Source organism: Diadema antillarum, unplaced genomic scaffold (assembly GCF_040938485.1).
Source record: "Diadema antillarum isolate AM-2024a unplaced genomic scaffold, OU_Dant_1.0 seq00000286_RagTag, whole genome shotgun sequence".
Classification (NCBI taxonomy): domain Eukaryota; kingdom Metazoa; phylum Echinodermata; class Echinoidea; order Diadematoida; family Diadematidae; genus Diadema; species Diadema antillarum.
The window spans coordinates 631,084-703,172 of record NW_027271314.1 but is presented as its reverse complement, the minus strand read 5'-3'; the positions used below and the strand labels follow the sequence as shown (position 1 = coordinate 703,172).

The 72,089-nt window shown below is 38.4% G+C and overlaps 2 protein-coding genes across 2 annotated transcripts in view; both read left to right on the top strand.

Annotated features, from left to right (window-relative positions):
• The first annotated feature begins 30,592 nt into the window (after positions 1 to 30,592).
• On the top strand, positions 30,593 to 46,440 carry LOC139730030 (adhesion G-protein coupled receptor G4-like). Its single transcript, XM_071640946.1, has 17 exons — positions 30,593 to 30,860; positions 31,654 to 31,974; positions 32,491 to 32,733; positions 33,182 to 33,424; positions 34,702 to 34,941; positions 35,369 to 35,620; positions 36,365 to 36,478; positions 36,963 to 37,087; positions 37,461 to 37,607; positions 38,259 to 38,628; positions 39,153 to 39,415; positions 39,925 to 40,083; positions 41,040 to 41,164; positions 42,573 to 42,835; positions 43,870 to 43,936; positions 44,650 to 44,806; positions 45,946 to 46,440. Exons 1-17 carry the CDS (start codon positions 30,593 to 30,595, stop codon positions 46,390 to 46,392), a joined length of 3,804 nt encoding a protein of 1,267 aa, XP_071497047.1. The 3' UTR covers positions 46,393 to 46,440.
• A 22,665-nt stretch (positions 46,441 to 69,105) lies between these two features.
• The window catches only part of LOC139730029 (protein dispatched homolog 1-like), a 10,878-nt gene continuing 7,894 nt past the window's right edge, over positions 69,106 to 72,089 (top strand). Inside the window, exon 1 of the mRNA XM_071640945.1 lies at positions 69,106 to 69,993. Within this exon, the coding sequence (XP_071497046.1) occupies positions 69,743 to 69,993 (251 nt within the window). The 5' untranslated portion in view covers positions 69,106 to 69,742. The remainder of the gene's footprint in view (positions 69,994 to 72,089) is intronic.

The following is a 72,089-nucleotide window of genomic DNA, read 5'->3' as shown; positions in this document are numbered from 1 at the left end:
GCCCTATAATATAAAATACAGTATACAGCATGTTTGCATACGGGGTAAGTAGAAACGGCAGAATGGCGTTATGCCATAGTATCCCAAGACTTCCGACTTTTTGAATGACACTTCCTAAATACTGATTCTTCTCGACTAGAGAGAAAAAAAAGTGTATGTCTGTTGTATGCCAACATACGCAGTTCACCACGCCCCCATCAATATATTCCTGTCCGGTTGTATATAAAGTGTCACTATGGGCTACCTTCCCGGAACGTAGTCGTTTGTTTGTTTACTTGTTTGTTTGTTTGTTTGTTTGTTTGTTTGTTTGTTTGTTTGTTTTGTTTTGTTTTGTTTTTTTCTATTTGTACGTGACACACAGTTCACAACCTACCGTAGCCAATGGAATATTGACAGAATCCTGTTAAGACCTGGGCTTTTCTGGCATTCTGGACACGGTGAACAATGTGAACCTTCAAAATTCCAGTTGCCTACGAGATACAATGTATTTTCGAAGTAATAATAGTTGTGGTCACGTGGATAACAAACTTTTGGAAGGAGAGCGGGGGAAAAAACTGATGGGAATTCGTTTTGTGTATGCTAGCTGCATGCGTGGGTGAAGTTTGCTCATAGACAGCACCGATTTCTGTTCCTTTTTGCTTCGCTTTTTACGAGAGATAGAGGAGTTTTAAACCTAAAGATGGGAGCGGGGGTGTTGATTTTTATGTCGGTGGTGGAAAAGGACTCGACAGAGGTCGTGGGCGTCAATTCCTGTCTGGTTGAAGACCCTTGTGTCTAGTCTTTCCCTCAGTTCCTGCAAAGCTTTGCAACAAGTTTCCATCCTATTTGAGCCGGTTATGACGTCTCCTTCATAATGTGTAACATCGCGTTGAATTGCCTTGGTTACCAGAGATGAAAGAAGACTTTTGAAATGATGTTCAATTTCCTGACATATCTAAATTGTTCCCTCTCCGTCTCCCCCTCCCCCCTTCTCTCTCTTAGTGTTTCTCTCTTTTCCTCTTTCTCTCCCTCCATCTGCCTCTCTCTCTCTCTTCATCTCTCTGTCCAGCTCTTTTCCTATCTATCTATCTATCTATTCACTGATCTTTCAATATATTAAACTATCTATCCACCCCTGTTTGAGAAAGAGAGAGAAAGACTTAGCGTTGGTTGTATTACCAATGTAAATTTTAGAAACAGAACATAATAGATGCCTGATATACGACAATTAAAACATACTGCCACGACATTTGATTCAAGATCGATTGGCAGCGCAAGCATGATACTGCTCCTAAATAAATCAAAGTTATTGCAACCTCGGGGAATAGAATAGAATATAACATGCTTCCGGGTGGTCATAAATGTTTCTGATGAAGTTGACATTTCAAATAGGACCTACTTCGAGAAAGCTGTATGTTATTGAGAGGCGGCGGCGCAATATGTCCTTGGCTACTATACTACCGCCCGTCTTCTTACATTAACCCACCTCCAGCCAACCCAACGAGAATGCTCACCTGGTTAGGTTGACACCAATGTTCTAATGGGATGGAGAAGGTTAATGTCTTCTGTAATCGTTGCGGAGATCTTGATCGAGAACGTGAGACGCACGGTGCCCCAAGTGTTGGGTTCCGAAGGGGATGCTTGGCGTGCCAAGGGCATAACGCACGACATGTTCACACCGGCGCCGCAATCTGTGCTCAGCCGCCGTGACGTAGCTGCGTTTCGCGGCATTCCTCAACATAACGCGACCTGCACTGCCTCTCTCGATACATACTCTAGACTGAGAGATAGCTCTGACTCATTTAGGACTGATGCAGAGTTCGTCGTCGTGAGTGTGTGTGTGAACTCACCCCTGCTATGACATGAAAACCATCTGTTTGCAGAGACTATCGCATCCATGAAAAGGACCTAGTGTCCCTGAAGAGGGTCGGACGGTAGTTATACAAACTTTAGAGAAGACATTATTGGAAGTCGCGATCAACCATCTGGCATAAGTAAGGGATAACTTCATTACATCATTATGCTAGCTATGTCTCGATGGTCGTAAAGGAGTGGATTGCACTGGAGTCGAGGGGCGGGGAAGTGCTGAGGAAAGAGACCTCACCAAAACGTCCACAGCCGTGCCGTGTGCTTCAGCACGTAAAGATACAAGTCAAAATGATAAGCTTTTTGTCTCTTCAGTACACTGTTGGCCTACGATCACAATATCGATTATACATTCAAAAAGCGCGCACATTTACCACCAATAGTCATCGAGTGCGCAGTTTCGTGCGCATATAACAATCTAACAATTAATTATGCAGATACACAATACGCGCTGATATTTAAACACAGTGAAAGGATTCACTAAAAAGGAATGATATCATATCATATGTGTCCGATATGATGAACCAAATATATTTCTGATGATGCTATGTCGAGCTAACCTACGCAAACCTGGTTTTAATAATATTATTGTCACGCTACTTTGATTTCAATATGAATACGTCCAGTATGATTCGGTTATTCCAGTGCATGTTCTCAATGCAGGTCTGCACTTTTGAGGCCATGTTCTAGACGCAATGGCATTCATGATAACCATCTGCAACAAGGGTCTACACCACCACATGACTAAACAAACGTCACACTAGTACGACATTACGCTGCATGATTGGGCAGCTGTCGTGAACTTTCACACTCTGTTTTAATTACCCTTCAACGAACTTTGAAGAGCGCCCATCATCGAGTCAGGCAATACTTGTCAGTTTATGTCGTTCAAATCATCTGTTGTGGAAGCGGAAGTACCCGGAAGTACATATTTCCTCTATTTAGATATACTTCAGGCCCTTTTTTTTTCTTTAAACAAACAAAAACGGACCAAAATCCTCAGTGCTGCCTTGGTTAGAAAAACAAATGAGTAACTTAGAGAAATAGAAAGAGACAAACAATAATCGATCCTGGAAGAAATAATGTTAAATATGCCGGTAAATACGTGCATATAGGCCTAGTGTACATGGTGTTGTATTTTAAATCACCCAATCGCAAAGATATCCAGATCAAGATGTCGTGGCTATAACAGCGTCTAATCCAACAATTGATTTGTGCCACAAACACATTTTTCCATAACTGTAAAGGAGCGCTCATAATCATGTCAGGTACTGCATTTGTCAGTTTATGTGGTTTTGGAAACGGAAGTACCCGGAAGTAGCTATTTCCACTTATATAATCCAGGCCCTTTTTCTTAAAGCAAATGAAAAGGACCAGAATCCCCATTGCTGTCCTGATTAGAAAAACAAATGAGTAAGTTGAAGAAATAGAAACAGACAAACAATAGTCGATCCTGCAAGAAATAATGTCAAATATGCCAGTCATCACAGTGGATATGTGCACATAGTGTACATGGTATTGGGTTTTAGATCAGCCACAGATATCCAGATCAAGACATTTGGGCTAGTGTCTAATCCAACAAACTTCGAAGAGCGCTCATAATCAAGTCAGGCACTATATTTGTCAGTTTCTGTCGTTCAAAACATCTGTTTTGGTAGCGGATGTTCCCGGAAGTAGCTATTTTAACTGATATGCAACTAGGTTGGGCCCTTTTTCTCTAAACAAAATAGACCAAAATTCCCACTGCTGTCCTGGCTACAAAAACAAATGAGTAAGTTACAGAAAAAGAAACATACAAACCTGATCGGTCCAAGAAGAAATAATGTCATACAAATTAGCCTGGATGGATTTGTGCATATATAATGTACATGATATTGCATGTAAGATTGCCTAAATTGTGCCCACACTTAGATATATCAATGATGAAATCTAGATCTACAATTCTAGAGTTGGGCTAGTGTCTAATTCTAATGTCTAATTTTCAAAGAATCAAGTTAGTTGGAAAAGTCAAAACAATACTTCGTGCTTTCAGGAAGAGTTATGGAAAATTGTGTTTGTGGCACACATCAACTTAGCGTAAATCAGTCATAATGAGGGGAGGAACTGAAGCAGGGACATCTCAAATTCAAATATTGCCTGATTTTATATTTTCGTTATTACTTTCAATCATTTTTAGAAAACATTTTGACATGCGTACTGTAGTGCTTTATTCGAAATATCCCGAATATATGTTCCACTGCTCTTAACCGTCCACTATTTCGACAATATCAGAGGTTTATATCTTTACAAGCACTTCCTATTATGCCTATTTTTTTTAAAATGAATTAACAAGTCAGGACTGACATGGACTTCCACTGAATCATTTTGTGGCAACTGATGACCATAAGTCCATAATGATGATAACACTGTCATTGTTTGGAATTATGTTATACTATGAATAACATGATCGTTTTAAACCAGGTTGGTTTCTGTAAACCTTTCCATTATTATCATTCAAATAAGGCAAGATACTAATTGATCCGCTTTGGGCATGCGAGAAGGACGTTGTCGATAAAATCCTCATGTCTAAGGAAATCCAACCAAGGGTCGCCCAATTAAAGACTAAGTCTAAGTAAGATACAGTACGTTATATTTTTAACTCGTCACGAATGTAACATTGCTTTTGGAAGTATTATCTTCTCCCGTTTTAGTTAAAATGACTCTATTCTATTTTATTTCAATTTCTATCGGTTTTCAACGTTTCTTGACATTATTCATTACTCGAAAAAACAGGCAAAAATTTACTGCTGTTATAAATTTTGCAAGGCAGCCTTTGAAATGTCTAAAAGCCATTTTTCTTGAAAAGAAAGGGAAAAGAAATGAAGGAAATCAAGATATTCGCCATCATTGTGTGTGATGATTTTGGTCTGTGTCTCACAATCCGCGCATCTTCCATTCTACAGTTGCTATCCTCGTCTGCCCAATGGCGCGCACCCCTCTCTAACCTCGCAGCGCTAAGTAGAATGTATCAACACGTCTTCCCTTTGCCGAAGGTCATTGGCGTGTTCCGCGATCGGGTTCACCTTCCAGACGATTCTTTCTCTTGAAGTCGGCTGTCGATCGCTGGCCTCCTCTTAGCACTATAAGACACAATAATGCACGGAGGCAGACAGCCGTGGTCTGGTAGTGAAAGGAGGATGTCGAAAACTTTCCCAGAATGCCTTTCGTCTGGCCAGACAAGACAGAACCACACCCATCACACTACCCATGACGTTCATCGTATTGCACGATGTCGATGACCGAAAAGGTGATGGCGTCATTCGGCGTTCCATCACGCTGTAACGAAAGCAGACAGCCACCAGATGACTGGAACTGAATACAAAATTGATAGAAATGCAGAATCAACAAATCATTCGGCCTTCTTTTTTGTCCTTTTTCTTTTTTTTTTCTCTCTTTTTTTGTTTTTGTTGCTTACGGTGTATTATCCTTTGTCGTTGTTGTTGTTTACTTATTACTGCTCGTGAACGAGATAGGAATACAGTGGAATACAAGAATACTCAAATCGAAGTGCCATGTACGGCGTATATTACACAAATAATGCATCAATTGTCACGTTCCTCGTGTTTCTTACTATAACTTTGAGGGCATGTATCCTGCCTTGATGATGATCGCGTAATTCTATCAATTGACGTAATTCTGAGAGATATGAGACTACTGGTTCGTATTCTTGTTTTTGTCATAATGTTATGGTGATAACCAAACTATCGGCTTTCTAACGACCCTTCGGATTACAACAAGATGCCGGGAAGAAATTTGGTATTAAAAAGGGGGATCGCTTCACACCCAATTTCTGCCATTACAGCTAAAGCGGATGTGATATCATAGTTATCCTCTATCGCATTTACAGATCAAATACCGTGCCCGGGAATTAAAACCCATCGCCGGAATCCATGTTGCGCCACATGAGAACATGAACGATTTATGCAGATTGTTTGTGACACGAGTGACTGAGCCAATTTGCCGACATGCCATTTACACGCCCCTTGTTTTTCACGTGGAGCCGAAAGTACAAGGGAACAGTCACTGTCTTAAAAGCCAGTCTTGATCTGAAGGGGCTATGATACATGAGAGGTTACAGAGTAATTTTGAATATGAGAATGATGAGAAAGAGACAGACTTAGAGAGATTAGGATAGCGAGAGAGACAAAAAGGGTTACGAAATATAAACTCCTCAAAAAAAGTTCTGCAAGTCCAATTTGACGTATCATATTTCTTACAAAAATATATAATTTCATTCAAATGTGACATCATAAGAAAGCCTGATTACTTATCTTTAAAATGACTTCTCACTTGCTATGATTGGGTATTCCTGGAATGCGCAGTAGGACTGAGTATGAGGAAAGGCCAAATGTGAAATGTTGCAAAATAGAGCAAGCATATTATTTCAAACAGTGTAATTCCCATTTGATTTGTCGTTTAAGGGAAGGAATGTGCTTGAAAAGAATGCATTATGAGATTATCATTAGATTCCAGGCTTCATCCGTGAATTAAAAAAATGCAGTAGTATCTGCAGATTAAAATTGAACATAAAGGTTGACCAAACAGTCATCTAATGTCTAGGAAATGGGAGTTGTTGAAAGTGCTGTCATTTCAGCATTACTTATTCCAGTGGCCTTGTTCATCAAAGCTGTACATTATCAGTAGCAGAATTGTTGCGACTTTTCACTTTTGATCTGTCTCCATACTCAGCTGTTTTGCACATTCCAAGAACACCCAATCACAGCAAGTGAGGTGTCATTTTAAAGATACGTAATCAGGCTTTCCTGTGATGTCACATTTGAATGAAATGATACAGTTTTGAGAGAAATATGATACATCAAATTGGACTTGAAAAACTTTTTTGAGGAGTTTATTTAGCAAGTCTACTCAAAGAGCTTCATGGAGTAGTAGTAGCTCCATTGTCTTCTTTACAAGCTCAATTTATTCACGCAGTGTTTGTTGCTCCTGGTTTAAATTCATCACGATAATCTTCTCTATCAATAATGCCTTTTGGTATGTGCAATCATTGCGTATTGTATCAAGTATGGCTACATGTATCATCAACACGACTTTATTAACACTACATGTATATTATGAACGTCCCGTTGTTCTATTTGACTTTGTCATTGGTTATGTCCTTTGTGGTGCTCACGCGATCTTCTCTTTTGCCATATCACCTTCATAGCCTCATTTAAAAGTTGAAATTTTCTTTTAAACCTTTCGACTAGAATAGTCCCATGCAATGGTTAGTTGTTGCTTCTTCTTCTTCTTCTTCTTCTTCTTTTTTTTTTTTTTGGCTGATATGAAAGAAACAGAAAGCAGAAAGAAAAATGCGTCTCAGTGCCTCCTGACTCTTGGAATCTTGAATAAATGATTTTAGTATCCCTTTCTCTAGTTTTCAGAAAATGTTTGGAAGTGCTCTTAAGTTAGTGTCGTCAGTTTTGTAAGTCATGCTATTTGCCTCTTGATTTTGAACTTCCATCTGGTCTATGATGAGACAAAGATTGTCTTTATAAATATTGGCACAGTAATTCAATATAGTTTTTTTTTTAATTTTCATGTTGTTGTTGTTTTTTGCATCAACCACATGTAGGCCTACATCTTCACACTTACTACCAAAACCAATATTGCTTCGAGTATCATTGCAGACATCATTGATTTAAAAAAACAACACATTTTTGTCATAAAACTTATTAAACTACTCTTTGTTATCTATCTTGATATCTTTCAATTAACGTCAGCGTCAATACTGCAACTGCTATCACTATCTTACCATAATCAGCAGCATTATGGACATAATTAGTGGTCTAAAATTTAGAGGAAGAGCTATATATGTATTATTGTCTCACCACAAATGTGCTCCTGGTGTTTCACCACAAGATCACGTGGTTTAGTGGTACGTTTCGCGCAGTCATTATCAAAGGCTGTGTCTTCCATGATCATGGCTGCCAACTTTCTGTCACTAGAGAGAAACAAACAAAAAAGAGAGATACAACGTGTTGAACGATACAAGGAGTGAGGTGGTCTCATTGTGTTGTAATGGTTGTTTGTCGGATATATTCATGGCTGTCGGAATAGAAGTCTGCTGCCCCGGAAGTGGTCAAGATATCACTTTGCGCATCGTGTGACCTTTTTTCCAAAAAACAAAATCTTAAACTAGGGATGTATACATCGAATCGAAACAGCAGAAAGTCACGATGACCTGGCAGAATTTTCCTTGAAATAATCCAAGACGGGTAGAATTTCTTACTGTTTTGTTGTTGGAAACGATGGTAGTGGAGATGATGTTGCTCAAACTTCGGGTAATCTTTCTTGTTTTTCACTTTGTCCTTTCCATGAATTTACGCGTAGTCCCACCCGTTTAATAGCGAGTGTTTCTAAACCTCGCTCTCATACGTGGCTTATTTCGATGTTGTTATGCTGCTCAATATAAAGGTTGCATGTATTATGTTTCCCGAATAATGTGCTCGCTGAGCAGTCAAGCATTCGGTCCAGCATCCGGGTCGTTTCTTGCATGACCTCTCTTCCAAAACAGCGAAACGTCTCGGCAGTTTGTTTGTTCTGTTTTGTGTCATTTTGTTGCTTGTGCTATGTTGTGGGCCTCACGCTAGGATGATACACATGACGAGACTTTAATGAAGTGCTGTGGCATTTTTTAATGAATCTGTCAAACTTATGAACCGATGTGAAAGTATAATAAGTTTGAGCTGTTATGCTTTCCAGCAAGTCTGTGATCCTCGGCATATTACGCATTGATTCACACGTCATGTTGTCATCAAATTCTTCTTGTCGGTCATAATTACATAATGCTAGGTAGAAATAGAAAATGAGAGCCAGAGGTAGAAATGAAAGAGCTAAAAATTTCAGGTGTGAAAATGTCAGGTGCACCAATTTTTCAATGAGGGATGCATAGGGTATAAGACCACCAAATTATCAAATACATAATAGACACCATTAGCTGTCGTCGCGCAAAAATGTACGTAAATCATGTATATACATTTGATTAATTGATAACGCAGTAACAAGGGCAGAGAGTAGAAATAAATCCTACATACAAAATTTGGACTATTGTGCTTATTCAATTGTTAATGATTCCCTATCCTCTGACATTTTGATCTGTGGGGAATTTCTTGTTAAACAAATCAACTAAAACAGTCAGGTGGACGTAACAAACACAATTTCAGCACAAATAATGATACAACGATTCAAACTTTTTGTGGAAATGCTACAAGCTTTGATGTCTACAAAATCACGAATATGATAAATTTCCGCTTCTATAAAAACGTTTTGTTAGATGCACCATATCACTTTGCGACTTTGCTTATATTGAAATCGTTAAAGTAAAGTTCTTATTTGAAATGGAACCAATTTGGAGAACATTGATTGGCTAGAATATTTTTGAGATCTTGTGGTAATCTCTCCCACTTTTGCCAACTTTCACCTCAAGGTGGAATAGTATGGAAAAATTAATCAGATATGTATTTCTTTGTGAGTAAAACAAAAGGATGATTATAAAGCTATATCATTCAATTGAAGAAAAAACAACAACTAATTTTATAGCTCGCCATGTAATTCAGTCGCAACAAGGTTATGGAGTTCATCACGAACAGATTCCACACAACAGCTTAAAGCACTTTTGGACGACGGATCTGATGGGAGAGTGTAACATGTTTTTCTCTGGAGTGTGTTATTCAGAATTCCTGCCCTAGGCCTTCAATTCGCCATGATAAAACTTAAACTAGATCATCGGAGGCGACCAACAAAGTCGTGACTTGTTTTTGTGGTTTGTGTTAATGAGAAGTGATGTAATTGATTCACTTTCTGTGATCTTTAAACTTCGGGAGTGCTAACGAAGGGGCATCCCATGATAATAGCATTGAAGGCCATATTGCCTATCACACCAGACTACGATCGCACTTTAATCTAAATATATTGACTAATTAGTCAAATCCGCGATGCCTTCACCTAACTGTCTAATGCTATTTCCATCTTGATGTGATAAGAGAGCGTTTTGCTTTGTGGCCAGCTTTCTCGGTCATACCGCCCAGCGCGCCAAGATTTCGCTAACTCTTGATTAACAATTTCCAGTCAACCGTAAAGCGCGCCACAGCGAGCAAGCTGTTACGATGCGTTACACATCGTCTCCTTCACATTCCTTAGCTGTATAAGCTTTGTCCCAATAGCTGTGCATGTATTGCGTGCATCTTTCCATGTGGATACTTTGGTGTGTCTGCATGTGTTTGTGTTTGCTTGAAATATATCTTCTCTCATTTCTCTTCAATCGAAATTATATCAACTTCTATTCATTTTACGACAGAGCATCACACATGATGTTATACAGCTTATGAAAGCATATCGCTTAGTTAAAAACAAAGTACGGAGAATGAAAGGCATCTTTAAAACAAGTCTAACACAAGGAGCATCATGATTATGCTCTCTAAAAAAAAAGTTAGATAAATGAAAAGGAAAAAGTATAAGGTGGATACTTCAAAAGAAATCTTATTTTCAATGGAATGACAAATTAATGTCAAAATCTCCTTGAGTCAGTTTCAGTCTTCCTATACATACCCTTGGTCTACCCGCACCTCATTTAATCGTTATGTCACTCCAGACACAGTGGTGTTATACTGCACAGCACATCACGCCATGCACTGAGTCAAAACACATGCAGCAGCAACAGTATGTCAACCTACTGGAGAAGAACCTAATTGTCCAGTTTCATAAACTCATCCCATTGCTTACGTGAAAATAAGTTTTATACCATGGTACTAGAATGGTATATGTGACCTGGATCAGTTGCACGATACATATTATGTTCACACAGCTTGCCACAGCGTGAGTAATTGCACTACTGAACCAGTTCCAACGTGTGTCAGCTGGAACACTCATGGCATGGTGCTAAGTCGTGTAGGCATCCTGATGAGACCAAAAGTGTTTGGAATATATACCAGGGACTTACATCGTTCAGAAATTAGAGAAATTAGCACAGCATAATAATAACTTATTCTACACGCAGTGACACTTGTAATGATACTAAAATTTACCCAAGATATCCATACTCTTACTTTGGAATACCTAATGCATAATAGCATGCTTTGGTTGGTTACCAGTGCACCTAGAAAGCAGGAGGAAGTCATTGAGAGAAGGCCTGCCGCCCGGGATGATTCCCCCATCCCTCCGGGACAAGTAAGAGTAATCTTTTAAGTCAACCACAAAAGTGCGCGCTTCTTCTAGGACAAGGTGCGCCACCATGACTTCGTCGTGCTTGTCACTAAAGAGATTCCCAACCCAATCCCTGTTGTGAAAGACTTAATGCAAGAATGATGAGAGATTCCGGAGGGAGGTTCTGAGAGTATAACTTTTAACCCACCCACCCCCCTTTTTCCCCCTTCTCTTATGCATTCAGCATTTCAAGACCACGAAAGTAAATGAACAAATATGACTTTCAATTGAATTCCCTAGAAAGAAATTGAATGTCAAAACCGGTTCTTCTGGGGTATTCATTGCCCCACCCCCTTTCCTCACGACCTCTCCATAAGAAAGCAAAAGAAAAGAAAGACATTGTCCATACACTTTGCATTGTGATTGTCTCTAAAGTTGGCACATTCGTCTTTATTTCTGTCCCAACTAAAGGCAAGGGGGAGGGGAGGGGTACCTTCATCCTTACCATTGTTTAAAACGTACGTTAGGAAGACATCACCATTATGAATAGTGTTCGTGCGAGGTTGAAACAGTTAGACATATCTTCTGAAGAAAGAAGCAGATTGCTCTTATAGCTCATATTGTATTATCTAAAATATGATTTTGAACCGCCATCGTTATAATGATATTGAAATAAATGACTGCTATACTCAACCGTCATAATCATCAATGCGATGAGTATAGTTTTGTCAAAAAAGGGATTATTTAGCACATCATACGCACCTACGCTTATAGCTTAAGCTTCGAGTATCTGTACATTCATTTCGACACATATCCTCAAGAAAAAAAAAGAAGATTTTGTAGACACTTATCTAGACGCAATCTTATTAAGATGACAACATGGTAGAGTAACGTAATGAGGACTGTCTAGACCTATTTTGTATACAGAGAGAAAATAACGAAATAGGATCCTTCACATGCATTTTTGTTTTCAATTTTGTTGACGGGTTGACGTGTTGATGCTTCTTTCCTAGAAGTAACAGTTGAAATTCCCATTCTTCAGTCACCTCCAACAGGTTGAAGTATCACCCCCCCCCCCCCCCGCCCGAAAAAAGTTTCCACTTTTACTTTATATTATGTAAAGTTATTCAATGTAAGAGGAAAAACAAGTAGGGTCCTAGACTTTTACTAGATAACTCAGACTTCTTCTTTTTTTTTCAAATTAGGGCCAAAGAATTCCAGAAAACTAGCAGGAAGGAGTCAAACTTCTAAGAACATCTATTTTTGTAGTTTCAAATGCGTTCGTATAATGGGCAGAAATTTCTTAGACACGGCAACCCAACTTTAAGGTCATATTTTTTTTTTAAATAATGATCGACCATGACACTAATAAAGTCACTTAGAAGCAGAACTGTATCAAAATACGTGACAGAATGAATGCAATAATGTTTGCTATGGATATGTCATAACAATAAAACAGAAAAATCTGTCTACTTGCGAGCTGTACGCTGTGGATAGTCGAAGGAAACGCTTGTAAACTGTACATGATAAAGACGGGATCTGGAACGAATTCAAACTCTTATTCAAACCGTATTGATTCCCCGAGTTTCTTTGAAGGCAATCTCTCTGCGGGCACTGCTGGTGGGACACAGTCTTTCACTGAGCGCGTGACGCAGGACCGATGACTTCAGTTCTCACTTGCCAGCAACTTGCTCAGGAAGTTGTGGGTCGATCATTAATTAGCTAAGCTTGCGATAGACGCACTTAAGAGTCCTTATCTTCTTCTCATATTTTTTTTTTTTTGGCAGATAAGATTGAACACATGCTGTAATAAAGCGCTTTATTAACATTTTTATTATTTTCCCGCTGTGTCGGGTCTTGTTTCGTTTTGTTTTGTTTTGTTTTGGGGGGGGGGGGGGAGGGTGAAGAGGGTTGAGAGTGAGGGGGATGGGAAACTTCACAATCGTTTCTTGATTCAGAATAAGGTTCTGTATGTGGCTGTATGACGTTCTGTCTATAGACAGCCCCTTAGAGTTCTTAGCTACTTCTTCTTTTTTTTCTTTCCTGATGGACAACAAGAGCAATACTTGCGCTGAAAATAACAAGTCCTCATTCATAGAATTGGTGAAGATGAGGATTGAGCTTTCAAGTTTTTGTAAGATGCTATATGAAGCCACTTATGAAATGTTACAGAGCATACCATTCTAAAAGAAATATGTTATTCAAAGTTTATTCGATGAAAATCAGTCTTGAAATGGCTGAGATATCAAATAACCCCTCCCTTCCCCCTTAGACTAAGCTAAAAAAATATATAGATGTTCCGCTTCTACTTGTTAGTACAACTACACAATGATGTCTTCCCGTACTACTATACTTCGAGTAAATTTGGATATGCGCGTGGTGACTTGACAAGACCAAACGATCCTAACGAGGGCCGCAGAGAGGAAACAAATGACGTAAATTATCTAATGTCTTACCGAGGAAGCATGGGTACTATGGAAGAGCAGTTTATCGAGCATAACCGGCCAATAAATGGCCAATATCCTGAATGGGTTACCTTTCACAGGAAGCGACTGACATCCCTTGTTATGCCTGCTTACTCCATGTGGAACAGCCGCACCTCAGTCCCTATACGGCCTGCTCCCCCCGGGGGAATGGATGGTCAGAATTATAGTTAAGTTTGATCAGTCCATGGTCACGGAGCTACATGGTCAGTCCCATTGTGTCATATTCATAGCTGCATGGCTCCTTAGTTTTCCCCCTACTTTCCAATTCTTCCATCCCCATCCCACCCGCTATCTATATGGTGATATGATACAAGCAACACACGCACAAACACAGGTTTTTAATGACATCAAACCTGCAGAAAACATCATTATGGCCATTTTAGTACATTCAATTCAATTCAATTCAATTCATTTACTTTCATTCTTTTTATTTTCCAGCAAAACATAGCACAGAATAAATCAGGAATTGTAACATAGGCATACATTCAATTTTACAGGATAGATAATGGTTAACAAATAAAATTATACATGCATACCGGCAAAATACAAAGTTATGTCTAGAGGAAAATAAAAAAGGAATTAGAGGTCCACTGAAAAGCATGCTTGTATACTCTAAACCACTCTAAGGATTCTTATGAAAATATTTGTTTACAAAGACAGGACGAAACAAGATAGGAGAAATAAAACAAAATGAGACGAGTTTGTTTGCAAAAACCGATAAGTCCATATTTGTCAAATGGAGATATTTGCGATTAAAGGATAAGAAAAAATAGAGAGAATAATAAAAAAATGTTGCTTCTTTTGACCATAACTTCAAAAATATACCTTTATATTGTAGTGACCAATATATAATTTAAAAGGTATTATTTTGTACTTTATGACAGAGGCCGTACTTCAAAATCTTCAAAAATGGACTTATCAGTTTTTGCAAACAAACTCTTACATGTTTTTACTGACGGATACATAAAAAGTTTCCAATGAAGTAGGTCACAGTCATCTGTTCGTAGTTTTGGAAATGACAACTAATTATCATCTTGTAATCATACTCTGGTAGCGATATATTCAAAATGATTCACCATTACATAAGTGACGGCTTCATAATGTGAAGTCTCGCATCAACTGTCGAAATCAAGGTGACCATACGACATTGAGTTTTTGCTGTTGGCAGTTTTTAGGACAGTTTCGTGACAACGTTTGACAGGACTTTATCGGACGCTCAGAATAACAAACGTGAGGATACAGAGAAATCTCATGACCGACACGCTAACCGTGTCTCTGACCTTTTTAAATTTTTGTTGTTGATTTACACTGACCCTCGATGACCGTATCGTTGGGACCAAATAATTTGAACACCTTCACAACTGACCACTGAGAATATAAAGGAAATAATATTTAAGCACGCCATGTAGGTTGCGTGATGTTTGCCCTCTATGAATAACTTACATATTTAACGCGAAGGCCATACCTAACAAGATGGTCAGATGAATCAAGGGAGAACCCTATTTTAGTTCTCTATCAACAGTCGTTGCCAAATAACGACTAGCCTCTTGTCAGGCCCACAGAAACGAAGCATTACGTGGTTAAAAAAAAAGACTCATTACAACCTACATGACGACAGGCATTGCATGCTGCAGCAAAACACCTCTTCGATGAAACATAGCCTTCTGATAATGTCCAGAAACTTTGATAAATCAAATCAATTTGCATTATTTTTATCTTTTCATAATTAAGGAATTTTAGAGTATTCTCCCGGCACTATTTTACCAATGCAAGGAAATAAGAGGTCGCATTAAATATTACATAATATATCGGTGTCGCCAGTCACATTTGCTATCTGAACACGCAAACAATTATGGAAATTTGAATTCTCATATTGCGAAAACTACGAACCTGTCAAGGCGATGGCACCCCCTCTGCAATTCCTACCAATATCCTAAACGTATCGTCAGCGCCATGGCACAATAATTTTAGCCGTTAAAATATACGCCACCCCATACTTTCAAATCACAGCGAGGGTCCTTTAACCTTGTTGTTTTGCTCAATGCTGGCTTCATCTAAAAAACATTTAACGGAACAAAATAACACCACGAGATGTCTATACATTATGTGGAACTGGGCCCACGGCTAGATTATATGCTTTTGGACGAGCTAGTGCGTTCAAGATCTGCTGAACCCGAAGAACATCGTGTGCTTATTAGCGTGATTGCACAAACAGGTACAACGGTCCTCTCAATGTAAATTGAAGATAGGGCGATGTCAAGGTTGTACAGATGTGCTCCAATGATAGGATGATGTACATGAGCTCTCAAATAGAATCAGGCAGGCCATCTAGTCCGTCAACGCAAATCTGTGCGCTCGATTCCACCTACATATCTGTATTCTAGGTACATACACACAAACTAAAACGCAATCACGACCACGGTTCAGGGTTAGATACTTAGAATGTAAAGTTTTAAGGGATGATACACTATCGGTTGGGATTGGGTTTCAGGTTTCCAACTTTTTTTAATGATGATTTTGTTCTTAGATGATGAGAAACCTCCTATGAAATATGGAAGAGCGTAATACTTCTTATAGTTTTTTTTCTGAGAGGAATTCAAAGTTTATTTGATCAAGAGAAAATTGGTTTTCAAATGGCTGAGATATCCAAAATAAAGCGATCCTAATTAACTCTTTATGTGCCACGTTCGCACGTCCGACTCAGTCGACGGCGTGCCAACTTCGCATATTCTGCTCAACAAACAAAGCCGCCAAAACCGATCGATAAATCGCTAATCACTGCTAACCCCGCGGCACAATGAAAGCGTTTCTCGTGCTTTTGTTCCTGTCTTATACGGCTCGCATTCTATGTGGTGAATGACTATCAAACGGTGTTCCCATCTAGATTTGCTCGTACATTCTAAGTTTCTGTCACGGTTTTATGTGCAAAAGTCATGCCTTTAGAGTAATGTAGCAACTGGTCATACAAAAGAAACATTGAAAATAGATTCGTCATACCATTTATATCGAAACAAAGCTTGGCATTCCTCTTTAACTTTGCCTACTATTATGTCCATCTTAACAGAAATTTGTAGAAGTTATACAAATTGGAAAAACAGAATTCCTTCTCAAAGCATGACTACCTTCATGTCTCAGATTAACGTGGCACACAGGGCGTTTCCACCATGGCACATAAAGAGTTAATGGTGGGACCCACCTTTTACTAAGATCGCTTTGTTTTACATTGTCTTTGCATATCTCAGCCATTTCAAAACCGATTTACGAAAAATAAACTTTTAACTCCTCTTAGAATTGTATGCTCTTTAACATTTCATAAAGTGGTTTCTAAGCATTTGCAAAAAGTTAAAAGACGAAATCTCACCTCAACTCAATAACTGTTTTCTCTTTATGATTTTAATGCCCGACTTAGGCATATTGGCATACCAGCTTTCATTGGGCATAGACTTGAACTTGAATTTGAGTTTTGGGTTGAATTTTATCTTTATTTCTCAATTTCCCAGATCATGGAAGGTCAAGTCTATGATGAGACGGAGCCGTTTCGGTGACAGACTTCAAAGAAGTTTATGGATGCCACGTCACTATTGTGAACAAAAATTAATTGGAATAGCACCATATCGTTTGGTTTAAAAAGTTGACCAGATCATGCAAGACATCGGCCTCAAAAAACCCTAATGCAATTTTCCTGCCATATTTCGGTAATTTGCTCCGGATTTGTCCCGTTGTGAAATGAGATGATTATTCATTTCATCTCCTCAGTGACCTATATACCATATGCCACGACAAGAAATACCAGAGATATTGATACCAACAAGAGAGATTTATACCACAGAAAGAACTCCGGACAGAAAAACCCTGGACCATCAACATGAGCATCCTTTCTTTCATAATGATTAGTTTTCTTTATCCAGGGTAGCATCTTCAGTGCTGCCATTGCTCCACATGAGACCCTGCCATCATTGTTAACATAGCGTTTATAACCAGGTACCCATTTACACACCTAGGTTAAAGTGAGGGACTTGATTGCGATGTTCCATTTTCGTTTTTGTTTTTATTGTTGTTGTGTGTCTTTCAGCCAGTTTCTTCGAAGCAAGTCTTTTTTTTTCTTCTTCTTCTTTTTAGTCTAAGAAAGGACACTAGATCGATTCCTTGCTGATGTGACTATTATGTTACTGCCATTTGTAAAGTCGCCTGTAGTTAAGCAGTGGCTTTCGATCAAAAGTTCAACGCATGGCCCGACAAATTTAGGAAACAATCATCACAAAATGGGGAGACAAAACGGCGGACATGGGGATGGCAGGCTACTCCTCCGCGCCCGAGAAGCACACTCCGGCACACGAGGATGCCCTAGCTATAGGCTATAGAGGGAAGAGCTCTTTCCGCATCAGTCTATATTCAGCACCCAACGTTCCTGTGTTACCCCATCTCGATCTGTGGTCACCAGCGGGCCACACGGGGGAGGTGAAAGAGTCATGTGTCTGGCACAAGAAGCGAACGGGAAAGCAGCCGTCAGGGAGGAGGAGGGGAACTTGATTGAAAATTGATAAGTCTTGGCATCAAAGATTCCTCAAACCACGGAGCTCCATGCTCAAACTTTAGCGCGTTGAATGAACGTTGGCAGGGGGTACAGGACATAGCTAACCGGCCTCACCACCCCCCCCCCCCCCCTCATCATTCACTGCATCTTCCTCTTCTGCACCCTGACTAGAAGTTCTAATATAGTCGCAGATGATGACCTCTTCATAAAATCAGAACGCCGAAATAGTGTCGAAAAGAACACGGGATCACATCACAACTGCACTATACTCACTTTGTTGTTAGGAAATGTTGAACGGTTTGTCTATACAGTTTGTTGAGACTTAATCCGAGGCGAGTTATTACGTATAAATTATACGGGTGACTTCCGTTTTTAATGAAGTTCTCGGGACCGGCAGTTTTCTTTTCTTATATCGAAATTCGTTATAACCGAACAGTATAACTAAGTATAACTAAAAATATATCGACGACAATTCTAGGGGCTGTAATTTTTCTTCATTGTATTCAATAAACGAAGATCTCGTTATTACCGTGCTCGTTATAACAACAGCTCACTATATCAATAATGCCTTTTTTATGAAACGTCGTTTGAATTGCCTGACGGAAGAAAACCTATATTTAATTGGTGTCTATACTAGAAAAGCACGGTCGCCTAATTTCTACCTTACTTCTTGCAACTCCGATCAATTGTTGTAAGGCCTTCCTTCCTTGGAGTGTGTTGAGCACTGTGACAAGGACGTATGAGCCATTGTATGTCCACTTTTCTACATAATATAAAAAGCATTGTGTAGGGCGTGTATTTCTAGCAACGGAACCCACTATCCCTTCCAGATCTAAATAAAGATACAACGATTGGGGCACCTGTGAGGGTGTCTGATATATAGAAAGAACGAACAAAAGACGACATTAGACCTCTACTATATACTATTATATCTATATTAAGCACATTTTAAGCACGTCGGAAAAGATCTGGTTGATTTTTGTTACCCTTTTTTCTTTGCGTAAGATTCGCAAAGATAGGATTTTCCTTTACCTTTGTTCATCTAGTCCTCTTCTATCATTTCTTCTTATTTTCGAAAGAAATGATTAGCCATAAGTCGTTTGTCGAAACTTATTACCGTATTAAGTTATGCAGATATTAAAGATCCATCTGTCGTGAAATCACCGTTAATGTGAAAGCTTCTCTCACACAACACACACACACACACATACACAATAATGATAACATTACAGTCCATTATTCTGATCTATTATTAGACACATACCCTACCAAGAAAGATAAACAAGCTTTGTTGCATATGTTTGCGTGACGTTGTGCTTATTTTTATACCCGCAGTTATAAAAATAGTTACTCAGCTTTTCTTCTATAACAATGTCTCTACGTCTGCTCAGCAAATCTTTTTTAACTATTTATGTTCGTACACAATAGATTATTATTGCTTATCTCCCCTTGCTCTCTCCTTGTTTTTATCTCTTTGTCTCTTTCCCTCATTTTTTCTGTCTGTCAAACTTACAGAAATAAACTGCTCTTATGTATTTCTTCGTAATAATGAATTCACTGTACAACGATCCTTCGATCAAGGTATAGCGACTTTAATATTTTTTTCAATACATTTTGCCTCTATTACTGTCTATGTGTCTCGAAGTTCCCCTTCCTGTTAGCTAGTCAAACAATTTGCCATTTATCCATTTGTCATCACACAGCCATCTGTTGAAGCAGTGTCGTTCTATCTCTCAAAAATTCTTAAACGTTTTCCCAAAGCTCGATAATGACTGTGATAACAAGTCGTCCCTGGCGTGCTTATGGGCTGAACCCACATTTCTCCTACGTGTATAGATGTTCTTATTGAGACGGCATCCCATGGCAAGAAAGATGTCGTGTTATCATCCGGGGTGTACAGTGACGGGATTAATGCAGAAAGATTATTTCGTCATATTCGAGTCAAGCAGTGACATTTGAAGAGTTTAGTGGCAAAACGCGTTAAGTGTCATTTCTAAACTTCTGAAAGTAAGGTCATCATCAGATAACGCAAAATGAAATTTTTCCAGTGGTATTTCACTTGTTGTACAACAAGGAATATTCTTGGAATCATGATTATAATAAATGATCCATGTTTTTTTATTTTTTCTGTGTATTTAGCAGCTTTAATCGCAAACATCTCAAATTAATTAGAATGGAATTAACTCGTTTTGTGGCCATTTTTCTCATTTCTTGCTTAAAGAGAGAAACAGAGATGTCCTCTTTTTGTTTCGAGTTGACTTATCCTATCCTCCTATTGCTATGAGAAAGGAGAGCTAAGAAAAACGTCAAGTCTGTGGATGATTCAAAAACTGACGTACCATATTCACAGCGCTTATATTATGTAGATTGGCGTAGATCCAACACGTGATTAAGGGAGAATCACGTGCATGGAATGTCCTTGGAAGTCATTCGTCGCACGTTGGAAGGGGATCCAAGAACCTAGTAATTCGATTAGAGTCAACAGAAAGAAAAAAAAAAGAAAACAGACAAAAAATATGACTAAACGAGAAAAATATAACGTCTTGCTTTCGTTTCTCCGCTTCATTTAACTACATGCTTGGAAAACATTGAGGATCGAACCAAAGATATTAATGCTTATGATAGAAGTAATGATAATTATCACCATTACCAGCACTTCATTATAAACAATTATAGTAATTATAATCGATATCATCATTAATCATCAACTGTTATCATTATACAGGATGTATATGATGAAGAAGGTAATAACGATTGGTTTTGCTTACTGTTTATTTATCTATAGTTGTCTTTAATTAAAGAGTACTTTATGCTAAAGTATTAACCCGGACTTCAGGTACCAATATTCAATTCAATTCAATTCAATTCAATTCAATTCAATCATAGTCTATTTCCAATCAACGAAAATCAAAACATAGTACAAAGTATACATGTCATGAAATGATTTTGTTCAAACATTTGCAGAAGATTCATGTAGTATACAAGATAAGTTATATGACAACAACAACAATATTGTCCGGACTCCGCTGACTATACGGAAGCATTCAGCTTATAATGTATTGCCCAAATAGATTTAAAAAAATCTACTTCTTCTTCTTCATCGTCAGTGTTTTTTTTTTTTCCTTTTTTCACCATGATCTAGCCACAGTTTTTTTTTTTTCAGTTTCTAATTCAATTCATTTTTTCCCAACAACAAAAAGGTTGTACAAAGTATGCATTTGTCAATGCTATTGAGCAATTTGAAAAAAAAAATAATGCAAATCATGAAATATACTACAAAATAATATAAGAAGGAGGGACGCAAGCGCCCTGAACCTTCTCGTTGAACGCACAGCAAAAGCAATGAAAAAACAACAACGGCGTTGAAATTTCAAAGTTCAGTGTCAGAAGAGAACTTAGATGTTAACATGTGCAAGCCGTTGGATTCGCCATATGGACTCACATCAAAATGAAACTTTACACTACTTCAATACAATGACAAGAATTCAAGGAAATCAATTCGATATATCCTCCCCTGTTATTCGTTACCTTTTGTGTTATACAAAAACAGTCGAGGAGGCAGTGATTAGGTCTATATTAGCATAGACATTGCGAATATTCTTGTATGCTATTTCAGATAATGACGTCACATAATGTACTATGTTTTTCTTTGACCTGTTAATTGAGTTATCACGATATGTTTACAATGTAACGCTTTTACTGGAATAGTGATGGTCTTCGCTAGGCCCATCATGTCAAATAAGCAATTACAATCGGTTTCGAGCTTCACGGATTCGTTTTGTTCTGGGTTTGTTTGTTTGTTTGTTTGTTTGTTTTTTGTTTTTTTTTTTGTTTTTTTTTTTTTTTTTTGTCTTGGTAATGTTGTCTGCATGTTTGTATATTTTGTGTGATAGTTTGTTTAATAGTCACGTGGGGCATCATCATTCAATCCATGCACGGATGTGTGGTTAATAGGAGATAATAATCATGATAATTTGTTCTGATGACACCCTGAGTAGATTTACGACGTTCTTGCATGGGGAGAGCTCGTGATGCAGGACTTCAGGCTAAAAGGTCACTCGTTCTTCCCCCGGTCGAACCAGTCAAACGCAGGCCGCAGTGCACGCACCCAGTGTCAAAAACAGGCCGCTGTGTGTATAGTATACAAATGACGCACAGGTCTGAGTGCGTCAGTCGGAATTGTGTGCATAAGGTAACTATGGAATGCTTAACCCACGAGGCGAAGCCGAGTGGGTTTAGGCTAAATTCCATAGTTACCGCATGCACACTATATTCCGACTGACGCACGAAAAGACCTGTGCGTCATTTGATTTATAGAATGGGTACTTTTCTTGTCAAAAACCCAGTTTTCTATCGTGTTACCCGATGACAAAATTACTGGATGCATTTCCTTTTGGCTTGCCGTAAAGGGCATGCATACCCGTACTTACGGTTTTTACTGGATGCATGGCCAGCCATGCATCAGTTTTTACTGGATGCATGGCCAAGCTGAGTGCGCGAACGCTTGCTTTAGTGCGCGAACCTTTGTTACAAGTACGCGTACTCTTGCTAAGTGCGCGATAACATGTTTACCACTGTGACTCAGCGTGCGGCCAGTAAAAATGAACACATAGCTCTCGACCAATCAGATCGCAGGATTCTCGCTACCCATTCTATAATTTGCAATAAAATACACTTATATGGTACTAAGCTAACGATTCTACAGAACCTTCTGAAGCGGTGTGTATCGATGAGGAAGGCATGGAAGAGGCTAGCTTGTATAGAGAAGAACATACCAATTGTAAGTTTATCGTTCATTATCAATAGGTAATTATGGTTGGTGTTATTATCATTATCATCATTATCATCAGCAATGTAATCATCATTTTCTATATCACTGTTATAACCTTTATCTTTGATCAGGGTTTGTATTCATTCTCTATTGTCATTTCTACATAAATTATCTAAATTTTTCATCAGTGACAAGAGTTGATTTTATGTCCGCCACCTAGTTGGTTAGGAAACCTCTAATAAAGATACTACTACTACTACTACTACTACTACTACTACTACTACTACTACTACTTCTACTACTACTACTACTACTACTACTACTACTACTTCTACTACTACTACTATTACTACTACTAGTGCTGCTGCTGCTGCTGCTGCTGCTACTACTACTACTACTACTACTACTACTACTTTTACCACTACTGAAGCTGACAATAATAACTCCATAATAATAATGACAATGATATTGAAAATTTAACATAAAAATAATAATGATGACATACAAAACTTATAAAAGGTAGAAGGATAATTTTTACCTCGTTCTTACAATGTCAGCAAAGGTTACAATGATTATGTAGAGAAGACAAGGTCCCTGAATTATGAGTTTTAAGTTATAAATATTTTGACCGTGAACTGTACATGCTATGAAAATATCATACAGGCCTAATTGCTTTCTTTCATTTATCTGTATGGGTGATATATATATCGAATACCAGTCTGTCAAGAGAAACATTTAGATGATGCAGACCTTTGAATATTTACAGTTCAGACAACCATATTGTGAAAAAGAAATGAAATATGAATGATAATTATGCATCTTTATACTCTTATACCTTCAATCAAAGCTTGCTGTCTCAGACTGTAATGACCCCGAGCGGGTGATTGACGTATATGGGTGGCGGACGAGTTCCACCGCTCGCTTCCCGTGAGCGGCTGGGTGCTTTCCGCCCCCACGACCCTTGTCGTAAAAGGTCGGTCTCAATTTGATGGGAGAAAAACGAGATTCTTCCGGAGTTAGAAACTGATGCTGTCGGAGAAAGGATCTGTAAAATCTGTCAATGATGATGGGTTGAAATTCAAAAAGAGGAAACCATCCATATTTCCCAAAGCTGGTTTAACACTTCTATAGACAGATTGCGTTCTACCCCCTATAGCGCGCATTGCATGACCCTAACAAGAGAGGAAGTCAGCAGAAATTATGTCGTTCTTCGAAGGTTTCATGAAAGTCCTTTGTTACTATTTTGAGAATCACAATGACACGTGGTGGCGATTTTGTCTGCAAACAGGCCTTCAAACAACAAATTTCCAGGTGAAGGGAATTTCGTGTGTACTCCGCATGTTGTCTGTCACATCCACGAGAAATGTATTTCACGATTTGAAATCTATCTCTTTTTTCCACGTTCTCTGTACAAAACATATCGCCAGATAGGAGACATGCACTTTTTTCACACATTGGGATATATTTCATATATGTGAATACATGAAGAGTTTTTTTTTTATCGCAAAACGAGCTAACTCCATTCTTGTTAAGTTAAGATATTTGTGATTAAGTCATCTAAAAAAAGAGAGAAATGATAAGAAAATACAGGATATCTTCAATCATAACTTGTAGAATATTCCTCGTTATGCCACAAGTGAGGTATTACTGGAAAGGTTTAATTTTGCTCTATCTGATGATGGACTTACTTGGAAATGTTTAAGAATGACTCTTGGGTCATTTTGTAATAAAACTCTTCATATCTTAACGCTTATAATGAGCCCATGCACATTTGCGAGTATCAAAAACAGTATGTTATCTCTATCCAGCTAATATTTCTCATCTTGAGAAGCATATTGTCTATTCCATTCTCAGATATTACCTGTACGCAGATTTCTTATAGCCATTATCATGATGATAATACGAACTGAAGAACGCATAAGTACCTTTGTGTAAATGAACACAGACATAATAATGACAAACATAAGAACAAATAGAGGTTTGCACCTTGATTTAACATAGACTGCAGTCTTGATGTCAACTAAAATTCGTATGAAGGCTAAATCTTCATACTTTTCTGCCTAACGTTGCAACACCCCGACAATTGCTCTGTTTGCTATTTGTCCGTGCGTATGTTTATGCAGGGAGGTGGAAGTCACCTCCCTGGTTTATGTGATTCTTTGCGTGTGTGTTCTTGTCAGAATGCCGGAGTATACAACTCGGGGCTTCGACGCAGATATTATGCCTAAATCCTGCATAAGTGTTCCATTATTTTTTCGGCTTTTGTCATGTTTATACTATATACAGTGAAATCGACTAAGAAATTGAGACTTCCCCACAATGCTGTATACTTTGGTCGATTTGTAGAATGCCTTGTCCTCATTAATCTGTTAGGAGTCTGTGTTTGACAGAGATCGATGTATGTTGTGAGTTGGTGCATTAGAGTCTGTATGCTAGATATTCTGGAATGGCAATCACAGAAACACCTTCTCATCACACACACACACACATCGATGTTATCAGGGTCGCGTTATGCAATAGTCATTTTATCATTTGCAGTCGTGCTTTCTTGGAAATTGATTAGTGTACAGACGTTGCCCTTCTCATTGCGACGTCATTAATGTGAGAGCTTCACATTTCTCGTTTGGCTCTCCTTAACTTGATGATCGGATAAGACAATTATTTGAAATGCCAGCAATTATTGTGACTTCTGCTGAAGTGTATGACACCTTGGTTGTAAACTTCGCTTGTGGAAAACAAGTTGTTGGAGGTATACTGGCATTCCGAATTCAACAACACGTGGACAGTCGCTCGCGCAGGTCAAAATTACGTTTTGTTTCCTGCGTGGGCTTGGTTTATATGTCTGGATGGTGAGGAGGAAAGGAAAAGGATATTATCCTGTGTACATATCCATCTATATAATATATGAATGGATAATAAATTATATCATATGCATTTAAAGGGATAGTCTACTCAAAGTTTGGTTGACATTAGGCTTCAGGTTTCCAACTTTTTGCGAGATAATGAGAAACTTCTAATTAAATATGAAATCAAGATATCAAAGAAATAAAAAAAACAAAGTAGTCCTATATGTGACCGTGCACCTCAAAACGAACATAAAGTCGCACACACTGATTTTGCTTGAGGACTGAAAACAAGTGAAATAGGTCAATCTAGCTGAACTTTTTTTTCATATTTTCTGAAGGAGCAGGTCTTCTTTTACATTATGCTAAAATTTGGTATCATAAAACGGGCAGGAAAGTGTGTGTTTTTTTTTTTGCAGTTTATCTCGAACATTTTTGGTAGAATAGTGTGATTAGGTGTGTCTTTAGAATCCCTTTTTCATTTCTGAAAAACCTTGTCCACACTCTTCACTTTCAACCCTAATAACTTTTGAAAGGATAGTGCTACTGCTTTGAAAGTTGGCATTAATTACGAACAAAGTGTGTCAATGAGACAAGCTTAATTTCAGTTTAATCTAATAATCTCTTCATTGTTGTTACCCTGGTGGTTTACTTCCTGTTTTTTTTTTGTCCCGTTCATCGCACAGCCAGCACGGTTTGGTAAAGATTAAGCGCTTGAATAGACAATGTACTTCAGAGCCTCTTTTCTCAGTTCACACTTTTCCTGAGTTTGTGCTTTCTTTCCAATTTTTAGATAGGTTAGGAGAGTCCATTTGATTTGAGTTATACATCATTTTAAAGCTTAAAGTCTGCTTTTTCAGAATATGGTCTTAACTAAAAATTCATGTCTGGCGACTTTTTGTTTGTTTTGAGGTGCAGGGTCACATATAATGAAAGGTGGGACCAACCTTTTACCAGGACCACTTTGTTTAACTTTGCTTGTTTGTTTATATCTCAGCCATCTCAAAATTAATTTTCATCAAATAAACTTTGAATCACTCTTAGCATGGTATATGCTCGTTGATAGTTAATATTAGGAAAGAGGCTTCTATTCTAATTATCTCACAAAAAGTTGAAATCTGAACCCCCTCATCTCTACCAAAGCTATGCTATCCCTTTCCAGTCAGGAATCAGGACAGGAAAATAGGTATTGACGTGAAAGTATCAATCGCGCAATGAATTTTACTAGTATAATTATACGATAGAGTGCTCACCTCTGTTCAGAAAAGTTTAGTTCCAAATCACTAGAAATCACCCCTTGAAACTAGGTTGACGATCTCTTGCCTATATACTGGAAGTATCCGCCAGGTGGCGCTCTAACGCTTGTCCTTGTTTCTCCCGCAGAATCGTCTGCCCAACTGGTGAGAACATCGTATCGTACTTCGAGCACGAGCTCATCGTCGTCGACGCGCATGTCGATCACCAGGACGAAGACGACAACAATCAGGCGGGTTTCTAGTGTGCAAGTTGTACGCAGTCCAAGATGTGAGAAATTCATATTTTTTGTACATTTCTCTTTTTCTTTTAATGTTAGTTCTCATTATTAATTTTCAGCTAGATCATTTTACTTTTAACATCGTTTCTTTTATTGTATCACCTTCCGTTAGAAAAGCACATGACAAAAATCTATATTGAATTGCCTTGAGATGGGATTTTAAAAATTGTATATTTGTTTTTAATAATTCTCTTCTTCTCATTCCTAAACAAACACCAAACACTAATACGGCCTCCAGTCTCCTGTACGCTCTAACAAAAGTAGTTGCAACTTTGCATCGTTACGTGAGACACACAGGGAGCACCTTTACCGGCGCAATGTTGCACCTCTCAGACTAGAAAGGTGCAAAATTGCACCTTTAAAGGTGCTGACAGGTCTGACAGGTGCAAAGTTGCACCCGTAAATGTGCTACAATTGTGTCACACGTAAAGGCGCAAAGTTTAGCCTATTTTCCTAAGTGTGTTGGCGTGTATATGAAAAGCCCAAATGTACCTCGACGATGATGAGACCTCTCTTTTTAAGGAGCTAAGAAATGAGAGGCAACTTGAAACATTTTGGGTTGGTTTTCCTTTTTCAAGAAATTCCCCATTGCTAATGTATTTGAACCACTATTTTGGATCTGCAGTTCCTATGTGTGCTCCGACTGAACCACCCCTCCCCCCCCCCACACACACACACCTTTGAGGAGTTACATTGTACAATGGTGGACTCAGATCTTTTCACTTAGCAGAGCAACAATCAGCCAACTCACCCCCCCCCCCCCCCCCCCATTAGATGACATAGGATTATGGTTGTGTATCTCTCGAAAAGAAAAGATGGGATGAAAATGAAAGTGAAGTTTGTTTAAATTCATAAACGCTTCGCTTTCAACGTGTGTTCAACGGGGGTACGTAATATCCTCGTTGCGGTCCTTTCTATACAAGAATTTGACCACCTTGCAGCTTGTCGTTATATTATCATGAATATTATCATCATTAGCAATGTTTTCGTCTGATTTTTTTTTTTGCAAGAACGAAAGATACCACTTATATATACACGACAATGTACTTCGAGTATGTCACTGTTTTTCGATGTATGCCCCTACGTCACTTTTGTGTCACACTTTCAATGTAAAAATTGTATATCTGTTTGTGTGGGGTTGGGGGACTAGGTAGTATAAGATGCACTTATCTTTGAGTATGTGGAAGTGGCATGACACTCCGGCCAAGAATGCCGAGAGGCGAGATGCAATGCTTTGAACATTGTCCACATTATTCTCATGCGAATAAGTGAGGGATGGATGCGGATGCATTAAAGTTTGTTAAAGGGCCCCTGAAATCCAAATGCATGTTGATTTGTGTTGATTAAAGATACCCTCAACATCACTTTTGCGGTGAAACGAATATCTAGATACATTCCATATATTTTAAACGATTTTTTTTTCTTCTTTTTTCATCAGATTACTTGGGACGCCCACAAAAAGTCCTTCCAAAAAATATCCCTAAGATGACCTCATCTGTCAATCATTGCTAAAGTACTGAAATGTTTAACAAAAGACATTGGAATGCACCTTCCGCTTGACTCAGCATAACTTGCATGTTCCCTCGCCATTTCTTTTGTTCGTCACATTAATATCACAGTTCAGTGAAAGCAACAACATTAGTAGAACACATCAGTGAAAATTTGAGGAAAATCGGACAAAGTTTTGGTGTTGGAACTGCTGGATCAGGAGACTACTGGAGGATATAATGTCATCTGTGGACAACAATATTATAAAGAAATAAGAGAATTCCACACAAATTCATTTTTCATGAAAATCACACATTCCATCAATTTGATACTGACATATGTTAAGGGTAGTTACAATTCCCCCTGCTTTCTGAAAGCAGTTAGTCAAATGCTCTTTCATTACGCTAGAAAGTGAAAGCATGTTGAATTTTCTTTATATTTTCTTTATTATTGTTGTCCACACATGACGTAATGAACTCTAGTAGTTTCCTGATACAAAGGTTCCTGCACCAAAACTTTAATAAGTGATAACTTTTGCAACAATTGTCTAATTTTCCTCAAACGTTCACTGATGTGTTCTATTAATGTTGCTGCTTTCACTCAATCCACATTTCTCTTTGGGTTTCGGTTTCCTTTAAAGGGGTGCCAAAGCAAATGACTTTGATCATCGTCGGCAAGATTGCTCTCTTGAACGTGTCATGTGTTCATACAGTCAATGGGGGAGGAGCTGATTGTGGTTAAGGGGTTAAACATGAGGAGGGGGCGGGGTAGCTGCGCGATCCGATCACGTACGTCTTTCTAAAGATAGCGAAGGGCGGGGCATTCTTATACTCGTCTGGTTCTCCTCGCTGATGGAGTTGAAGGTCGTACTGCTTTACAGCCCGGGGTACATTCGTTCAGTTCTTTCTAATGGCATGCTGTAGAGAGGCTCGGATTAGATTGAGATAATCTAGCCTGAGATGGATTCACAGAAAGTCGTTAATCCCAAGTGCCAATAGACATGATCGTGTCAGAACTACTCATCTCATAATATCTGGAAAGACTGGGAAGACATCTATGACGAAAATGATCAACGTCAGGGTCGTACAAAGACTCAAGAGGGCGAATTAATTAATCAGTTTTAATTGAATAGCGGTTTGCCTTTCTTCTGTGAATAAAAACATGACGACATCTGCAGTTCAGAAGTAATCGACTTTGACATTTCGACCGTGTTACCCGAAGATGAAACAAGAAACTTGTAATTCGACTGCATACCGTATCTACACTTGCTGTCTTGCTAGTGACAGCCAGCTGTACATAATGTATAGTATACTTGTACATGACATTCTGATCTCGTTTCATCTCGTTAGGAATTTGATTGACATCTTTGTTTGTTTGTTTTTTAAGAAAAAAGGAAATTGAACTGATTAGTATCGATTGGTAGAGTAAGAATTTTGATATTTACACCAGATGACACTCTGGTTTTGGTCGTGTTTTGGTGATGTTTTGATTTTTTGTAATTATTAGTTTAGTATCGGCCCAAATTTATTGTATCAGTGCATGAGTTCAACGTCCATGTTACCGTGGTAGTGCCATAAACATATTTATAATCACAATAGGGATTCTCAACTTTCTTTCGAGAAGCAAATCCCCCACTACCATTTATGCGACTTAGGGCACATACTTAGGGCACATTATGCGACTTAGGGCACATACTGTCTTCTCTCGCATATACATTTATAAGGAAATTGTGAAGAATCAAAATGCTGGCAAACAAACCGCATAGTATATCATTTGCTTAAAAATGAAAACAGACTCTGTAGGAACATGACCTGGCTTTGTTAATAGTAGGGATGACTGTATTTCTCTTCTATTCATGAAGTGAATAACAACTTACCTTAAGATTTATAGGCGGTTCCTGATGTAGGCCTAATGATCGATTCGCATTGTCGTTTAGTGCAACCACAGGCGAGCAGGGCCCAGACGGTGGGTCGGCCCTGCCCTCGGCCCCGAGCACTGGAGGGGTTCATCCAGTACATCACTGTGGACCAAAATGCCGAAATCTCCGAGAACGGCAAGACGTTTCCCGAATGGACCACGATCACGTACGTTTGCCGTAACCCCGGGAGGGCTCAACTCCAGGGGTCAGCCACGCAGCGTTGCGTCATGGGAATTTGGACGCCACAAGCACCGAGATGTGGTAAACAGATTGTCAATTCTGCACAAGATTATACTAATGATAAACGATATCTATACAGTGTATATCACAAAAAAGTGAATTATGTATCTATTCATATTAAAGATACGAAACAGACATGCATGAAATGCCACTGTGACAGTGCGACATGGCGTACCATGAGCACGAGGCCACCGCAGTGCAATAGCTATTACGTTCAAAACAATGCCATCTCGATGAGTACATATTAAAAGCCGAGATAAATGTGACTTGTAGGTTGAGTGCATTCATATCTACGCCCGACAAGATAACTCATGTTCGTACATGATGTGTTTTGAAAACAAATCTGCATTCTCCATAAAACAAGATGTTGCTACTACACAAGATTGTGATTAGCTGTGGATTACGAGTGAAAAGCCGTCACCTTTGAAGAAAAACTTGTCATAATTATTAGTGGCTCAGTATAAAATCTCACGAATTGAGCTTTTATCCGTGATAAGCTGTGAGGGAAGAAATGTAGTAATTTGAATCTGATCGTCTGATGTAAAGTAAAGCAACAGCTGATAATACGTTTTTCAAAGTGTGAATTTCTCGTGATGGCTGTTCCTAATGATTACAAACCTCAACTTTAACATCATGACTATCCAAAAGATGGTGCCTTTTTCTTGTTAAATTCTCAAAGTAATTCAGTGCAGTTTGATCATGATAGAGATTCATTGATAGTGAAGATGAGATGTGAAAATGTAAACCACGTTTTTCTTGTAACAATGTACACAATTTAAGCACAGATTTCATTTTCCTGTTTCACTGTCCTCAGCAACTACCGCAACGCAGTTCTCCATCCAGACGTCGCCGCCACTTCCTCAGGCACCCCAGATGGACGGCACGCTTGCAGTGTATCTCACACCGTATACGAGACACGTAAACGTAACGTGCATTGTCAGCGACGGCACGCCTCAAATCGTCGCCGCCCACGTCCCGGCCGATTCGGAGCGCGTCGAGCTGCACTCGAAGACCACGGGCAACATAGCAGCGGAGACGATGACGTTTCTGCCGCCGCAGCCGCAGGATAGCGGCATGTTTCAGTGCAACGACACGGACAGTGGCGGATTTCACACTATGAATATCGCCTTTGACGGTAAGCGTGGCAGGAAGTTTTATCGTGAGATGTTTCTGTTCGGTCGAGGGTGCACGAATGAAAGTTTGTTTGTTCGTGTTTGTTTTGTTTTGTTTTGGGTTTTTTTTTTGGGGGGGGGGGTTGTTTTGTTTTTGTTTTTGTTTTTTGTTTTTTGTGGCATATCGAGCATGACAACTCGACATTTTTAACGCAATCACTGTCATTCAAAAAAAAAAAATCAGTGTCACGGTCATATGACTGCACTGTAAAAGAACTTCGACCGGATGTTGTGTTAGATGGTGTGCAAATGTCAGTAAGAGAAATTATTCAGCCTCTTTGCAATTGAGAAAGCTTGAAAACGTTAGTATCGGTTAGAGCATTGGATTCTGCCTTGAGTATTCGTTGTTCATTGTAAATTGATGATACAACCAGGTAACACACTATGTCTACTGAACACTGCATTCATTGTTCCTTTTCCACACACAAAAATCAAACAAATCAAACAAAATAAACAAACAAAACTGCACACAAAAACAGAAGCGAGATACGCCCTCAACGACGCCTGTCCGACAAAGATTAGAGTTCCTACCGAAGAAAACACAACCTCAGCCAACGTGACATGGACAGAACCAACAATGGCCAACAACGCCAATGCCGTCGAACTGCAGTCGACACATCAACCCGGTGATCGCTTCGAACTTGGACCAACGTTCGTCGTCTACAACGCCACCGATCTTCTCGGGACCGTGGACGTTTGCATCTTCCCCGTTGTTGTAGAAGGTGAGGACACATAAACAAAAGGCATAAAAACGCATAAAAGGGTATAAAGGGTTAGAGGAGTTTAATGGCGATTAAAGGTGCTAAAACAAAAAAAAATGATAAGAATTGATGATAAAAAGTTTTATATTTTAAATTTAAAAAAAAAATATATATATATGATATATTCCTTCTAATCTAACAAGTAATGTATCACCAGAAAGGTCTTATTTTGCTCCGTCTGATTATGGACTTATACGTTAAAATGTTTACAAATGGCGCTTTACCTGCCTAGCCATCAAACTCTTCTTTTGTTGTTGTTGCTGCTGCTGCTGCTGCTGTAGTTACTGTTGTTATTGTTGTCGTCGTCGTTTATTAAATGGATTTTGATGTCTGTGCAGAAGCAATTATTGGCACAAGTATTGGTTATACTTATACATAGTCATTCCATTGCACATTTCCCTATTTGAAGACCGCCAGCGTCCCCAGATCATAGGATGCCCTGAGGACATCGTCTTACGGGCAGACCCGGGGCGATCTATGACCCAGGTGCGGTGGACGGAACCCACGGCGCATGACAATTCGGGTAACGTCACGCTACGTACGAGAAATCCTCCGGGCACGTACTTCGGTATCGGCTCTTTCGAGGTGATGTACTACGCCGAAGATCCGGCCGGGAATGGTGACACCTGCTATTTCAGTATTAATGTTGAAGGTAAGAAGATAGCAGTAGCGCAGACGTATGGCAGGTGGCACGCACACAAAAAAAAAAAGATGGTTAAATTGGATGTAATTTTGTTTTAATCCCGGAGAAGCAATGTCAACACATTGCCGGATGCTGGTTGTATTGGCTGACGGCGTGGTGGCAGTCCCGAAAATAGAAACCATGTAAATTGTTTAATTTTTAAACAAAATGGCGAACTTTACCGAGGAAAATACTTTCTGCTTTGGTGAATAACCACACGCCTCTCATACTCACGTTCGACTCAGTAAATTGTAGTAAATCATCAAGATAATAGACATGAAGTCAAGTGATATCTTCATGGGGGAAAATTTAAGATGATGGAAGTATGTGTGGGGTGACAAATTGAAGGTGTGATTAGTTAGGGCCCTACCTGCAAGTAATACTTCAAAACAGTACTGAGTCATGCTGTTTATAACTATTAATATATTAATGTATTAATATCAACTCGAAATGACTGTAACAGTGATGCTAATACTCTTTGTGAACAAATTCATTTACTATCAGAAGGTCTACAAGTATCGCTCTGATAATTCTACCACAATGCCACGTTCAATACTGTAATAGATATATCAATATTGATGAAAGTGTAAGTTATTTCACCTGCCGCATTTGCTTTCGTTGTTTCAAATGGAAAGTCCAGTATTATTCTAAGAACAACTATCCTGCAAGCCCTTGGACTTTAGTAACATAAATTTGGACATAGAGATCAATACATACACAGTCTTCATGGTCTTTCAACAATCTGTTCTTGAAGTATAATTGTAGAGGTGGCTATAATGTTTACAGTCAGTGCTGTCCATGATAGTGATGATACTGCCGTCACTTCTACTTTAATCATGGTACATGTTGCAGTCTGGATAGTTACTCTCTCTTGTGTAAATATTATCATTCTGTTCATCACCATCACCATCACCATCACCATCACAACCATCATCATAACCGTCGTCACCATCACCATCATTATCATCATCACCATCACCATCATCATCATCAGCACAACCATCATCATCATCTACACCATCATCATCATCATCATTACGATCATCATCGTCACCATCACCATCATCATTATTACCATCATCATCATCATCATTATCATCATCGTCACCGTAAACTATCATCCTCATTACTGTTATCACCATCATTATCACCCCCATCATCCACATCATCACTACCATCATCATCGTCATTGTCATCGCTGTCACCACGATCACTCATTTCATAACCGTACATTTGGTCGTTCGCAGACAGGGAGCCGCCAGAAATCCAGTGCCCTGCGGACATCGTGGTCGGCACCACACCGGGCCAATCCCACGCTCAGGCGTCCTGGCGTAAAGCCGCGTCCACCGACAACTCCGGTTACACCATCACTCTCAACGACCCCGGGACCGAGGGCAGGTTCGTGTACGGGGAGTCCGTACTCACGTACATAGTGGCAGACAAGTCGGGCAACCGGGCCAATTGTTCCTTCACAATTACTGTCAAAGGTAAGCATTGCTTTACTTCTTCGTGATTATCAAATCTCAATCCCCCCCCCCATATTGCGACTTTTCGAACAAAGTATATATTTGCAGCATAAACTGAGGGCTGATAACCTTAAAATCTTTCTTTATACATTGTCAGAAGCAAATATTCAGTGTTCAATATTCAGTACAAACTAGCAAGGAGCTATGTGAAGTTTATCTAAGGTTCGAAAGGCAGAATTTTGTCCAGTCACACACTTCCGAACACATATGTCAGCATGTTTTATTTCCTCTTCAGTGACCACTGTGTAATTGTTTATTCATGAGCCACAGCTCATAATGGTACTCTGCATGTATGAAAGAAATATCTGTCTGAACAATTTGATTCCGCACTACAATGGATGGAACATTAATGTGCCTCGTGCCATCCACGCGTATTTCCTTAACGCAGACACCGAACCGCCGCGATTTATGAACTGCCCCAGCAACATCTTCAGCTACATCGAGACGTACCGAGAAAACACGACGTCGGTTCGCTGGCACGAGCCCGTGGCCGACGACAACGTTGGCATAGCCTGGCCATGGTATAGGTCCCACACCCCTGGCTCGAGATTCGCGGTCGGTGAGCACCGCGTCATGTATACGGTCAAAGACCTCCAGGGAAATAATGTCTCGTGCGCGTTCAACGTGACGGTCATCGCAGGTAATGAAGGAATGGCGATATGATTCATCCTACTGGGTTTGGGGAGAGAATTATGAAGGTCTGATTTTGGGAACAAGGAGAATTACTTCCATTAAGACTGAATATAAGAATGTACGCCCTCTGTTTCGATGGTAATTTGAATGATATTGGGATTTTAATCACAATTGAGAGCATCAAATTGGCACCACATGATACAATTCTCCAATTGAGTAATGGTTTTAGATATTGAACGAGCGTCTGGTGTACAGGAGCGTATAGTTTGAGTACATTTACATTTAACGGCATGGCAGCGTAGGGTAATAGCGGCCCTGGTTCTCGAGAAGGCATGCACTGATGTCTCTCGCAAACCTTGAGGTGTGGTTCATGTCTAGCATTAGAATAACTTACTGGTGTTGATATATGAGAGTGTCACTAAAAATGTAATCAAAAGGTACGAATGGTTCGTCACGACAGTCATGACAGTGTGATCCAGTGTGATATATAATGATAATTCCGTTATAGCAAAGTGACCATCAATACCCAGAATGGGAGGGATTAGGTGATAAAACATACCCGGCTGAAAACCAGTCTTTTTTTTATCTCCACGAAAGCTACTGCCAGACTGTGCCGGCAGGTAGTACTCTGCCTTTAAAGCAGAACTATGTTGCGTTGCTATGGACAGCATGATCGATATTTCGCTATCGTTATCATCGTAATTCTAATCTCTCCATTATTATTATCACCATACTTGTCCGCAATTAACAGCCCAATGTGCCTCAGAGAAGACAACGGATGCTCGAGGAACTTTCACCTGGCCTTCCATTACAACCAGCAGAACAGCTGAATCATTGGAGCGCTGTCCCGTTAACATGAAATACGGTACGTCCACTTTCAGATCTAGAAAGTTACATCGGCAGACAAAAGTCCACTGTGTTTTAAAAGTCACATCGGCAAAAAGTAACGTCAGCAAAGTTCACTGTATATTGAATGTTACATTGGCAGATCTACCTTACAAATTCACTGTGTATCAACACTTTATTTGGGGTTGTTGTCTGTTTTTTCACCCTCTTCTTTGTTTATGGTTAGTGGAGACATAAATGAGAAAGGATCGTTGACAATTTTTTAGCGCTAACGTCCGTAGGTAGTGAAGAGCTGTACTTCTGGAAAGACTACTATTAACTGAATTACGAAAATTACGTAACTGTTCAGCTGACGAACGGACTGATTTTGCGACATTCGCATATTATCAATTTCACTCTTAAGTATCATAAGTTGAAATGTTTTGTCGCTGCAATTACCTCGGTTTTTCGTGTTAAAGGAATGTTCTTCGAAAACTTCACTGAAATGTTATGTCGTCTTTCAGGTGGACACCCCATCGCTATTCGGTTCTGTGAGTTCCAATACACTGCAATGGGACTGTGGCACGCACCAAGGATACGTACGTGTGGGGACGAGATCTCACCCATTGGTCTGGAGGATCTCAGTCGGGTAGGTCACTCCGTTGCCCAGCACGTCTAGCCTAGTTCCTCCTTGGTCTAACCAAGGAGGTATAAAGAACACCTCCTTGGTGTAACCAGCCAGTATAGAATACTAGAAATGGTGTGCGTGTGTGCTTTGACAGTTTGCGCGTGTGTCCGTGTGTGTGTTGATTAACGCTGCTCTTGGCATGCTTGGGGTTTTTTTCGGTATTATTATTTCATCGTGAATATAACTTTTAAAGAAACACCATTCTAATTACAAGGAAAACATGTGTCTACTGTATTCATTAGTATAATAGCAAATCTACCGTTATCAATGGTCTTTTAGCATAATATTTCTCTTTTTCGCCGATATTATTAATTTTCCTCTGTCCTCTGTCCAGGTTCCTGTCACAAGGTACAACATCAAGGAATTGGCAGTGGTCCTGGAGGCTGTGGTCATGAACCAGACAACCTTTGACAAGAGAGATCTGGAGTCCTTGTCCAACACCATGCAGAAAATGGCCGACGTACGGTCACCATCAAAAAGGGTCAGTAGGCCTATCTATTTTAACCATACAGCCCTGTGTAAATCTCGACCGACGCATGAAAACTGCTCTTTTATCCTAGGTGACGTAACACTGTCACGACATTGACAGATGGCCACATGAATGGTTAATCTTACGGAATTTTCACGTTCGTGATAGCTTGACTCTAAACATGGTCAAAAGCCAATCAACAGCTGCAGCGATATGATACCTACAGAAAGGACAAGGGATGCCACCCGACTCACCCACAGAATGCCCCACGAAGATGGGGAAAGTTTACCTATAGGACGCACGAAGGGAACACACACCGCTCACAAATTTGCTGCTGGAGCATGAGAAACGACACCGGCACTCATTGCGATGGCTTAAGTTACCTACAAGAACAACCCGAGGTTTATACGATCAGAGCCGAATTTGAACATTTCCTTTATAGTGTGTGTATCTCTGTTCAATTTCTGGACAGTGTCTTTAGGGAGTGTTATATAACGACCGTTCGTACAAGAAAGAGAGTTAGCGCCTTCTGTACCTTTCAGAGAGGCTAGTTTGAATGTGTTTTGTGTCCGCGTCAGTGATCTTGTATGGTTATATGAGGGTGACGAAAAGCATGGAGACCTTTTTTGAAAAAAAAAACCTGAACGCGTGTTTCCTTTGCAGGTGTCTACTGCCTTTGTTGAGATCATGGACCAGGTGGCTCTCTCCGAAACAACGTTGATGGTGCAAGACGAGATCGGAGAAGAGTATTCCACGCTGCTTCAAACTCTCGATCGTCAGATCCAGGAGAGTGCGATTCAAGACAAGCGACTCCACATCTCCACAGAGACCATTGCCGTGCGCACCGTGTCCGTCTATCCTGATGACGTCGCCGATGGGTTGACCTTTGCCCCCGTAACCTCTGACAAACATGATGACAAAGAAGGCGAAGACTCGGATGTCATCAGAACGGTATTGAAAAACGACTCGAGCCCTATGCAGAAGCACCTCCACGTAGAAGCATCGATTCATCTACCGCAATCATTGTTTAAAGGTGAGCTGATAGTGACGACTGTGAAGATGATAACGGTGACGTCATAACTGCAATTTTAGTAGTATAAATGTGATGTTAATAATCGTAATCGTAGTTAGCCATGTTGGTTATCCTATTATGATCATAATGATGGAGGAGAGTGCCATGGTGAGGTTAAAAACGTTAACGATGAAGATGCAATTATGGGTCATGATGAAGGCTGCGCCTAATTCAAAATGTTTGCCGGTAACTCTCAAGTCATCCCTTTCCCGGGAAAATAAGAAAGGACAGCAATATCCAACCACAGTAAAGTTTGCAGATAAACATGGCTTTCAAGCAAACTAACACACACATACACACACACACACAGAGAGAGAGCAGGCTGGTATACTAGTATTCTCGAAGAAGAAAACATAAACATTACTTGATTCAATCACAAGCGGATAGATGTTTACAAACCAAGCAGTCATTTATACTCGATTGTGTCTTTAATCCGTATTGCATGCAGTTGAAAGAAGTGTTTGCGTATTTCTACTCACATTCAGATTTTTCGAATGGATCCGCCTTGCCGGTTAGTTTTCTTGCCTTCAAGGACGACAGACTTTTCCCGTCCGCGTACCTACGGCGGCTGCGGACCAACATCACCGCGCAGGTCCACGCCAGCACGCAGGAGCCGAACGTCAGCCAAGAACCGCAGACTGTGAAATTGACAGAGGTCATGGGTCCTGTCATATCTGCGTCATTAGGTGGCGTGCCGCGCCCTGTCAATCTCAGCGAGCCGGTGGTCATCGAGTTCAGCAGAAATGAGGTAATCGTCAATTGCGCACCTCCGTTTATAACCAAGATTTCCTGCCCCCAATACAAAGACGCAAAGAAGAAAGTAATAAGAACATTGCGGGTCCCTGAAGACCATTAATCCATGCACATACAGTCTAAAAGATGTTCCTCCGCCTGACTGAAATCATGTTAAGATTGAATTTTTATTTCATTGATTATAAAGGTTGTCTGAACTTTCAGCTTACGTTATAATTGCTTCCGAACAAACCTTTCTCTACCCTATGGCTTGTAATCTGCAGAAGTCATTAATGATGAAGGCAATATTATACTGTGTATTTATATCATTGGAACATTACTTGTTACTGAAAAGACCACACATAGTAATTCAATAGAAATAATCATCGGTTTTTTGTGAATTTCCTGATATTTTCATCAATAGCATAAACACCTATAGAAGCGTGTTTTGATGTAGAACAAAGTGTTCTTTATTGCTCGTGCTCATAATACCTTGTGAACTTTCATGGGTATGTTTCAATGCAGACTCTGAATATTTCGAACATCAACTGTGTGTTCTGGGATTTCGAGCTGGAGGAAGGACGAGGGGACTGGTCAAACTCTGGTTGCCAATTTGCCGGTTTCCAAGAAGACGGCGCAATAATTTGCCACTGCAACCATCTGACAAACTTTGCTGTGCTTGTGGTAAGTGCAATAACAATGAAGTAATTTTGTCTATTGTATTTTATAAGACATTATGTCAAGGGAAAGGTGACATACGCTTGAAAGAAAACGAAGTGAATGAAAAAAAGAAAGGTTAACTTTACCTTTCTTTCTTTATTCACTTCGTATAAAAAGTTGTTCTTATATGATCATGATGATAGGCTCCAAGTGGGTTTTTGGGTTTCTTGTTTTGGTTGTTTGTTTGTTTGTTTGATTTGTTTGTTCTTTACTATTTTGGGTTGATCATAATACATACTTTCAATATAAACACACGAGAATGAGAGTAGCCATAGTGCTTTTCGTCACTCTGATTAAAACGTGAAGGTGCATGTTGTGGAATATTAAGTGATCATGGTGGTATAATAGCTGCCTGAGGCGGCTGACCTACAGACAGAGGGGTCCCAGGTTCGAATACCAAGGAGTGCTTACGACCCTTGACAAGATGTTTCTCCCTACGATGTCCCTCTCAATGATTGTGATATGGTCTCCAACTTGTCCAAGGCACCGTTTTATTATTGTGACATGGCCTCCAAGACACCGTTTCGTGAAATTTGTCAGCCCTGACAAGTTGTCAGTTTCTGACAATTACCATAGTAACAGTCAGTGACCAGAGCTTCTCAGCCAATCAAAACCGATGATTTTACTAGAATTGTCAGAGACTGACAATACTACTTGTCAGGGTTTCTTTCATGAAAACATGAAACGATACGCTAGTAGAGCAGTGGAAACATTGAAACGACAATTCCACACATAAAATATATAGGGTCATGTCATTATATCACCAACAGAATGATCTCATTTTTTAAGGACAGTGTTGTAATGAGAGAAAGATAAGATGTTGGAAATGCTGCGGATATTATTCGAACACATCATCAAGTGTATTGTCGATATTGAAAGTGTCAACTATCCTCGCTGTTATCATCTCCCTGTCACGCCAGGACATCTACGGCCAGCTTGAAATCGACGAGAAAGAGAAGTTGGCCCTGGACATCATTACGAGAATCGGTTGCTTCTTGTCTATCGCTGGACTGGCCTTCACCATCCTCACTTTCCTTCTATTCAAGTAAGATTAACACTTTCAGTGCCAGTGAGTCAAATGCGCATAAATTTCACACACAAACGTATGGACAGGAAAGTAGTGTGGCACACAGTGGGTTAAACAGAAAACGAGACCCCGCGCTGCAACCCTTTAAAAAAAATGTGCTGTCAGAGTGGCAGTACCACAGAACATTACCACAAGATATAGGCCTACCACAGGAAAATTCTTGCGGTATTTTGAAACTTTACCATATGATAACCACACGCTCTTCACCACAGGATAGTTACCACAGGATCACTACACACTTCATACCACAGGATTACCACACGATATTACTGCATAAATACTCCAGGAAATATCACGCACTACACCTCTTCACTATCACTTTATATGATGCAACCAGCTTGAAAAATTAGTTACGGGAGCAGTTCAGCTAAAATTAATGATACTTCTACGAGTTAATCCCTGTAAGGCAACTTGTTTCAAATTGGAAGTCAAAGTATTGGAATTAATTGGGCTACAAAACCCACTGGAGGTAAGGTTGCAGTAGGTGATTTTCCAACAGACCTCAAAATCCTAAATTTAGGTTTTCTGATATTTTTCCCATGCTTTCCATTTTCTTGAATTCATAGTTTGGAAGCATGACACAAAACTTATTATTTCATCAGCGTTTTGCAGACCCATTATTGTAAGAGTCATTTAGTAATTTCCCCGTTTTCTACCTATGAAGTAAGTGAAAGTGCACACGAAAAACCATATACAGTAGCTATGAACACGGACAGTAGCACTTGGCTTTGATACTTTGGAATATTCATGAATAGAAGATTGTTAATAGTACACCCAGTTTTAGGATAGTTCTGATAATCCCTTTACATTGGTTGCCATGGAGTTTAACCCAATTTTCTTTTCACAGACTACTCTATCACATCATTTCAGTTGAATAGCATGCTTTCTTGATAGACGTCTGATGCTGATATTTTCAGGAAAAAACACATACCATGCGTTCACATACCTGCGCAACGCACACATAATGTTATGCACGCGCTCAGGAACAAAGAAATTATCAAATAGGCCCTATGGATAGCAAAATATTATGACAACAAATGCCTCGCTTGTAAGGATAAGCAGCAGCAAGAAACCAACTAGTAAAACGATGAATGTTCGCGTGCATTTTAATTTCGCGAATTTCCCGAGAGCCGAGTTTCGCGAAATTAAAATGCACGCTAAAGATCTTGTCCACACTACATGCATTGAATGTAAGAGGCAACTCGTGAATATTCCATGCTGCGAATAAAGCCGTCGGCTCCCATTTGCGAAATTTCATATCGTGTTTTACAGTATTTTCTGTGTCATGCAAGTGCTTGTGTAGAGTCCATCATCACATTTTTTGTTTTTGCTCTTAATTTTTGTTTCTTTCCCGTGCACGATGCAGATCGCTGCGCACCAGTCGCTCCCGCCAGATTCTCGTCCACCTCTGCTTCGCGCTCTTGGCGCTCTACATCGTCTTCGTCTGCGGGATCGTGGCGACGCGCATCGAGTACGTGTGCATGGGCGTGGCTGCCGCGCTCCACTACCTTGTACTAGTCACCATCATGTGGATGGGCGTGGAGGCCCGACACATGTACGTCATGCTGGTCAAGGTCTTCAAGAGCGAGAGGTCAAAGTTCGTCATCAAGGCGGCCTGCGTGGCCTGGGGTCAGTTCTCTCTTTGTTTCGTCTCCTTTGTCACTTCTTTTCTTACGTCCTCTTCTTCCATTTTTTTACTTTATTTTCTTTATTTCCATTCTATTTCTTTCTCATCACTCAAAATTTGACAGATTTTGTGTGTGTGTGTGTGTGTGTGTGTCAAATCCAAATTCAAATGACATGAGAGAAGAAGCAATACATTAACAATGATGGTAGGATTTTGAATTGATTTCTCAAATTAGGAAAATTGTATATCATATTTACGCATGGTTGTTGAATTTGTCACATGAATTCTTAAATTACTAAATTGACTGAATGAAAAAAAGATATTCTATTCATTTAATAATCTTTGTGCCCTTACTCCTTATGTCATTTGAATTTTGAGTTGACAGAAAATTCGTATGTTCCCCTTATGTTACCCACTTTGATTTTGTTTGAGGTTATGAAGAGGTAAAGAGAGTGAAAACTTTAATTTTGCTATTTCATTCATGTCTCTCATTGTGTTAAACTGTTCTTTTGTTATCATTGTTATCTTAAAGGACATTTGCAAATGAAAGACAATGTGTCAATTTTTGCCATTTTTACTTTTGCGCCTTGGAGGACAAAAACAAATGTGTTCACTCATGCATAAAGTTTCCCTTGATATTGAACTACTAGGTTGATACCTGTGATATAGTATATAATGCATTAATTTCAATCGAAATCTTGAAAATGAAAATCATGAAGTCGAAAGAGTGTTTACTTTCTTTGTTGTTGTTGTTGTTGTTGTTGTTGTTGTTGTTTTTGTTGTTGTTGTTGTTGAGTGTAAACGTCAAACATTTTCTAAAGTGCTTCCAGAAATATAAACGGCCTGAACTTCTGCGGCGTACTGTGTTGGCGTTCCTAAATCATGCTTTAAAAACATTTTAAAACACTTTTAAAACATCAGTTTTTGGTGTAGTTATGATGTCAGTTGAAATCAATTATTTTCTTTATTTCTTCTTTCTTTATTGCTATATCATTAACAATTTTCATTTTTTGTTTATTGATGCTCCACTTTTCAGGTGTTCCGCTAATTGCAGTGGCCATCTCTGTAGGCTTATCTCACAACAGCTATCGAAATGAGAAATAGTAAGTTTATAGCAAACGCACACATATCGTATTCTTCTCTACACTTCTCTGCTATATCCTTGACGTGTTTTCCCTCTAATGCATTCATATTTGATATTTTTTCGTAGCCACATAAATCAACGTATTTCATCTTATACCAAGTATTAGTACGTTCATATACTACGTTTCACCAGTGCTATACACTATGCCATAATTGGATTATGCTTTCTCAAACAAATCTTCTTCTTTTTTTCATTTCGTAGAGTTCTTTTCGGCGTGATTGCAGTGTGATCACATAAAACTATTACCCGCCTTTTACGTTCATTATCAGTGTAGAAACTTGAATGTAATAAGTGAATCTAGTCCAAAAAAGGATCAGACGTCTTTTTCTTTTACTTTCGTTGAATGCTGTTAAGAATGTTTGATTCTGTGATGTCAAAACTTCATATGCCATATGACTTATGAAAGAGGACAATATTTTGTTCTGATCAATAAAATCCAGAAATACAAAAAAGAAAATGAATCTTGAGTACGGACCTTTAGACAATCATTAATTCATTGCTTAAAGATGGAGAAAATCCAACCATTATTCACATGTAGAAATATGTCTTTGAATGCCTACAGAAAACCGCATCATCGTTGATATTCTTAGAGCTGTATTAAACGCTGATTTTTCATGATTTTGTTTTAATGCAATACCCGAACACTAATAGTCCTGTCCGCCTTTCTTGCAGTTGCTTTCTGATGCCAGGTCACGTGATGTACTACGGTCTCTTGCTGCCGATTGGTCTGATCTTGATTCACAACATCATCACCTTCAGCATGGCCATCCGTAACTTGCTGTGCTCCAACATGACTGGCAGCGTCATCAACAAAACCAAGCGAGAACAGGTTAGCAAGTGTTTAGGTTCACCACTAGGCGTTTTGCTCTATTGTGAATTTTTCTCACAATTTCGCTTCACATTCGTCGGGTTTTGAAGAAGAAGAAAGTAGACAATCTCTGGAAAGCTTGCTTACGAATTTCTCTGCCAGAAAGAATACAGTGTCCGCCCGGGCCCACAGTGTCAAGCACAAAGTGAAGCACGATGTGAACACGATATATGAACACAGTGTGAAATCTCTTCACCTTGTTGAATTCGAGCGTGTTAACATTGTGAACACAGTCACCATGAATCATCAATTCACAGTGTGAAACAGAACATTATTATGTATTCACTCTGTGAAAAACCACCCCATAGTGTGAAATCATCTGCACACTTTCACATGGCCGACTGTGTGAACATATTGTTAACACACTGTGGGACACTGTGTTCTTTCCAGCAGGGTCGCTTAAAAGCAACATATAAAATGAATGAGAAACCACCTTCAGAGTGGAGTGTTGTCTATTCTTTTTAGTTACCATATATTGTATCATATAACCCCTTAAAATCGTGATTATTAAACGATTGCAGATTCCCGAAAACAGTTTTCCTGCGTCCACGGTCTTGTCAACGTTCTTACTGGTCATTAGGGTTTGATGTTCCAAGGACTTATGTAAAGGACAGAGTGAATATCAACAAAGCAAGAACAATTCTGTCACTCAGAAACGAAGTGTACGTTTACATGATTTTGGTAAAGAGTATATCTTTGAAAATCTTTTGCACGACCGAATTAAGAACTTTTAGGGTTGTTTTGGCTGTAGTACTAGTAGTAGCCGTAATTGCGATGGTTTTGAATTTTAGCTGTAATCTAAGAGCGATAGCAGAAGACGTTTTAGCACTTGCATATTGTACAGTAGTTGAACTTTGAGGAATGCAGGAATGGGGGAATTGCGATGAAAATGGACATCAATTGTACGCTACTCATGGGTTTTACCGACCTAGCGACATACTACGCAATAATAAAAGTCGTTATTAAACGTGACAAAATGTGCATTTATGAAGGAAATGGAATACCGACGACGTGTTGCCTTCTGATGTGCAATAATGGACGGATTTAGAATCTCCTTAAACTAAAGGGCCCTCTGCACCTATTATTCCCTGTCTTTGTAGATCGTATCACGCCTCCAGAATGCAGTGTGCATGTCGGTACTGCTGGGCCTGACGTGGTCATTCGGCTTCCTGGCGGTGGGCGCGGCCACGTTTGCCTTCCGACTTCTCTTCTGCCTCTTCAACGGCTTCCAGGGCCTCATCATCTTCGCCCTCTTCTGCATCCGCTCCAAGGAGGTGCGCAACGCGTGGAGCGGTCTCTCCCTGATCGAGTGCAACATCCGCAGCCAGTCGTACCGCGTCAAGGAGAAGAGCTACCACGCCAACTCGGAGTCGGCCTGGAACGGACCGTGCGTCATCGACTGGGGCGACGCCCCGGGGCTGGAGGCCTACATGCAGGCGAACAAGCAGAGATTCAGCCAGAGTGCGTCCACCGAAGAGACGCGCATACCCACTTACAGTATCAACGCGTCGACAATCGCGAACAATAAGATCAACAACGGTTGGTGACCAGGACATGGAAGAAGATTGAATTGCTGTAAATATATTTATTACCGTTTGTCTCACGGGACGTGATGGCAGGAAGAACGAAGGCAGTCCGTGCACCTATGGATTTCGAATGGCTTGTAATACCTTGGCCTCCACGGTGAATGCTAACTTTTACGCCATGTAGACATTTGCATTGGTAGCGATGTCACTGTTGAAAGTACTTCATAGCTATTACGAATTTCATAGCTATTACGAATATTTTCCTTGTATTGAACACGATCACGCAAGGACATATCTAAAGGATATTGTTGATATACTGGTATGTCCTTTTTTCAGAAGTGATATAAAATGTGTATTATGTTATTGGCGCTTGAATCTGTTCCTGAAAATTAACTGCTCTCAAAGAAAAGATGTGACTACTGACTGTATTACACATTGTAGTCACGTCTTAAAGCTCGTATTATCTCTTTTACAAACGTCACGAAATTTTGCATGGCTGACGAATGGTGTCTTCCAGCATCGTGTATGAAATCTCACTTTAATACACCTCAGACCTTATTTTTGATAAATTGAAAACAAACTTAATGTCACAAGAGAATACGCTTCCCTTTTGTACCGAGATCGAATAATGGTTAGAATTCCTTCTTTTTTTTTTCGGGGTCCGAATAAAATTCACTGGAAATCTATAGTATTGTTTTCCAATCCGCCATAAACAAGTTTTCAGTTTGATCATTTTGAGGAAATGTTTGAATTTACCTGTATGCCTCTACAACTTACCAGCTTATGAAAGGAGTCTATCATTTTCAGGGTTCCAAAAGAGACACATGAACTTTAAAAAGAAGAGTATATCGAAGACGAGGTAAACAGTTGGATTGTCCAGTCATCCGTGCATGCTCATGGATTCTAATAGACTCAGAAAATATGAAGAGGCAAACAGGCACGCAGAAACTCTGTGAGTGGTTAACGACGTAACCTGGAATACATGTACAGTTACACTGTCAATAGCGGCCACCCAAGGGAGGCAAAAGATGGCCGTTGTAGACAGGTGGCTGTTACAGAGAGGGTCGTTAACATGGCTTTTCTCCGGGGGAGTGTTGTAGTGGCCATACACGACAGGTGGTCGCTATAGAAAGTTTGTCGCTTAGGCAGGTTTGACTGTATTTATATCATCTTATCGCATGAAAGCAGTTGAAGTAGAGTAGATCATTCTTAACCCGACAAAATTCACTTTGCTTGATCTCCGTTTGATTTGAATGATGCGATCAAAATAATGTACTTCACCAAAAAAAGGCAACATAATCTTAGTTGAAAAAAAAAATTTGCTTAAAGAACTTAGAAAATCCACTCTCTTCAAAATGTACAGTTGGAATCGCCGCTAATGGTAAGAAAAGTATGTCGATACCGTGTATTTGCTGTAGCTTCTATTTCCCTACTCATCAGAAAAGGGATAATCCTTTAAAACGATAATCGCTTATGTGAAATGGGGCACGAATGTAATTTCATTGTCATTTGTAACTTTCAAAATATCTGTGTGAAAACGAAAAGGAATAGTATTATATTTTCACGGAATTTGGTACTGTTGTCATACGAAAGAGATTTTACCAAATGAAAATCATTGACGACAGAACGGTTAGCTAACGGTGTTAGATCGTAATAGAATGAATGGACGTCTTTGAAAGAAACCTATTCATACTTGAATCAGAATTCAAGGATTTTTTTTCTTTTTTTTTTCTTTTTCTATTTCTAAAAATACGGTATCCAATGCCCTTCCTCCTTGTAAATACATTATGTCATGTTACTTGCATTTTGTCCCATGTCCGGCAGTAAGCTTGCTAGTTGTCAAGCTGTTTCGCAATTTCAGTGTCACTCTATTTGTGCAAATTGTCCTTTGTTCGCAAATGTAATATGCAAAAGGAAATACAACAATAAACAAACGATTTTGGTGGAATAATACCAAAGCAAATCATTTTTACACTCAAATTCAGTAAATCATAGGAACAGATAATACAGTACATTATGGTATGTGTAGTACATGGGTATTTGCTCCATGTTCATATAGTGTCACTGCCGGCAACCAGGGACAGTCTGGTGGTAGTGTCGCTGCCCGGAAAGCAGTAGATGACAGGTTCGAGTCCCACTGGTTCCTCTTTTTTCCGCCATGTTTATTAATTTACAGATCAGCAATTGCGATCTTAACAAATCTAATTTGTAGAGGGAGACAAAGTGAAGAAACTCGCATCTGAGCCTTCACCCCTCTGAATAATATCTTTCTTTCATTTAGTACAGTACATTGTTGCATTTTTCTCTTCCATGACATGTTCCACGTTGCAAGGTCCGTCAGAATAAATAGATGTAATAATGTTAATGACGCTTAATGAGATGACGGCCTATTTTTCGTTACAAAATTATAAAAAAATCATAGTGTCAAGGATTTACCCCAAAATGGGGGTGCACTTACATGGGAGAGGAGGGAATCACCCTATAAGACTTCCCATCGTGAGTCTTAGTTCTTATTCAAGTTTGGATTTTTTTGTGTGTTTTTGTTTCTTCATTTGTTTTTTTTTTAATTCTTTGTTTGTTTTATTTTAATGTTTATACTTATCCGTTGTTTAAAGTTGAAATTGCACTTTGTTGAGATTTTATGGTGCATACCACTGTGTTTTTGTTAAAATAATATAGTAAATCAACACGGAATTCCAGTCCAGGATTTCGAATTGTGTAGAATATGAAACCTATCAGCCAATCTTGTACTACTGTCAAGCAAAGATGTGTAAATAAATTTATCGAAAGGATATTATATTACGGAAAACGTAATTCGACTTTCCCTGACTCGTCTGTATTCTTGTTGTGAAATGTTTCAATGCGAGATTATTCACAAGTGGCACTGACTTTTTTTCCAGCTCAATGCAATAGTACACTAGCTGTTTTTATGATCTTACCCTTGCTTCCCCTCCCCCCCCCCCTCTCTCTCTCTCTCTCTCAGTATACTTTACGATAGTAGTCGCAGTATATTCAGATACACATATCAAATGTTCATTCTTTTAAAAACTGTTGCAATTAAAATGACGTCATAAATACAGAGATTATGGGATGAGTCAGACACACAACTTACAAGTTACGACCACTTTGATGTTTGGCGTTCATCTGGTATGACGTCATAGAAGCACCACACCTTAACCGTCATTATTATACAACAATGACACCATACTGTGTTTCATATTCCTGTCTGGGTCATACGAATGAGTGAATGCATTTATGATAAGGTTTGAACGTTAAAGACATGAGAGTAATGTTCATTACAAAACTTGGCCAACACCGTCCATTCAAATCATCTATGTGTGTGTGTGTGCGTGTGTGTGTGTGTACATGTGTGGTTGTGTGTGTTTATGATAAATATACACGTGTGTATGTATGTATATATCAGGGCTCGACACTAACTTTTTTGTTTGGTGGCCCAATGGGGCCACCAAAATCCTCAATTTCAAATTTTTGGTGGCCCGAGAGAAAAATTTGATGGCCCCGAAAAAAACCAATAAAAAAACATTAAACGTCCTGTTATTTTTTATTGAATCAAATATCTAAGTTTTATCCAGTCATAGTAAGAATTGGAAGTTGGACATACATCTACTCATGAATAAACCTCAACAAACTCGCAACACTCACTCTCAGGCACTCATTCAGTCCTTTTCATCCATCCTTTAAACAAAACTGCTAATTTCCGGCGCAAAAAGTTACGAATTAATTGACGTACTTTTCAAAAAATTTTGGTGGCCCGAGGCGGGCCACCAAATTTGCCTTTTTTTACATTTGGTGGCCCGACTTTCAATTTTGGTGGCCCCGGGCCACCGGGCCACCGTTAGTGTCGAGCCCTGTATATATATATATATATAAATATATATATATATATATATATATATATATATATACAATTATATATAGGCCTATTATATATCAACATCAACACTGCTTGTGTGTGTATATGTGAGTTTGTGTATACATTACATGACACGTACCCATAATCTTTTTTTAAAAGTTATACAAATACATGTATATGCAAATAGATATGGATGTATAATATTTATCTTTTCTTTATAATAATAATAATAATAATAATAGTGGCTACTTGTATAGCGCACAGATCCACTTTTCAGTGCTCATGGCGCTTCAAAAATGAAAAGATATCATATATTTACATGCATATATATATGCAAACATTTCAACGAAGAAGAAAATGGTAAACAAAAACAAATATATACCAAATAAAGAATACAACATATACCAATTAAAAACACAATATTGATCCAATATAATGACATACAGCAATTATAGTCCTCAGTATGAAAGGAACAGATAAGTTTTAAGTTTGGATTTGAATGACTCTGTAGATGACAGTTCCCTTAACTGAAGAGGTAACTGATTCCACAATTTTGGTCCCATAACGGAAAAAGCACGATCGCCATACCCATGTTTTACTCTGGGTGTTTGGAGTAAAAATGCATCTGATGATGAACGTAGCCTTTATTTGTTGGTATCCATATAAGTTTCTCTAAAAACGTCTAAGAGATATTAGGCAAAATAAGAACCCGTCAAGTATTGGCTAACTTGTCGCTGAACGCAAATGCAATGAACAACTACTATTCGCACATTCAAATCTTTATGATGCTTTATTTGGTAGCTGATCACATGGTCATCCTTCACCCTTTTGCCAGAAACGCAATTTGGAGAAACAAGAAATTAAATTAAAAAATGATAATAACTTGATACAAGTCACTTAGTCAATACCAATGAAACACGCACACACACACACACACACACACACATGCATACAGCAAGAAAATTTGTCTTGTATTTGTTGCAGGGGTTAAATTTGACTGATTATTTGAGCGATTCCAAGTTGGACGGTGTTTTTACGACTATTTCAAGACTATCGCATCATTTTGACCAGTACATTTTAACCGTTATCTGGATAAAGAGTCATCTTGTTTTGAGTGTATATAGTAACAATAAAGTTCCAACCGCTTTCATTATTTTTGCACCAACTACTAAATTATCAAATCGAAAAACGCTGGCCAACATCCTCTTTTTACTGTTGAGTAAGAAAAAATGCATGTAGTGGTCTGAAGACCATGGACATGCAATTTATTACAGAAACAAAACATTATGATAATGGTAAAAGAACAACGTGTAGGACTATAGATGCCACGACAAAATACCATGATCGTGAACAGCAGCCGATAGCCCGCTAATTTCACCCATCAAATCAAGCACAAGGATTCATTAACAAAGTTCAGAATACAAGGGGAACGTGTCTGCTTTCAAGAATACTTTGTGATGAAATTGCATTTTGAAAAATTGACGTTGTTACGGCTTTGGAATTAATATTAGAAATGGAACAGAACAATCTACCCGCAGAAATCGTTTAGAAAGTGAACTTGACGTTGTCACTTGCAACTTTAGAAGAAATATTGTGATGGACCAATCCAAAAGTTGAAGCACCTATACATTGTATAAACATTGAAGGGATAAATGCGTCCGTGCATTGCAGTTTTGGTTCAAGTTTCAATTTCATTTTTGTTTTGTTTTTTAATTTCTCCAATTGTATGAAAGAAAACAGTATGACAAAATCAAACACGTTCACATGATGATATTCATAAGAAATACATGATTATGTGAATGGATACGTACATAATTATATTTCATGGTAAAACGATGTCAATAAGCCATCTGAAGCTGTGCCCTCTAGATAAACTCACCACCAGAGGAAACGAATGATAGGGTATCATTTTACTTTTTAACGCAAAAGCGAAGAACGTACCTCGTCCAAGTCCACCTATACATGTGGATTGAGTGAATGCAGCAATATGAATAAAACACATCAGTGAAGGTTTGAGGAAAATTGGACGATCCGATCAAAAGTTTTGAATTTTTTAAGTATCTGCGCAGTCACTGCTGGATGAAAAGACTATACTACCGTGTATGGTGTCACACGAGTAGAGCAATAATGAAGATAATATAAAGAGAATTTCACAAAATTCAATATTTTGGGAAAAAAAAGTGCACATTTCCTCGACTTGTCGACGTATAAGGGTAATGTCACTTACTAAGTCTTCTGAAAGAGGCAAGTGAAGCATTCTTTTGTTACGTGAGAAAAGTGAAAATATGTTGAATTTTCTTTATAATTTCTTTACATCGATCGTTCAAAGTAGGTTTGTAAAAACTTTGGCTAAGATTAATAAGAAAGGGTATCCGGTGATAGGCAGTGATTTTAATATGATTAGGGATATTGAATTAGATTATTTTGGTTATTCTGTGGATAGAACACCAAAAAGAATTAATCAAGTAATTGAGGAATTTATGTCAGAAAATAATTACTTGGATATTTGGAGAATTAGGCATCCTCTGAAAAGGCAATTTACTTATACTCAAAAAAATCCTTTTATGCAAAATAGATTGGATTATTGGATAATATCTGAAAGTTTGGATGAAGTAAGTATAACATGTGAAATAATTCCATCTGTTGCTCCGGATCATCATGCAATATTTTTGCATTTATATAATAAAATAGGAAATAGATGGGAAAAAAGAAGAGGATCATATTGGAAATTTAATAATAGTCTTTGTGAAAATCAGGTATATGTATTAGAGATGAAAAAGGAAATTATTAAATTAAAAAATGAATTAAGTATGGAAATACAAGATAAAAGGTTGTTATGGGATTTTATGATGATGACGGTTCGTAGTTTTACACAAACATTTTCTAAAAGGTTGGCAAAAGAAAAGAGAATGTTAAGAGAGCGATTGGAAAAAGAGGTATGGGATTTAGAACAGAAGCTTGTGAATGATATGAGTGAAGAGATTTTGGAAAGATTGGAAAATACAAAAAAGGAATTAAGGGAATCATTATGATTATGTAAATGAAGGTATAAAGATTCGATCACGAGCCTTGTGGTATGAAAGTGGAGAAAGGGATTCACGATATTTTAATCAGCTAATGCAAAGGAATAAAAAGAGAAGTACTATTAAGAAATTGAAGATATCGGAGGGTGTTATTTGTAGTGATGAAAAAAATTATAATGGAAGAAATCGGGAATATTTATAGTAGATTGTATAGTGAAAGGATATAGAGGACTGGGTGGTAAGTTTTTTCAAGATTTACCAAAATTAAAGGAGGAATCTCGAGAATATTGTGAAGGTTTGATAAGTAATGAAGAGTGTATAGAGATATTAAAAGAATTGAAATTAAATAAATCGCCGGGGAATGATGGTTTGACAACTGAATTTTATAATATATTTTGGTCGGAGATTGGAGGAGTAGTAAGAGAAGCCTTAAATGAGGCATATAGATTAGGGGAAATGTCATCTTCACAGAAGCAAGCAGTAATTAAGTTAATTGCTAAAGATGGGAAAGATCCTTTCTTATTGAAGAATTATAGACCGATATCTCTTTTTAATGTAGATTATAAGATTTTAACAAAGATTTTAGCTAAACGGATAAAGGAAGTTTTGAATGAGGTTATTTTGGGAGATCAAGTAGGTTATATTGAGGGAAGAAATATTGGGGAAGCTATTCGTAGATGATATGATATTTCATACATCTTATTATAATTTACCAGGTTTTTTATTGGCTATAGATTTTGAAAAGGCTTTTGATTCTATTTCTCACCAATTCTTCAGAAGGTTTTGCTTTCTTTTGGATTTGGCCCGTCATTTCAAAAGTGGGTACAAGTTTTGTATACAAATGCTTTGAGTTGTGTTTTGAATGAGGGGGTTTCTACCGGTTATTTTAAAGTGGAGAGAGGTGTTCGACAGGGTGACCCTCTGTCTCCTTATTTATTTATTTTATGCATGGAAATAATGGCGCATAGATTACGAAGAGATAATTCTGTACAAGGAATAAAGTTTGGAGAAGAGGAAATTAAATTAGTTTTATATGCAGATGATATGACTATTTTTATACGTAATGAGAAATCAATTTATAGGCTAAAGATGTTGTTTAAAGAATTTGAAAAAATATCGGGATTAAAGGTAAATATGGATAAGACTAAAGTATTAAGATTGGGATCATATCAGCATTTGAAATTAGATACTAATTTTGGAGAGACAGTTGATTTTGTGAAGATACTTGGGGTTTTCTTTTCTTTAGACGAGGGAACGAAGGAAAATATAAATTATAAAGAGATTTTGAGTTTCTGGAAACAAAGAGATCTAACATTGATGGGAAAGATTCAATTACTCAAACTACATATTTATTCAAAAGTTATATATCGAGCTTCTCTCACTCCAGTTCCCAGGTGGGTTTTTGATTCCTTAGACAAATTGGTTTTTGATTGTATATGAAAAGGAAAAAGAGATAAGATTAGAAAAAATACATTGTTTTTAGATTATAGACAAGGTGGGTTAAAAATGATGAATTTTGTTGATTTAGTTAAAGCACAGCGAGTTATGTGGGTTAACAAACCTCTTAATAAAGATGAAAATATGAAATGGAAGCAATATTTTTATTTTCTTACGAGAGACATAGGAGGGGAATTTATATTTTGTGTGATAATTTACCAGCGTTGTTGAAAGTGAGAGTTCCATTATTTTATAGGGATTTATTAGAAGTGTGGATAAAAACCAAACAAATGAGAAGTAATGTTAGTCGAAGTTTGTATAGTGGAAATTTTATAATATTTGATAATAAATATATACGATTGAATAGAAATTGTATATATGATGAAAATATGTATAAAAAGGGATTTTATAGATTAAAACATATATTAGGAAACAATGGTGAATTGAAATGTAATAGATATTTTAGAGATTTAGGTTTAAGAGTTAAAGATATTTTTTGTTGAGGTGTATTTATGAAAATATACCGATGGGTTGGAGGAGAAATATGAAAGAAAAAGAAAAAGATATTTTGGAAACTGATTTCATCATAGGAGGGAAAACAATTGCCATTAGTAATTTAAAATCAAAACAAATGTATTTGCAATTTCTTAAGGAAAAAGAAAGTGCAGTATCGATTTTTGAAAGAATTAATCAAAATTATGGGTTTTCTGTCAAGGAGATACAAAATATATTTTTAAGGCCAAGACAATGTACATTAAATAGCCGATTAAGAGAGTTTCAGTTTAAACTGATGCATGGTATTGTTTATACAAATCACCATCTTTTCAGGTTTGGTTTTACTGCAAGTAACTTATGCTCTTTTTGTCAAAAAGAAGAGGAAACATCACAAACACTTATTTTACATTTGTGAGCATGTGAAATTACTCTAGGAATTATGTGAAGAAATGATAGAGGATGTTGAATTTAAAAATTGCACTTGGGAAGAAATTCTGTTTGGGTGGAAGGAGGATAATAGGGGAAAACATTCAGTTGTTAAATCATATTTCATTTTTGGTTAAATATTTGATTTTTAAAAGTAGAGAATATGGAAAGCCGCCTACATATAATGAAATAAAAAATAATATTTTAGAGGATAGATTTGAGGAAAAGAAATTAGCATCAATGAGGGGAATTTTAACCATTCATTTTAGTAAATGGGAAAATTTGAAAATAAGTATGGAAGGACCCGGAACCAGATGTCCACGGGGAAGGGGGGAAGGGAGGGGAAGGGTAGTGGGGAGAGGGAGGGGGGAGAGGGAGGGGGAGGGGGAGGGGGAGGGGGAGGGGGAGGGGGTGATTAAAGGGAATATCGATTCCATTTGGTTGTATATCGATTTTATTTGGGTGCATGTGGATGTGTTAAATATTTTTTTTTTAAATGAAGCACCGTTATGTTGAAAGTACAGCTCCATTTAATATAAATATTCGTTTTTATGAATGCGCTGTCATGCTAAAAGGACAGCTCCATATGATTTTAATGAAAGTAAGTAAGTAGTGTATGTTTTGTTTTATTTTTCGGTGAATTGTATTTTCTTTACTAATGCACTGTTCCTGCTGAAAGTCACCACAGCTTGGTTTGATTTCATTATAAGTGTGTTTTGTTAAATCGTGGATTCTGTAATACATTATGATTCGATTTATCATGAAATTGTATTGAATATGGAATCAATAAAAGATTATGGAAAAAAAACTTCTCATCCAGCAGTCTGACTGAGCAGAAACTTCAAAAATTCATAACTTTAGATTCAAATGATTATTATAAAGATAGTAACACTGGTATCCAGTATATAGTAACAGTGATATTACAACAATATAGGCCCTACCAATAGATTTTTATAATCACCTATACCAGGGAGGTGCTCACCTCCCTGCCTATACACAGTCGATTAGGTACAGCTCTTCATGTGATCTGGATGATGATGATGATGATGATGACGATGATGATCAAAGAGTTCATTCGGCAGTCCCATCCTGGGGAATCCCATTCTGGGGAATCCCATCCATCCACCCCCACTTGAAGGACGATGTATGTTGCACTGCGCGTGCCAGAAAATTCAGCTTAATGCATTTGTTATGCGAATTTTCTCCGGCGTGTACCAGTAGGCCTATAATCGCACTCCGACAGCACGCCATTGTACCCTGTCGCTTCAGTCTTTCAGTCAGGTTGCTGCACAGTGAGAGATGTTATGTTATTTTCGGGGGTTTTTTCGGCGTTTATATTTCATAACAATACAGCAACGTCTATGAGGAGGATCCAGTAGATGCATCCATGACGTGGATTCCCTGCGTGAATTTCGGAGAGTAAACAGGGTCGCAGCGAAGGTCTGCGACCGACGGCACCCTTTCCACGGACCGATGCACTAGTACACAGAGAGGGAAATCCATAGCTGCACGTCCTGGTCATAGTGGTAGTGTGTGAGAGGTACTGTAACTAAGTATTACGCCATACGGTATGCCAGTTTTAGTGTATAAGAAGGCTAGGTTGGTGGTTTGCTGCTGAACGTGCGGCAAACCCAAAGCAAGTAGAGTAAAATGGTTGGTTACCGCAGACTTGAAGATCATGGGCCTGGAGAAACGATATATGGTAAGTTATACACTGTTTGGGTAGAGATAAACTGGTTTTAGGCTTATGTTCACGTCGAATGGACAGGTTATTAGCTGTTCATACTGACGGGCACAGTCGTCAGCGGTGTACATTCATGTTTTCGCTGATTGTTGCATTGTTTACACTGCACTGGGGACCGGTATGTATTTCGTGTAGCGCAGCCTCGTTATTACACCGTGTTCACTGTCCCCCATTTGCCCTGTGGACACTTATTTGGGAAGGCATACTAACCTATAGCTTGTATTCATCATTTCATGTTTGTTCTGACAGTGTTGTCCCCCAGCTTATGAACACCGGCATTTAGCCAGTGGAACTCAGAGCGTTGTGAACTTTGTGAATGTCTTAGGTCAGGGCACTTCCGGATTCACGCTACTACTGAGTATAAACAAGCCCTAAACTGTGCACTACTGGTACTGCTACTGAAGTGTTACGACTTCTACTACTACTACTACTACTATACTACTACTAACTACTACAACTACAGCTGCTGCTTACTACTACTACGCAAACTACTGCTACTACAACTACTAGTGCTTCAATACTACTAATACATTGTACTACACTACTAATACTACTATCAATCATCATAGACCTTCACTACTAATACTACTATCAATCATCATAGACCTTCTACTAGTACCGGTACTACTACTGCTGCTGCTGCTGCTGCTGCTGCTGCTACTACTAATCCCCTATACTACAAATCACACTAGAGTACTTCCTAAATGTCTGCTACTAGTAAAGTCTACTCACTCAATGAGTTAAAGTCTACTTGGCCTGCATGTTTTTGAGGTGAAGGTGGAAGCCATAGCCTATACGTATCTGCCAGTTATCAGTGTTTGTATGAAGTCACTGCTAATTCATGCCCAATATATCTTGTGCAATGCAATCAGTATCTAGGCAGAGTCTTCTTCCTGATCAGTAGTGGCAGGCCTATAGATACTGCCCATAAATTGAAAGCTGTTAGAAAGATGATTCCTGTCTTTATGTCAAGGAAATAATGTAAAATACACTATTAGATAAGCCTATAACACTGAAACACCAAGCAAGTATATCAGCAAAATACACTATTTATAATGTCCAGAATGTACATAGACATAGTAGTTTGTGCAGAATTTGAAAATCAGAAAACTTAAGAAAGAAAGTAAAAGGATGATATAAGGCGAGAGACATGTGAAAACTCTGTCACTCATCGGAGTATTTGTGTTCATTAATATTGTATACTTTGTTCTCTGTGTTGTTTAATAGCTGCATTTTTTCAGGAAAGTCTGATTAACATAACAGTATGCTTCTGGGAGCTCTGACTACATGAGTTGCAAGCCAAGCTAATTAATGTTTTCCTGTAATAGTAATGAAGTAATTCTCAGTTTTTTTCCCCATTTTTCTCTCGTATCTTTGATAGTCAAGCATCACATGATTTTGTTTTTGGTTTTGTTTTTGGTTTGATGCTTGTTTGATGTTTATGATTTAAAAAAAAAGGTGAAAATGAAAGCAAAAGACAAAAAAGGACCAAAATGTAAATAGTACAGGCTCTCTGATACCATGGAGCTATATATACGTTTGTAGCTCCATGGTGATATGCATCAAGCTACATAATAATTAAAGGAAACCAAAACCCAAAGAAAAATGTGGATAGAGTTAGAGGAAAATCTGACAATCAATGCAAATGTTATGAATTTATATAGTTTTGGTGTTGGAACTGCTGGATGAGGAGACTAATAGAGGTTATGATGTCATGTGTGGACAACAATGTAAAAAAAATATAGAGGGGAATTCCACAAAAATTCATTTTTCATGAAAATTATACATTCCATCAACTTGATACTGACATATTACACATAATTATGTTGTAATAAGGGTAGCATATTCCCCCTACTTTCTGAAAGGGGTCTGTCAAAGTGCTCTTTCATTATGCTAAAAAAAAAGTGAAAGCATGTTGATTTGTGTTCCTTTATTTTAATTGTTGTCCACACAATTATGATTCCATAAACTCAAGTACTCAAGTACATGTAGTCAAGTACTCAAGTACTCAAGTAGTCTCCTCATCAAGCGGTTCCAACTTCTTACACCAAAACTTAAAAAAAAATAACTTTTGCATTCATTGTCCGATTTTCCTCAAACATTCACTGATGTGTTCTACTTTTAATGTTGCTGCTTTCTTCAATCCACATTTCCCTTGGTTTTGGTTTCCTTTCATTTCCAATTAGATTTCCATTAATATAATTATGATACATTGATTTTTATCAAAATCTATGAAGATAGACCATTACTGGAAAAGGTGTTTACTTTCTTTTATTTATTTATTTATTTATTTTGCTGAATAGGCCTTTATGTAAAGGCATTTTACTCAGAAGGCCTACACGTATATAAAGGCATGCATGGAAAATCAATTCTTTTTCTGTGGAATGCCACTATAGTATATGAGGAAGGAATAACACATGCTGTATGCAATATCTGAAGTCGAGAAAGACGAAGTAATGGTTACTTGTTTGATATCTAAGTATGTGGCTGATGAAGAGACTATTGTAATCGATTACTATCGATAGTACAGTCCTAAGAATTATTTTGTAATATTTTGATATACGTTTGAAATGTCACGCTGCAAGCAACACAATTAAATATTGAATTGTAATCAATGATGGATGATGAAATCGAAATGAAATATTGTTTGAAACAAAAAAAGTACAGTCGTGTGATACTGTAATTGATTATAATTTATGCAAGGTACACGTACTAGCTGGTAATGCCTCGCACGAACTACGAGCGGCATATTTTCACGTAGGATTCTATTGTCCGTTTTCTCTCCATTTTGATAGCTAGTAAGTTATCTGAAACCCCCATATTATGTCAAAATTTGACATTTGGGCAATTCCGCAAAAAGGTGTTACTTTTTCTAAAAATCATAAATCTGTAATAATTTGACAAATACATGAGCTACAGGGACAAATTTAGCATCAAATGCTAGAACTTGTCAAGTTCTTTCTTTTGAGTGGTATTTTGAAGTGCATTTGTGTAGGCATTCTTTTCTTCAAAAACCCCATTTCGGGGCAAATTTTTGTAAAAACACGTGCATCTTTGACTCTCATTATTCCATATTCATCAACACATTGGCATTTATTTCAAAGTACTTTATGGTTAAGATTGGACCTAAAAGCTCTAATATTAGCATTGTCCGAGATACGAACTGTGTTGAATTATGAATATTGGGACTTTAAAAAATGTCCGTAACGCTGAAAATGTAATGTCCGTAACACTATACGACATTTTTTAACCTGTAGAGTAAATGCTGTATGTGTTCTACACAATCATCAATGTACAACTTAGACAGGACCTTAGCACTCATTTCTTTCATTTACAATGTAATGCTGTGATTCATCAGTCTTTAACATACCCACATGGAGGTTAATGATCGTGTCCAAAAATGTAATGTCCGTAACGGCAATCATTTTCTGTAATATCTACTATTTATGATTTATCGCAAGTAATCAAAAGTCGGATTGTTAACATTTCAGGACGACCGGGTTAGAATATAAAGCCATGAATGGATTCAGAATGATTATGCTGAGTTGATGAAATAAGCCCACAAAGTCCCCCCCCCCCCCCCCCCCCCCCCCCCCCCCCCCCCCCCCCAAAAAAAAAAAAAAAAAAAAATCTCTAAATGTAATTTCTGTAACGCTGGAATTGCACATTTCTGGGAGCTATCACTATGCGTGATTTCATTTATCGTTTCATTTCATGATCACCCCGTTTACGCTTACGAAGCTTGTTTTGTGTTATTTTGACGTAACCCCCGCCCTGTGTTATGATTGTGTGACTTTATCTCAGTAGGGTGGGGGCGTGAAGTGCGCTAGTTCTTGGGGAAAACCCGGGGATCCATGTCTCTGGGGTCGGGGAAAACCAGATACAGTATACTAGTAGTACGTTGTACCAAAGAGCTAAGTCACTACTCCACCCTCTGTCGTTGTACATGATGTGCGCGTCTGTGTTTGCCCCGTAACATACAAGTTGTCCCTCACGGGTTGCGCACAATCTATTCTACCACCTGGACGGAATCAATTCAGCACTCCCAAATAAATATGTCTGTTGGTAGCCCTTTGCGTAACACACAACTTTGGGTAAACCAGATTCAAATTGTACATGTAGGCCTACATTATTATGTCTGTTAGCCCCGAAACAAGTTTGTCTAGGCACAAACCATTCTGCCATCGGGACGGAATCAATTCGGCACGCCTAAATAAACTGTAAGAAGCCTATTGCGTATCGTAATGCGTAGTTGTAGAGCTTGGTGAATATTGTCCTGATGTTGTTCTATTGGGTCATCATATTGATCTGTTTTGTTAGCTTCGTTTTCTTTCCGAGTGTTTTTGTCTCTTCTTAATAGGCTGGGTTCACATAGAAGTATACGGCATACGGTATTCGCTATTCGCTATTCGATATTGATACATTGTACGCTATACGGGCATGGCGGGTCACATAATATTACAAGGTACGTCCTATTAATATTCTTTTGGCGCCTACCTGAAGTTAATTTCTGTAGAAAAAGAAAAGAAAACATTTTTTTTTTCTACATAACTGATTGATATTGGAAAATAAACTTGTTTTGGACTAACTTAAAGCAGATAAATCACCTCTGCAAATTATTGAACTTCTAAATTTACAAATTTTGATGATTTTTTAATGGGGTTACAACATGTAGTTCAGCCAGTCGATCAAGATTGGGGTTACTAGTATTTGAGCCATATGACTTTACACACTCAAAAACTAAAATGTTATTTTCTTTTGGGGGTGGGGGTGGGGAAGCTTGAATGTAATTGGAAATACTGTGGTTTTGTTTCCAAATATAACATTTCAAACATGTATCAGCCTAATTGATTTTATCAGATAGTTATTAATATTTTTGCTTTGATAACGTCATTTTTCATGGGGGGGGGGGGGGCGTATAGCTTCATTCTACTCTTCCATCCCAGCCCTGTGAACTCATAGCAAAAGTGAAATTTAAAGAAATCATTTTATAAACAATATTTTCTTGGATTAAATCTATTTCCACATTATTTTCAAGTTATTATAAGAATAATTAAGGGCAATTCCGCGGTAACGGAATTACAAATCAGAGAATTTTGGCTCATATTCTTTCACCCTGTACACTGGAATGATTACTTTGCCTTCTCTTGATACGTTTAAAAGATGCAGAGGTACTCACACTATCACCCCAAATAAAATTTTTTTTTAATGTTCTCACTTGGTTGGTTACAAAGGAGGTCTATGTGCGATGGTAACGGCATTACCAGAAAATTGAGTCACAACTTCAACTCTGACTTTGGGAGTTGTTTCTCTGAAATCTATAACACTTACACTGTAGGTTGTTGTCTGATTTCATCTTTGATTGTGTCAACTTCAATTGAGTTGTATTGATTTTCAAATACATGTATTTCATCACATTTTCTCAGCAGCAGGCTTTTCCCCTATAAAGTCAGTGGTAACGGAATTACACAAATGGTAACGGAATTACACCTTCTGAGATACACTGGAAAAAATACACATTCTTGGTACTCATGTATTCTGAAATGTCTTGATTTATAAAGATTGTTTATGCATTTAGCTATATTCATTATAACCACTAAATAAGTACTCTCTGGCCTTTGACCTTGAACTGCTGCAAGTGTATATGTGTCAAATGAGTTTCTATAGTAAAAAAACAGAAAATTTCCATGCTAAAAACTGTGATTTGAAGTTGTAGCTATGTCAATCAAGATCTCGTAACTTGTAAGTACCACATCCATCAAGATTTGTCTGCTTTCAAGTGGAGAATTTCACACTCTGCAGGTAAATGACATCTAAGAAACATGGTAACAGAATTACGCTTGAATAGCCCTACACAAGTACAATTCTATAAATCCAATCAACAATACTTAAATTTCCTTGTGTTTCTTTTGTTGATATCATGCAAGACAGATTTCTCTGTTTTTTTCTTCCTAAATATGCCAATTATTGATAATATGTGTGAATTACTTACGGGCAAGTATTGTACATAAATATTATGTGCACATGCACAAGAAAATAATAAAAAACTGTCCGGATTGACACTTAATTAAATCTAAATCATAAAGTGCCAATTTACAGCGCAAGAACATAGTGTGCAGACCAATCATTGAACACAACGGATGCTTGAAACTTTTAATTTGTTAAGTGAAAAGATGCAGTTGTGGTTCAATGACAAATATAACAAATTACAATTCAATCATAAATTGAAAAAGTTTTCTTATACGATTATTTCTGCACCAGTGCTCAATTATTATTATTCATAGACGTGTACTTTGTGGCTTATATTAATCACTAAAAACTTGTGACATTTTACTAACAGCTGAAGTTGCCCCCTGGTATACAATGTAGTGCATAATTTGATAATTACCTATACAGTGTAAGTCCTGCTTAAGCCCACCAAAATAGAATGAACTAAAACTAAAATGAAATAGAATACAGCAAAATAACTTTAACACACTTCAACTTTTTGAACCACTAGAGTGAGTCCACCAAATTCAGGTAAGAGGGCCTCTTTTATCCATCTGCAGCTCACTGTGTTAGTAAAGTCAGATTATTCAACCTGTGAATAATGTTAATATTTAATTCTGACCACACAAAATTTCTTAATGACATCTTCAGAAAAACGACAGTGATTTGATCATTGACTGCAATCATGACTTGGCCTATAAATTTCCTACAAGCTTCCTGTCTCTGTCTTTCTTCTTTGACTTTGTCCATTTTCTCACCCTAAGTGTTGACATATGTTTACTCACAAGAAGTGTGCATCTTCTCTTTTGCAGTAAGTGGTATTTTGACTGCCTGAAAGCAAATGATAAAATACACTGTAATGGCACTTGTATTAAAGAAAAATGGATTGTACAGCAAATGGTAACATGAAGAGTAAAGGTAGAAGCAGAAGCCCATTGACTGTTAATATTTAAAATCTTCTTAGGACGGGATAGTATAGGCCTGAATGTTTCATTTTAGAGCTGTATCACAATTACTGACTGGGTAAATATTCATCACAAATGTTTTTTTTTTCTTTATTCCTTTTAAGAAGAAAGAATGTAAAAACAAATTTCAAAGGTTAGCAGATGCTCTGTATCAAAAGGGCATTAAAATCAAAATACACGTACATGTCTCTGTGGAGGAAAGATCTAAGAAACAGATGAAAGAAAGTCATCGTCATACACTTACGATTAAGATAAAGGACTTGAGGATGAAAACAGGACATGTTCAATAAAAGGTCAGACTATATCGACTTGGTGATAATAAAGCCTTTAGCATACAGAAAGATCAAAGGTGTCACATTCAGTGGGCATCCCGTGTCTAATAGTGACTTGGACTATCACATTGTGTATGATCCTTCTCTTAAATTCTTGATCTTTCCTCACAAAAATTATCCTGTTCATTTCTCTCTGCCAGTAGCAGTGCTATCTTTTCCTTTTAAAGAGATTTTATGTCCTCTTCTTTCTAACCTTTGTTCAATTTATGCTGCATCACACCCATTCAATAGTCCCTCAGCACTATGCTTAGATTTTGTGTGAAACCATGACACTTTTTAGCAAGAAAATATACATTGATATCTCAGAATTCAGTATGATTTTTAACATTTGAGAATGAGTATCTTTAGCAAACCTTATGAAGAGATCAGTTAGCACAGTCTTCATGTAGTTCTTGTACATCAGAAAAGGTGAAAGAAGGGAGGAGACTTTCAGCACAAGAATTAAGTCTTATCAAGCGTGTACCCTGTCAGGACTCACTGTCAGAGGCATCTAGCTATGCTGAGTCATGTCAGTAATACTTTACTTATATTTCATATTTCACTCCTTTACTGCCAATCACTAACACTGTTAAGCTCAAGGATAATGCCCTGAAGCTATTTCATGAACAGTTCACATACATATTGGCATGAAAGTAGGTTATATGTCATTCTCATCCATATTAGATGTACGTGTATTCCGTTACCATGTAATTCCGTTACCATGATTACAGAAGAACTAAAGGAGATATTTCACGTGTCACATGTAGAGAAGAAATTTAAAGGGGGGGGGGGATTCTGTGATTAGTTCGTTTAGGAGAAAACTTTTTTTCAATTTCATGGTAACGGAATAACGTCAATTTTTCAGTACTCTCTAAAAAAATCAAGTGAAAATTTTCACTCTTAAAGGAGTGAATTAAAAAAAGAGTGAATTTAGAGTGGAATTGGAGTGAATTTTGAGTGAAAATTTTCATTTTCACTCATTTTGGAGTGACCTCAAGGATCACTCGAAGATTTTGGATTAATCCCTGACGTCACTCTAAAACGAGTGAAAATGAACATTTTCACTCAAAACTCACTCCAATTCCACTCTAAATTCACTCTTTTTTTAATTCACTCCTTTAAGAGTGAATTTTTTCACTCGATTTTTTTGTAGAGAGTAGATTTTGAAAATTTCTCAAAAAAATATAATGAGAGTAACTGAATGCTTCAGTAAATGTGATTGTTGAAACATAGGAAGAAAAAATGTGGAAGTATGGATAAAGCACAGAGATATTTAAGTTGTCTCATTTTAAATTTTCATTTGATATTGTAAAATTTTAGACAAATACAATAAATAGTCTTCCAACTTTAAAAGTGTGTACAACAAAAACGAGGAAAGTTATTGGAAAAGGGTGTTTTGTTTCCGTAAATACAACAATCCGTCTGTACGGGAAACTTACATTTCTGAGCATTTACTTTCAAAACTTTGAGTTTTGCTGTTTTTGCCCTTCCCATACGGAATTGCCCTTAAGTAATTAGCTAAATATTCAAATAAAATGAGTACCAAGAAATCCTATAATTTGTAACTTACCTTATTTAACCAAAGCACACATTCAGAACACCAGCTGCCACACCCGATTCAAGCTATTCGCGCCCCCTCGAAAACGTGCACCGTATACCCGAATAGTATACTCCTATGTGAACCCAGCCTTACAAAAGGGACGATTTATCATAGACTCTGGTATCAAACACTGGTCATAGCCAGGTATTAGTATTGGTTACCGCTCGTTATTCCGAAGGTTCTTCAGTCCGAAGATTTATTATTCCTTAGGTTCGTTATTACGAATTTCATTTTCGGATTTCAGAAATCTTCGGAATAACGAACCTTCGGAATAACGCCACAAATGTTCGGATTAACGAACCCCTTTTCATTTTCGGATTAACGAACCTCTATGTATAGGGAAGTTGTGGGTTTCGGAATAACGAACCTTCGGAATAGCGATCCTTCGGAATAACGAACAGCAACCTTAGTATTGGGAGCAGACGCGCTACCGACAGAGCCAAGTCACCGCCTCTGCGTTATGGCTCATGTTTTATGGTGTTTACTTCTTCAATCAATCACCACCGTGGTCACATCCACCACAGAGAATTTTTCAGATACATGTATTTAGCCTACGTGTTTTACGAGACTGTAGGCATATAAATAGACTATCTTTATGAAAGTTACCATAGCTTCATCGCCGGGTTGGCTGATCCCTCCTTGCATTTCCTCCGTTTCCAACATAACGAGACTGTGGGAAGCACAGTGTACAGCGAAAAAGATTGCTTCTGTCCACATGTAACTCTGCACCATTGAGCAAGAAGTAAGAAGGTAGATTAAATAAAGAGAGATAAGAAATGGTCAATGGTTGTTCGAGTTCTGAAGACTGGGATCATCATTCTCAAATCTCTGATGTTTCTTTACCACAATGATTAATAACGCCAGTCAGTGGCCAACAGTTGCGCAGCAGCCTGTGTGCGGTACACCATTCTGTGTAATAGAAGACAAGCACTGCTAACAGTATAACCCCCCCCCCCCCCCCATTGAGTACCATACTGTTCCCCCAGCTTCACCGCCAACAAAACAGGGACAACGGAAGGGGAGCTGCACCCCCCCCCCCTACACACATATACTCACACACATATTTTTAGTTCTTCCAGCAAAAAAAAAAAAAAAAAAAAATGATAAGAATAAGAATAAGAACAAAATCACCACATTACTATTAATTACTTTTCGAGGGTTTCGGGGGGGGGGGGTGGTTCCCCTGTGAAGGATGTCTTGTTTGTCAACGTTGACCTCTTGAGTAATTTGAAGAATAACATTTCAGGCTGTCATGTTTGAAAAGTTCAAGAATTGTTCAGGAATAGTCCTTAACGGTCAGAAATCCTATGCTACCGTTATTCTGGATCAGTAGAAGCTACATTAGGGTCCAGGTCTTCCGTTATCATCATTCCTTATAGAGCACGCGCACACGCACACACACACACACACACTCACAACCTACGCACACAGAAACACATAAACTTTTGACTTTGGAACAAGAATAGAAAGAAAACAATGAAAAAACTATCATCACAACCCATGACTAACCAAGAGTTCCGTCCGGTTATTCTTCGCGTCAGTGGAAAGGGGGTATACCCATAGTGACATTTTAACTCCAACCCCCCCCCCCCCCCCCCCCACCGCGGCCATTGGCGACTAACGTAAGTGAGTACTGTAACAGTAGTAGAGGTACATTGCACATGTATTCCACAAACAATTGGTCTCGTGTTGTAAAAATGAAGTTAAAGAGAGTTCAGCCTGAGCACATTGAAAGATTAATGGTGCATTGCAAAGTTTTTTCGTGTCACGGAAAGGTGTTAGATTCCTTTTGCAAATGTTGTATCCATTTTTTTGTGTGTGTGGCTTAAAAAAAAAAAAACTGTTAGCGTTCTTAATGTTTTCAGTGAGTAACTGTTCATAAGGAGGACGCTCCCTTTTAAAGGGAGAGGACGCTGTAGTGGCAAGGTATGGTGAGGTCTAAGAGGAATGAGCTACTTGCAGGGCACACTGACGAATAATTATGATTCACTTTCAGCCGCCAGTGATTGCCTGCTGTTGTGATTCTCAGGGTGCCTCTCGCAAGAGGCGAGTCTTCACCTGTCTCCTTGTCGCCGCAAGTTTTCAATCGCGGCACGGTACAGAGTTTTGTGTGTTTGTTGTTTTTTTTTAATTTATTTATCTATTTATTTATTTTCTTTTTATTATTATTATTATTATTATGTTATTGTATTGAGAAGAAACATCACCCTCGTCGTGTGTAAGAAGCAACAAAGAAGTAATGTGATGCACGCAGAGTGCATTTCAGCTGGGAAAGTGCAGTCTTAAATTTAGGATTTAAAGGGACTGTATGCAGTGCAAATGCATGCTGATTGCTATTGATTCATTATGTCCTGATCATCAAGCAAGTGGCCAAATGAATATCCAGATGTGTTATATATTTTTAACAATTTTTTAAAACCAGTTTCTTGTTTAGATTACTAGTACGCCCACATAAAAAGAAAACCCTTTTTCATCCCATAGCTCCTTTAGATATCGCGAGTATAGTGATCGATGTCGTGTTCATTGTAATCATTTTGTTTTGTTTTGTTTTGTTCATTTTCCATCTGTGAAGATGGCTGGATAACCCATATTCAGCTATGTTAAGCTGGTCTTCCATGGGGTCCAGTTGGATGTGAGGTGGAAGTCATCATTTTATTGTACGAACTGTAGTCAAGGGCAGTCCCGGGTCAAATAACAAGATACTCTGAAAAAGCTTTAAGGCCTCCTGAGACATCTCCAGATGAATTAGATCTATAGAAAGCTAGAGTAAATATGTATTTTCAAGTCACTATATACTCGCTTAGAAGTTACTTTAGCAGCAGTGCATTTACACTGGATGCTCAGCTCAACGACATTATATGGTAATCGGCAAGTTGATCAAAATAGGCACACTTTCCGAAGTTTTTATCTCGAGATAGTCGATGGACGGGATTGTTCGCAAGGAAGATAAAGTGGCCAGTGTTAACAGCGAATATGCTTAGCTGCTGCTTTATACAGTACTTCCTGGTAAAATGATATGGTTATGTTTACGTCAACACGCTTCATTTCCGTACAATGATATTAGAATAATGTGTACACATTATTATGCTTGATAATCGTATCAGGGCAATTGCCCCCGGCGAAATACATGGTTAGTGGTCCTGGGTCAGAGTAAAGATTAGGGTTAATGTTAGGTTTGGGGCTAGAGTTTGGGTTAGGGTTAGGATCAAGTTAAAAATTAGAATAACGGCCTTGGGAAGGGTCTGGGATAATTGCCCAGGGGTAATTACCCTAGACCCCTTGATGATAATGTTGCCTGAAACCAAAGTGCTCTGAAGTCTCCGTAATCTCTCATAGTCTCGAATCGAGACTGTGAAAAAAAAAAGATCGCGATATACAATAAATATCTTGAAATGTCCAAGGCCAGTGTCTGTTTAACCTCCCCGTCAGTGGAAAACGATACCTTTATTAGTGCTTGAAGTTTCTCTTCAAGAGATTTGCGTGCTTGCTGCATACCAGTAAATGTTCAATGATTGCTCCATGTCCCAGAGGCTTGTTGTCACGTTTCATTCTGGCTTATATCTATGTAGGTGATGCGTGGTTGTCCGCTACCAGCCTTCATGACGACATGGCCGATCTCTCCGACGAAGATGCGACGACTAATGGGGGCGCCCTGCGTTTAAGTGACGTCGCCCGTAACGTCGACGGAACGGCGCAAACTTGTTCAACGAGTGGTAATAGGTGTTATGAGGGGCAACCAAGGACGGGATTCTGCTATTGGTAAAGATATTTTGAGACTTGCATTAATTGCATACACCTCCATGTACCTACTTGCTGTGCTCATCAGTTCATTTGCCCTGATATCTGCATGGTCATAATGATAACAGTAATATCATGCGTATTATATAAAATTATATCATATGTGTGTCTTCTGTGTAATGTATGAACGAATGTATGTATGTGGTTGTTATGGGTGTATAGGGGTGCGTGTATGTGTCTCTGTGTGGATCTGAATTTATGCGGAAGGAGTTGGTTGTATTGGTTGGTATTCGATGGTATCAAATACTACAGTGACTGAAACCTGAATAATTCATTTTTTGAAGGTGAGGAGATTTTGACATTGTTACGTCATTATAGTATAAATGTATATATCTATATATCTATTCAGAAATAGATATATAGATATATACTATTTCTAGTACTGCCAATACGCGGAGCAACTACAATATATATATATATATATATATATATATATATATATGTACATGTATATACATGTATACCCCCTTTAGCTCCTACACATATGTTTTATAGCACTATGCTGCTATACTTTGGATCAAATCTCCATTAACCTCCAAACGTGGGTGGTGGGACATCTTTCTACACCTACTAGAACAATGCAGTTCATGTCACTCCCTTTCTAGATTGCACGCTGTTGTTTTACAGAGATTGAATGTGTCATTAGGTATGTACATGTATGCGAGGTCGTGTAGGATAAAAGTAGCAGGTTTACATAGATGAAATGACTCATGGAATGAGAAAGCTGTTAGGCTCAGCTGTCACAGCAGTTCGTGTCTGCCAATAAATTCAGTTAACAGCCTAGAAACAAATTAACTTCACAGTGCAAAGTGAAGTCGGCAGACACCTCGTTATATCATAATAGACTATTTCGTAATTAACCCATACACCTGTATGCTCATTTTTGAAAATTACCAAAATAGGGGAAATAGCACAAAAAATGAAAATCTACAGAAAATTTTAAGAACACCCCAATATTGTGACAACTCGCCGTCTACTATTATGCTCATTTTAAATTACTTTTTTTTTCTAATTTGGTCAGGTACTTCACTCGTTTTCCAAAACGACATAATGCATAAATACAAGCTTGCTCTACGTAACAACCTATTGAATTCATCTTCAAATAAACGTGTGAAAATCGCAGGCAACCAATGGGAAGCATCCAACTATTGCTTTGCATTGAATGTATTTTTATTAAAATCTTATTGTCAAATACTAGGCTTTAATGAACACTATGCTGCTGTCAGGTGGATGTGTCAGCAAACACAGTACTTACAACGATTACCTGAATAAACATTGCACCATAGATGCTGAGTGATTTTAAAAACCTACTTGAATGTTATGGCAAATAACCATTTTTCTCCTCATTAGCAAAATGGAACCACGAAATGGCTTCAAACTAGAGATCTCACGTTTTTATATCATATGTTTACATTTGATACGGTTTAGTTCGCTCAGATAGGTTGATGATATTGCTACAGTCACAGACAGCCGGATTTCGAACCGGGTCCATGAGAAATTAAAATCGTATCGACCCGGTTCGAGCCGTAGAGACCCGCATCGTAACCCGTGTCAATTCCTGATGGATTCCGGGGGCTACGATACGGCGGTGAAAAACTTTTGGTCATGTTACAAATTTTCTCACGGATTTCAATTCCGTAGAGATATCCGAATTGACCCGGTTCGAACCGCATTGACTCGCATCGACCCGCTGCAGGGTAAAACCGTATGGACCCTTGCAGTATACCGCATTGCCTTCATGCAACGGATCATGACAAGGTTTACATCCGGGTCGGTACGGGTCGAAGCGGGTTGACACGGGTCGGTAGGGGTCGAAAAGGAATCAGTTAAGGATTTAAAGCGGATATTATACGGTTCGATACTGGTCAATACGGGTCTCTACGGCTCGAACCGGGTCGATACGCTTTACTTCCTTATGGACCCGGTTCGAATCCGGCCGTGTGTGAATGTAGCATAAATTACTCTCCATTCCGAGACTAATCCGGCTCATTTTCACCCGGATCAAATCCGTTTTGTGACACGGCCGTGCGTGACTGTAGCATAAGTTTATACCATAA

What these genes read in the sequence shown, in the direction of transcription:
- LOC139730030 (XM_071640946.1), top strand. Translation starts at nt 30,593, where the DNA reads ATGATCGATTCGCATTGTCGTTTAGTGCAACCACAGGCGAGCAGGGCC. An exon ending in TACGGTCACCATCAAAAAGG is followed by an intron (nt 37,608 to 38,258) that starts GTCAGTAGGCCT and finishes TTTCCTTTGCAG; the next exon opens with GTGTCTACTGCCTTTGTTGA. An exon ending in CAAACTTTGCTGTGCTTGTG is followed by an intron (nt 40,084 to 41,039) that starts GTAAGTGCAATA and finishes CTGTCACGCCAG; the next exon opens with GACATCTACGGCCAGCTTGA.